At 39.8% G+C, this 72,089-nt stretch overlaps 2 protein-coding genes and 4 pseudogenes across 5 annotated transcripts; 4 read left to right on the top strand and 2 right to left on the bottom strand.

Annotated features, from left to right (window-relative positions):
* Positions 1-2,730: 2,730 nt before the first annotated feature.
* LOC148351141 (uncharacterized) lies at positions 2,731-14,275 on the bottom strand. Of its 4 annotated transcripts, none has more exons than XM_088319926.1 (8): positions 14,151-14,275; positions 12,159-12,278; positions 11,986-12,062; positions 11,697-11,937; positions 10,949-11,062; positions 8,704-9,261; positions 5,474-5,590; positions 2,731-4,724 (listed from the first exon to the last, which is right to left on the bottom strand). In XM_088319926.1, exons 1-8 carry the CDS (start codon positions 14,230-14,232, stop codon positions 4,138-4,140), a joined length of 1,896 nt encoding a protein of 631 aa, XP_088176052.1. In that variant the 5' UTR covers positions 14,233-14,275; the 3' UTR covers positions 2,731-4,137. The 4 variants fall into 4 exon arrangements, with proteins under 4 accessions (XP_088176052.1, XP_088176053.1, XP_088176051.1 ...); XM_088319927.1 differs by having other exon boundaries at positions 11,697-11,922; XM_088319925.1 differs by having other exon boundaries at positions 11,697-12,062.
* Positions 7,663-7,883, top strand: LOC148351142 (U2 spliceosomal RNA; annotated as a pseudogene).
* A 322-nt stretch (positions 14,276-14,597) lies between the features above and the next one.
* Positions 14,598-14,738, top strand: LOC148351140 (U2 spliceosomal RNA; annotated as a pseudogene).
* A 28-nt stretch (positions 14,739-14,766) lies between these two features.
* On the top strand, positions 14,767-14,997 carry LOC148351139 (U2 spliceosomal RNA; annotated as a pseudogene).
* Positions 14,998-26,031: 11,034 nt separating this feature from the next.
* LOC148351138 (solute carrier family 71 member 1-like) lies at positions 26,032-51,875 on the bottom strand. Its single transcript, XM_088355609.1, has 13 exons — positions 51,781-51,875; positions 51,535-51,711; positions 43,971-44,069; positions 43,037-43,099; positions 42,795-42,922; positions 37,291-37,405; positions 34,703-34,921; positions 34,521-34,634; positions 33,385-33,456; positions 31,747-31,859; positions 31,537-31,634; positions 30,647-30,804; positions 26,032-29,638 (listed from the first exon to the last, which is right to left on the bottom strand). Exons 2-13 carry the CDS (start codon positions 51,607-51,609, stop codon positions 29,366-29,368), a joined length of 1,527 nt encoding a protein of 508 aa, XP_088211735.1. The 5' UTR covers positions 51,610-51,711; positions 51,781-51,875; the 3' UTR covers positions 26,032-29,365.
* A 257-nt stretch (positions 51,876-52,132) lies between these two features.
* On the top strand, positions 52,133-52,291 carry LOC148351137 (U2 spliceosomal RNA; annotated as a pseudogene).
* The last annotated feature ends 19,798 nt before the right edge of the window (positions 52,292-72,089 follow it).

Below are 72,089 nucleotides of genomic sequence, written 5' to 3'. Positions count from 1 at the left end.
CAGCAATGGAGTTATATTAATATATAACTCCGACAAAATGCAGGGCATAGGTATCCTTCTTACACTGGAGGCTCTTTGACACACTTGTGGTGCGGTTTGTTACTTCTGCTGCTCCTTTAGTTTTAAGGGGATAAGCCTGGGTCCATTTAGTTAAATAGCCAATCATGACACAAATGTACTTCTTGCCGTCTTTAGTTTCTGTCAGTGGCCTAAAAATAACAACAACAAAAAACAGCACAAAGAAAAACAAGTGACGAGTAAATTCCTTTTGAATGGTACGAATTTCTGGGTTAGATAAAGCAGAGAAATAATTTTATATTAAAGCATTATTAATTAAATGAGCTTAATTTCACTGTTATGTTCAACTAAAAGATGTGAGGTGTTACGATGAGTGAAAAAAGGAATAAATTAAAATTTGATGGCCTAGACTCCCTAGAGTATATGTAACGGGACCCAGGTGGATGGTCTAGCTCCGGCTGGTGTTACACATTTGTTTTAAATATTTTTGTTGTTGTTGTTGTTGTTGTTTTACCTCATCTGCAAGATAGATGATAAATGTCAGTCTCACACGACACAATTTACTTGTTGACATTAAGGATGATTTATTGAGCAAGTCTCATTAAATCACGTGAGATCCCTTTTAACATATAAATACAAAATAAAATTGCCATCAATTGGTACTTTTCAAGAATCATTTAACAAAACACCATAACTGTACCTTCCAAAACAACCCACCTTATGTAGTTTGGTATCAAAATACAGTATACAAATTAACATCACAGTACACTTTTAAATTAGTCCAGCAATACACTTCCCCTAACAGTCAAATACGGATTAAACAACATAAAAATCCCCAAATCTAACAGTTTAACTAGTCAGCAACCCTTGTTGCGCCACATATACACGTCAAAATAAATGTTTCATTATTTGTATATTATTTTGGGTGAATTTGAGGTACTGTTGTATGTGTGGTGGCATTTGCCTCGTGTAAAATATACTGTGGCTCCAAAGAATTTGGAAAACACTGTTTTAGAGCTAATGTAAAGAAACTATTCTTACCTTAATAGGTGTATACTCCACCTCCTGCTTAATTGCAGACTAGCCAGCCTGGCAAATTTCACATTCTGACACCTGCGCAAAACACAAAAAGGTTGTCCACAACAGGTAACATTTTCATTCATTATTCATCGACTCTGAAATAACAGAAGACAAAAGAATACAACAGCGATGTATGCCAAAGGAAAGAAGAAATAAGCAGTGTGAGAAAACTTCATTTGAAATGTGATTAGATGAAAAAGAAGTTAGTTTGCTGTGTTTTTATGTACCCATTTGTCAAGGTCCATACTCATTCCAGGCCAGAAAAATCGCTTGGAAATTGCATCCCTGGTTTTTCTTTGGCCGCCTGTATGGGGCTCCTGTGGGGCTGGCATGGATTCTACAAGTATGGCATTCGCCTCTTCCACTCCATAGACAACTGGGATTTGGGATCCAGAAAGTCCTTTCTGGTAGAAGAGTTTGTCTCCTATGGAAGCCATTGATTAATACATTTAATTTCAAAAACAGTGGTTTAAAAATGGCTACAGGTCAACAAATTTTGATTATTTAGATGTCTAGTGGTAACGGAAATGATGTGTCGAAGAATAAATTACAGCATGTACAGATACATGTTTATATAAAACTGCACGTAATGTTTTAAATCAAAGAAGATGACTTGTAGCTAATAAAAAAACTTAGCTACCAGGAGCATGGTTCAAGAAATGGATTGTGCACAAAACACACATTATGCATGCCATCAGGAAATGGAGCTTTTTTTTTCAATTGGACTTCTTCATTAAGTTTTTAGATTCAGTTTTTTTTACACTGAATGTAAAATAATTTCAAAGCAAATCTCGATTGTTTGCAGACGTTAATGCACATGTGTTTGATAGCAAACAGTGCAACATTAGTGTTATTGAAAATTAGACTTACCGACTGCAACATAATGGGAGGCTTTTCGGCGGATTGCATGTTTGCTCTCCTTCGAAATGCCCTCCAAATACAAACCTTTCGATTTGTATTCGACAATTTGTTGATAAAGGCTCGGGTCCATCTTGTGATAATAAAATGTTGGAAAACAATGTTAGACATACATTTCGTGTAGGCCTATATGTGTAACCGTGTTGTACGTGTCCCACCAAAGATCCACATTCACGCTGGACTGGATGATGAGGTTTTTATTATTACAGTTCTGCAAATGGATGAGTCACAACATTAGCTTTTTCTGCTGGGTCTGATCTCTTTGATCTCTTTGTAGTACTCTGGTAAAACTGACAAAACCCCGCCTCCTGGTCACATGTTAGAAGCCAAAACCAAACCCCACCCCATACCAGCAGATGGCACTGTTGGACTCAGCATTGCAGGACATTTACCAAAAACTATACACATATTTTAGCAGGAATTTCAATAAAATAAAAGTTATTATTACACCCGTTACATATGTATATATAGTCAAAATGTAATGGAACTTAATGCTTAACCAATTAATTAGATGTCGCCCCAAGTTTGTTTAAAAGCATAGCGACTGACACTAAAAAGAACAAATTATGTTTTTCTTCGTTGTGATCTGAAAATGGCTAGCTACAAGCGCGCATTAATTGTTGAATACAATACAATGCGCCCCTAGGGGGCGTATAATGTACATAATTGGATAATCGTGAATTGGTTTTGAGAATCAAGATGTAGTGATAAAAATTCAGACAGCCTTTTATTTTTCACAATTGTATCACCAATTATTGTACATTGATCGTAGTATCAAAACATAGCCTACATTATTTGTTTGATTTCTAATACACAAATGGCGTAAATTCCTCGTTTTCCTTTTTTTTTTGTCAAAGTATTTGGATTTTGGTTCCTTCAGAAAAGTGTTTGCATAGTTATCCCTTCAAATAATCATTACTTTTCTCACACTGCTTATTTCTTCTTTACCTATTTGCAGTCTTTTAACAAAGACGTTCACATGTTTTTTTTGTAAAAAAATGTCCCTTTTAATTTAATGAAATAGTTTAAGTGAAAATGATTGGACCGTTTGGTGATTAAAGATATACATGATTCTTCCCTGATTAATTAACATTATAATTCTTGCTTGTGGGGTTTTATGTGACAAGAAACCAGGGAATGGCCAAAGATCTTACTTGCATACACATAAACAATATAAAATAAAAGGGAAAGCGTCAGTGGTTAAAGAAAAATGAAGACAAATCCAAAACAATGAACCCCTTGGGAACATAATAAATCCAACAAATAATTTTGCTTTTTAAGTAATGATTCTTTTTTGAAAAAAAAAAAAAAGTACTCAAAGGTGGGGTGCGTCCTTTGAGGTGTCCTGAAAATGTTGAAAGTAGAATATTTTCTCTATTAAGTATGCGTTAACCACGCCCAACTGAGGGCCAAGGAGGCTTTATATTTTCTTCCCACCGTGTCCATCTGCATCTTACTTTTGGCAAGGCTGTTCAGGACACTCAACACATTAGGAAGCAGGAAATAGGGGAGGGGGTGGAAAGTGATTTCATGATTGTTTCCACGTTTTTTTTTTGTAGTAGAGCATGGAAATGGTAAAATTAACAAAGGCCTGTTTCAAATAGAGTCCAAACACCAAGTCAAACGTAAAAGAAGATGGGAAAAAAAATCATTTTAGTGCGTCTAAGAAATGCACATACTTGAGGAATGAGCCCCCTGATTCACGACTTGAAGCCATTTCAAATTCCAGACATCATCATTTCTTTAATTTAAAATTAGCAAGAGTTTCTGTAAACAGGTTAAAATGTATTTTTGCAGTGTATGGCATTCCTGTTTTAAAATGGAAACAATTCTGGTCGACATACATGATTCGTAGAAAATTTGACGTGTTAAATAATTGAAACTTTAAATTAACATTGCAGGATAATGTTACAATTTCTTCCTTTAAAGTATGGTATTTTTCCGGCCCAATATTTCTTACCTAAATCAGTGTTTCAGAAGTAGTTTAAACATACAACTTTAAAAACCCTTACAAGAACGTTTATTTTGCCCTTTTCTTCCATTTTAGTGCACATTCAATCTTGACTGCAACATTATGAGACAGTAATAGGCAGGTTTGACATTTACGTCTTTTTGGATCACCTAAACGTCATACATGCTGTGAATTGTTTCAATAATGTTCATCTTCATTCTCTTGACTTTATCTGGAGCTGTCTCATTGAGACACTCCTCCACATACTTCAAGAAACCAGAATGTGGTGAAGCTATCTGACTTTGATAATATTGCTTCATGGAGTCCAGCACATCAAAAGGGACAGGCTGTCGGTTGACGCGTTTTTGCCTCGGAGCGCCGCTGTCGGGGTGTGTTGAGGAGTTTGAGTACATTGAATTCTGTGTGTCTGTTGCGTGAGCAGAAACTGGAGGTTCATGTGTCCTCATGTTGTTGGGTGGCTGAATTGCTGTTAAAAGGGAGCCGTGGCAAAGTTGGGGTGATGTGAGGAGAGAGGTGTCGCTGTCATGAAGATAGAGGCTGTCCTGTTGTTGGAAGATTAAATCTTCAGACTGCTCCTCCTCGTCACAAGAGTCACAAAGGAACTTGAGGTCTTGGTAGTGTCTCCATTTGGGCAGATAAAAGTCTTCGGAACCACACGTTTTGCTTGAATTCACGGCCTTATGTTCTCGTTGGAAGATGGTTCGCAAGTTGCGAAATTTTGCCTTAATGTCTTCCACTATGAAAATAAACAAAATTGTGCGTATTAGCTGAATCTGCTGTTGAGCATATTAGTTCGCATGTTTCAGGTCAATCCCCCCTCTCCCTTCACTTCTCTCTCCCCTCAATTTTTCTTATCCTTTTACAATCCCCCTTTCTCAAACTCTCCTCCCCTCTCTTCTTGGCTTACCCCCTCTTCCCCTCACCTTCTCTTTCTCTGCCGCCTTCCTTCCTCTCTTACTTCTCTTCTCTCCCCCTCTCTTTCCTGTCTCCTCTTTTCCCCCTTTTTTTCACTCCCTCACTCTCTATCTACCCGTCTCCTATTTGTTCTTCTCTTTTGGCTCTTCCTTGCTCTCCCCTTCTCTTACACCCTCCCTTCACCTTTCCCTCATTTCTCCCTTTCTGCTCATCATATCCCGCCTCACCTTCTTTCTCCCTCATTTTGTTCCTTCTCTACCCTCTCAATACCTCTCTTCATCTCACCCTCTTTCTCTGCTTCTATCTCTCTCCCTCACTCTCTCACTCTCCATCTTCCTCTCTTCTGAACACGCATCTCTCACTCAAGCCCCCCATTCCCTCGCACTATTCCTCTCGCTCTTTCTCCCTTACCGTCTCCCTTTTTCCCTCTGCCCATCCATCCAGGCTCCCATTCCCCCTCACCTTATTAACTTCCTTTAGCATTTCTTGTAAAATATACCCGAAATTTTAAAGTATGGAAACAAGCATAAAACGGGATCTTTGACATTAGTAGCACTAAGAAAGGCTTACCTGTATAGGGCAGGTGTGCATTGCAGGAGAGCAAGACACTCAAGGTCTCTAACAGACTTTGTCTCATTACTTTGTTCCTGTACCCGTCTGACTTATAGTTCCACAAACATTCGTGCTCTGCAGATATGGGAAACACAAAGAAGAGATTGAGAACCAAACAACATTAATATTGGCACACACATTCAATTTGACACATGCTTCAAATTCTGTCTGAGCTTATAAAATACAACATATGTTTAATTATCCAAACACAGACACACATACAAAGCACATCAGGAAAATACAAAGAGCATTGGAGCCAGTGAAGCAAAGAACTAAAGAGGTTGGCAGGACATCTGATTACAGTATTTTCCGGACCATAGGGCGCACCTAAAAACCTCATATTAGCCCGAAATTGCGCCTTATAACCCAGTACGCCCTATATACCACAGAATAAAGTGGATACGATTCGAAAGTCATACATCATTTATAGGTGTGTGTTACTTTAAATGGTTTTACGGTGTACTACCATTATTGTGCAATGAACGGTCGCCGTACATTGCTGGCCAAATCGCAAAACATCGTATGCAACGGTATACACCCCAGGTCGTGGTGGCGAGCGAGCTGACACTTTATCACCAGATCACCAATTGTAAATATGACATACGAAAATGCATTAGAGCTCATTTCATTATCACACTAGTTTTACTCATGGTGCCAGAAACAAATGTTAAAGAAATTGTGCCATATTGTGCGGAAAATAGCTATATTTTATTCCTGGAAAAAAAAGATTTTTTACTCCGGAATCGTACTATTTCGATATTCAGTGGAAAATCAGAATTAGCTTTAAAGTGAAGATTCTGTCAGAATTCTAACCGTAAAGTAAAATTAAAATATGCAATAAATCTTTTTTTTCTCTTCTTCACTGGCCTTAATGTAGTGTAATAAACGAAAGGAACGTCACATGTTTCACGAAGTATGTTCTATTTTTTTTTATGTCACGAGCATTGTGGTAGTGTTTATCCCATAACACGGTTAAGGGTTTAATTCCAGGCCAAATCATTAATAGTATAAATCAGGGCTTTAGTGCCAAATGACTTGAATAATAAGTAAACAAACAAATTGAAATTGTGTATGCATCGGTGAAATATTAATTAGCAAAATCCACCCAGTTTTCTTCATTTGGAGAGTGGTCATTTGTCAATTTGGTGTCAACTGAAAATGATATCAGTTCGTCAGGTAACAACCAATTATGACTATGCTTCAAATAACCCCAAGTAACTGCGATGCCACTTTTAAACGATGGCAGATGGGAAAAATGCGCAAGCCAACTATGTAAAAACACATGTTAAATTTGAAAGTAGGCAGCACGGCGGCGCGGTGGTTAGCGCTTGTGCGGCACAGTCGTGGGTTCAAATCCAGCTCAAGACTTCCTGTGCGGAGTTTGTATGTTCTCCCCGTGCTTGCGTGGGTTTCCTCCGGGCACTCCGGTTTCCTCCCACGTTCCAAAAACATGCATTTCAGGTGAATTGGCCAGTCCAAATTGTCCCTAGGTGTGAATGAGCGAATGAGTTGTCTGTCCCTGTGTGCCCTGCGATTGGCTGGCAACCAGTTCAGGGTGTCCCCTGCCCACTGCCCAGAGATGGCTGGGATGGGCTCCGCCCCCCCCCCCCCCCCCCCCCCCCCCCCCGCGACCCTAATGAGGATAAGCGGTACGGCTAATGAGATGAGATGAAATTTGAAAGTTAATTTAATTTGCACAAATATAATATTGGCCATAATGGCATATTCACACTGGAGCCTTGAGACACGTCACTGTGAAGATTACTTATCACCGTATTTTCCACACATTAAGGCCCAGTAGATCATAAGGCGCAGCAGCCCCAATAAATTGTGTTGAAGCGTGAATGTTTCGTTGATTGATTACTTCTTACTCCGTGCGCCAATGATGTTGGGGTTTAATATGTACAGTATACGTACAGAAAATCTTGTATAGTATATTGTTGGAAGACTTGTTTTCTCTATTCACAAACATTCGTTGGTAACGAAGTGGAGAGACTGTTAAACCAATCAGAATGCACCATGCAAGTTAGTGTCTCTGGAACCATGAGTAAATATAGGGCAATGATGAGACAAGATTGTCTGGAGGTAGAATGAACTGCCCGAAATTTGAAAAATTGCCTACTTTATGGTGTCATTGCTCAACAGCGTCTGCTTCACGGCCAGAAATTTCTGGCCGGCAGAGGAGATACCATGATCATGGGTTCTGAAATTATGTACTGTCAACTGTGTTTCTAAATGGATTGTGTACTATTGACTTTTTGATCATCACTTTATGATTTTTGCAATCCGGAGATGGAATAAGAGCTTGCTCTGTCCACTCCACGCATCTGCCTGGTATTGCAGTACTTCCGGGAGCGGTGCATTCGCAATGATCGCAGCAAGGCTTTGAGGCTAGGACCTTAGCTCGGCCTTTTGGCTGAGAGTAAGTGTCCCGGCACCTTGGCTTTGTAGCGTATTATGAACTGACCGATAACGGATAATGGATAAGTAATAAAGAAAATAGAACAATACTCCTTAAAAAATCCCCCCCTCTCTGGCTTAAAACATCATTGCAACCTATGTCAAACTGCTTGTGTGGTGCGTGCAAGTACATGCATTTCCAAGACACGCTCAAACTAACTCTTTCGTTTCATCTTTTTAGGGGTTTGGGTTGGAGCTTGGACTGTATTTGAAACAGTCCTTTAGCTACTTTCACCTATTTTATGCTAAATTTACAGAAAACCACGAGTACGAGCATAAAATCATTCAACAATAATCCCCCCCCTTTCCTGCTTCTTAGTTGGTTTGCGAGTCCTGAACATTTCTAATGAAAATAAGATAACAGCAGATAGGAAGGGTGGAAAAAAACAATTATAAAGGCTCTTCAAACTAAGTTGGGCCTTGTTAACACATAAATAATAAGAAGATATTTTACTTTGAAATTTTTAAGGACACTTCAAACACTGCAACCCACTTTCCAGTGTCGGGACTCTCATTAGTTCTAACCATCTTGATGTCTCGATTATACTTTCTATTATTTTGCAACTTTGATTTTTCATGGACAACACACTTGTCTGGGTGGCCCAAAACTTTTGAACGGTATATATATATATATATATATATATATATATAATTTATTGTATAGAACAGTATGCTTCCCAAACTCTACAATCAATTAATAATTTTCTTTCCACCTGTGATGTACATACCTGAGTAAAATGATATCAGCTGCTGAATTTTGGTCTCATCCCATTGGTAGCGGGATTCAGAAATGGACCCGAATTCCGATGGAACTGGACTGGAGGTAGAAACCTTTATCGGCAAATGGTTTGTGATAGGTTTGCTTTCCGATGATGAATCTGACTGTGAACTAGGGCTCGTGGGGGCAGTTTTTGGGTTCTCTGATTTTACGTTATTAGGAGTCACAACAAACATCGGGAAGCCTGCAGAGGTATTGGTGCTGACATCTGTCTGTTTATTGCTAGTGGATATGCAAAGGTTGGATTGGGGGGAGTATGAGGAATCGCTGGGAGTAGAAAACTCCATGTGGTTTCCAACTTTCAATACGAGATCTTCCTGCAACGTCTCTTTCTGCGGGTCTTCCAGGCTTTCTTCATATTTGCATGACTCAGAGAGGAACAACATCCGCTGATAATGCTTCCATTTGGAGTGGTAGCTCTTATCAGATGTCCTGGATATTTGGACCATTTTGTTTTCACGGTTAAAAACTGTCCGGAGATTCTTGAACTTGTACTTTATATCTTCAACTGGAGCAAAGAAGTAAAACAATTATTAAAGGTCCTTCTTTGATTGAAAATGAAGCACACAGAAAATTAAAAAAAAAATCGCCTAGTCAATTCAAGCTCTCTCCAAACCGTATATAACTGGACAGTGTAAATGTGTCATATCCACCATAATTCATCCATTGTAAAGTGACATAGCTGCATTAAAAACCTGTCATATATTGGTATTTATAAATTGAGAAAAGATCCATCTATCCATTTTCTTCTGCTCATCTGGGGTCAGGTCGCAGGGGCAGCAGCTTCAGCAGGGAAGACCAGATCCCTCTATCCCACGCTACTTCATCCAGCTCATCCGACAGGATCCAGAGGCGTTCCCAGGCCAGCCTTGCAGCAGTGTGTGATAGGCATAAGTTATGTGTGAATGTTGGGTGAAGAGTAAGGTAATGAAGTTTTCACGTAATGGAGTGGGCATGGAGTTGGAAATAAGGTTGCATAGACAGGTGCTAGAAGAAGTTGAAAGCTTTAGGTACTTTGGTTGTGATGTGGCCGCAGTTGGTGGAATGGAGTGCGAGGTATTGCACAGAGTGAATCAAGGAAGCAAGATTTTGGGTGCTCTGAGAAGAGTGATGAGCAACAAGAGTATGAGTATTGATGTTAAGATGGGACTGTATGGAGAGTGTGATTGTGCCGACTGTGTTGTATGGTGCAGACTTGGAGCCAGATGTGAGGAGGAAATTAAATGTTTTTGAGATGAAGTGTTTGAAGAGTATGTTAGGAGTGACAGGATTGGATACATTAAGAAATGAAATTGTGAGAGACAGAACTGGAGTAGTAGTGGAACTGAGCAAGCGTGTGGATAACGGAGTACTCAGTTGGTTTGGACACCTTGAGAGGATGGATGAAGAGTGAATATTGAAGAGGATCTACAGAGCAAGAGTAAGGCCGCGATTGACGTGGATAGATGGTGTTATGAGTGCACTGCAGGAAAAAGGTCTAAATATAGTGGAGGCTAGAGCCCTTGTTGGTGATAGGAATGAGTGGAGAGGTATTGTAAAAGGATAGTGGGATGTTTGGACGTGTTCCAAGGGATGGGCAGGGCACCTGTATGATGCGGCAGGGCTAAACCAGTGAACGCTGTCGGGCTCTGCTGTTGAACAGAAGAGTGAGTTGTGTCACCCTGACCCGAGTGACATGGCCACTTTCTTGTGTCCCGTTTCATCTCGAGGGACGAAAGCATGACCCACTTGGGTGCCGAGGTGCTTAACTTGTTTGGGTTGGCCATGGTCCCTCCCCAAAAAATGTGTGTGTTTTTTTGGTATTTTTTTCCCTTTTTTTATTTTCTTTGCTTTTGTGTATGGGTTTGTCTTGCTGTTGGTCACCCCTCTCCAGGGATGTGACCAGGGTAGATGGATAGATAAGATAATTTGATAACAAAACCCCCAAAAAATTCTAAAGCTGTTGTGTGGGTATGTATGCCTTCAAGGGGTTGTGGCAAAATGATCAACAAGAAGAGATACTCATTTCAGTGTTTAGATTTCTTGAAGCAGTTATTTGTCAAATATGAAAATACACTAATTGTTCTACGGTACAAATTCTGAGTGTAAGTTTTACTAACTATAATTGAAATCCTATTGTTGCAATCACTGAAAGCTCTAAGAGTCTAAGCAATAAGTAACAATGATAACTGCTTTCAACGAGATAGTTACGGTACCCGAGAAAGACGATGAATGGTCCGACAGCAGTCTTCTCAAAATCTTGAGCAGATTCAATCGGAGCGGTCGATTGTTGTAATTTTCAGACTTCTTGTTCCACAGGCAGCTGTGTTCTGCACATAAACAGGAAGTTCATTCAATCAAAAAACTTGTGACTTTGCCTGATATACCATTGCTTACATTTTCCTCTGTTGCATGGCGCCCATGGCTCAGTGGCTTGAGCAGGTTTAGGGCCAGGGTTTGTACACCCTTTTCATGGCCAAATTCAAGCACCTTTTGAGGACTTTTATGAATTTCTCCAGTACCATTAAAAAAAAGTCTGGTGTGAATTGAGTATTTTTCTGAGCCACAAATATATCTGCAATTTACGTATGCTATTTTTAATCTTGCGTGGGCATTTATCAAGTCATATGATTTTTAGATCTTGAATAATGACCCTTTATAGGACAATGACATACAAACTAATGAGAGCGGCCGTTAACCAAAAGGGAAGAAAAAATGCAATGGCAAGCAATGCCACCACATACATGGCAACAATATTAAGAATTTACAAGCACTTACACAAAATCCAAGCAATTTTCAATCCTTGAAAACACAACATTTAAATTGAAACATTTTCAAGGATTTCAAGAACCCGTACTAACCCTGTATTCAGCATTATTTTGGCAAAAACAATTGTGAACTTTTAAATTGGTTAGCTCAGAATATAACATTTTGTTAAAGCAAATGCGAGATGATTATGCCTACCTGCATAGAAATCGATAACAGTGCATTCCTTCCTATCCGTCCAAAACGATGGAGCGACCTTGTTTGGGAGAACTTGAGATGATAACGAGTCGTTTGTGGGGGAGGAATCAGATGGGGGCATGGAGATGATAAGTTCCGGGGTGGTAAGGACACTTTGGCTCTCCTCTTGTGAAACAATTAATGAAGACTGCAGAGGAGCATCATTGCAGTCGTCCGCGCTTGCCTCCTGCAGGAACATCATCTGCTGATAATATTTCCACTGTGGCACAAACATATTGGAACCGCACACCTTGCTCGCTTTAACAGCTTTGTACTGCCGTTGAAAGGTGGTGCGAAGGTTCTTGAACTTGTATTTTATGTCTTCCACTGGAGAGGTTAAAAACAGATTTGTTTATGATTTGGGGAAGCTAGTTACATTTGTCAACATAAACGGCAATGCAACTTTCTAATTGCAACCCATACCTGTGAAAGGCGCAGGTGGAGGTTGAGCTGACAGATGATCTCTTACATGCTCCAACATTTTGCATCTCAGATGACGATTTTTATAGCATTCCAACTTATGGTTCCACAAGCAACTGTTTTCTAGAAGATAAAACAATGTCATCTCACGAGTCATAATGTTCATCTTTACAGAAATACATCTTTTGACATTGCGAAGCCTTATGATGCATTTTTACACAATTGGCAAAACTTATTCGTGCCACAAACATCAAAAGATGTTTCGATGTCATTAGTCCTTTTTTGCCATGGACATGAGAAGAAGTTTGTTTTAACCAACCCAAAAATAATAAAATAATAATAATTTAAAATTTTAAAACACGGTAAAAGCCTTTGCCCAAAGTGTCTTATGGAGGTTGTTGATTATTTGAGTAAGATGGCAGAGTTGTCAGTGTTCATCCAGTCTTACATGGTCTAGAAAACTGACTCCAGGAAAAAAAAAACCATGTACTAGCAAAAAATTGACATTGTCATCTTTATTGTGATTCAGAGATTTGTGGAATAGCATAATCATTGTAATCTTGTTATTAAAGCAGGGAGGAGTCCCCATGAACGGCTGCCATAACTGTCAACCTCCACGGCTCCATGCCCTTACAAAATGTTGTATTTTCCCTTACAAAATAATCTTACACCATATTTATTTTTCAAATGTGTTTATTCATGTAGTTTAACATGTTATATTGTACATGTGTTTTGTTATATCATATATATATATATATATATATATATATATATATATTGTTAATTAACATTTTGTTGTGAGATACTGAGTTGCTCGACATGAGGTTTATTATTAAAAAAAGTTCAGAAATTAAGTAGCTTGGACGTTCACTGTAGAAGGAAAAAATACATGCAAATATAATTAAGTAGAATAATACATTTTCTTATTCAAATTATTGATTCATTTTCTGCATTAAATTATTGTTGGTAACAAACATTGTGGCAATGAAGTAAAAGCTCTTTGTCTGGTAGAGGCTCTTGTTTTCTATGGGCCTCCAGAAAACAAATTTGTTAGAAATAAAAAGAAAACGACTGGTACCAGGGGCAATTTTAGGTTTAAAACTTTGTGGGTGCTGAGCACCCAGAGCAGGAGTGGGAAAACTACAGCTCGCTGGCTTTTTCATCAGACCGACGAAGCAAAAAAATGGTCAATATATAATGACAATATATATCATAGTAAATATAGTACTACTAATAAAAAATGTTTTGGGGTACCAACTTTGTCCCCATTGTCCATTTGTGTGTGTGCATCAAAAATACTACAGAAATACTACAACATTACTACAAAACTAAATATAAAATTTAGAGGTTAAAATCAGGGACCTAATGTATTTTATTGTCTTTATTCTGAAGAAATACTACAAAATTACTAGAACAGTAATATTATGATACAAAAATACTATTACAGGAATATTATAACAGAAGTGCTACAACAACACATCTACACTAATATTGAAAAATACTTAAGAAATACTACATATATCACTAGAGTAATACTTAAATACAAAAATACTTGAACATAAAAATAATTATCACAATATTTACAGTACACACGAGACAAAAAAAAACACATAAAAAACACAACACGCTCATAGGCGCTTCGTTGCGTTTCCACTTTCCACAGTTTTAAAATAAATTATCTTATGTCGACTATTTCTATTAAAATATTTTTTTAGGAATTCAATATGTGAAACTTCTAGTCAGATAAATCAGCTGTTCAATATATATTTATATATTTTTTTTGTCGCCGGGTGGTTTAAAAAAAAATCCCGGAGTTGCCCGTCGCCATTGCTCCGATTTGCCAGTTGCTCAATTTGTATCCAACAACCAGTCAGGGCAAGCAACGGTTGACGTATATTGGACAACAAATTGCGAACCTCCAGGGATTCAAAACTTATTGAGGAATGAGCACTTAGTGTGATTAACACGTTTTATACAATGTTCGTTTTAACTCACGTGAAAAGAATGAAATGAGTGTCCTTTCTTTCTCCTCTGTCCAGAATCTGTCCGGGGCGAAGCCGATTGGCGAGTCCTCCATATTCTTTGTTGCTGTTTGGTCCTTTTCCTGCTTGACTCCTTGGTCACGTGATGGACAAACGAACCTCTGATTGGACGCTGGGTAAAATAGATTCACTTGCATTATTGCTTGTTGCTCAGTAAGCGTCGCTGTTGATAATGGTACGTTAACCTTTTCGTTAAAAGTATTGTGGAAAACTAAATAAACGTATCAATTGGAAAGTTACATCATCGTGTATTTGAAAATAAAAGCAAAGCAATTTCAACCCATGATTTTTGCCTGGCAGGGGAGATACCATGATCATGAAGGTGGTCGCCAGCGGTGGTTTTGAAACTGCGAACTGTATATTACTTGCTAAGGACCTAGCATCAAGGCTTTGATGCTAGGTCCTTAGCTTGGCCTTTTGGCCGAGTGGCCCTTTGCCATGATCTTTGATTTTTGCAATCCGGAGATGGAATAAGAGCTTGTTCTGTCCACTCCACGCATCGGCCCGGTATTGCAGTACCTCCGGGAACGGTGCATTCGCAATGATCGCAGCAAGGCTTTAGGGCTAGGACCTTAGCTTGGCCTTTTGGCTGAGAGTAAGTGTCCCGGCTCCTAGGCTTTGTAGCGTATTATGAACTGACCGATAACGGATAATGGATAATGAATAACGAAGATAGATCAATAACCCTTAAAACCCCCCCCCCCATGATTTTTGCATATCGGAGATGGAATAAGAGCTTGCTCTGTCCACTCCACGCATCGGCTCGGTATTGCAGTACCTCCGGGAACGGTGCATTCGCAATGATCGCAGCAAGGCTTTAGGGCTAGGACCTTAGCTTGGCCTTTTGGCTGAGAGTAAGTGTCCCGGCTCCTAGGCTTTGTAGCGTATTATGAACTGACCGATAACGGATAATGGATAATGAATAACGAAGACAGAACAATAACCCTTAAAAACCCCATGATGACGCCAGTGTGACAAATACAAATTCCCCTGAATCTCTGTATTCCTTTTGTGTTGTTTTTTCTTGCTCTTCATGATATTTTAATTTAGTAAATGATAGAAAATTGCTATTATTTTGTTTCCTTGATTTGTTTTATCCCTCATATGTTAAAACATTCAATGTAGTCTCCTGATTGTGAAATAATATCACCTTTATTGTCATTGTATTGCTACAACAAGATTGCAATTGAACTCCAGTAGCAAAATATACAATATTAAGACTCATGAATAGAAAAATATCGTGTTCAACACTCATATAAAGTATTTACATCTGAAATAAAAACCATACTAAACTGGGACATTGCACTTAAAAAGGTAATAAGTCAACGTGAGAACTGAAAACTCCTCCATTTGCATAAAATTGAGGAAAGTAAGTCAAGTGTAAAAAACAGTACAAAAATTAAATAAAGTACTTCTTTTGCATATTAAAAGGTTCGTCTGCACAACTATTTCAAAATATAAAGTCAAGAGCATCTAAAATAAAAACTATACATAACTGGAGTACTGCCATTAACCAGAACATTGCACTTAAAAAACGGGATATTGGACCTAGAACAGGGACATTGCACTTTTAAACTATGTTTCATGACTGCGGTGTAGTGTGTTGGTCGCTATAATCTGAATAATATCAGCTTATTTTAATGTTCATGCACTGGAGATTTTCATATCAAGGAAATTTGATTCTTGTTCCCGTTGCAAATTGAAGATTGCTGACAGAGCCATAAGAAAATGTTGATTTATTTATCTGATCATATTGGAATGTCTTTTTTAGGTTTCAGTAGGTTCATCTATGTTCACTTGAGCAATAGTCGGCAACCACTGGGCCTCGAAGCAGTACTGGGCAGTAGGTTGTTTGGCCACACAGAAACAAAGAAAGTTCCCCTTGATTTTTGCTTGTACCATATTTATTTGTATATACAGGTCATTTTCTTAACCCAAAAAACGTATTTTAGCAATGGTTGATCAGTCGACAAATACGGCCATCCACAAATGCTCAACATTGGATGTAGCAGAAATTGTGGCAGTGATGGCGCCAAAGATGACATTAACAGATCCATTGACAATAAAAAAGAAGATTCCCACCACGGGCACCACCTCTCTGACTTTTTGCCCTCTGGTAAGCGCTACAGGTCCCTCAAAACTAGGATTAACAGGCTCAGAGACAGCTTCTTCCCCAGGGCCATCACAACGTCAAACAATCGCACAATTCTTTTTCATTGGCTTATTATTACTACTATAACTTGGACCAGGTTTTCAAGCACTATGTTGAAATTATGTTTTTGCCTATTTATCTTAATGGTCTTTTCTCTTTTTTTTCTTCAAAATCTGTATTTCATGTTTTACCCTGGAGTACCATGTCTAATCTTGTTGCATACAATGTTACACAACGTTGATGTCAATGACAATGAAGGCAATTTGGAAAATGCCTTGTTAGATATGTTTTATCTCTTTATCACACTATTTTACTCACAGTACCACATTGTCTCACTCTTATCTTGGTCAATTAATGTTCAACATTGTTTTGGCTGAATTCATACCCTTAATGCTCCATTACAACGTTGTATAAAGTGTACTCCGTTGAGTCTGACCACCTTTTTCCAAATCATTGCCTGATTTCAAAAAATGAAAACACTAAACAATGTTTATGGAACATCGTGGTATGAAGACATGTCAAAGCGCTGTTATTGGATGTTCAATGTAATTTTGCGTTCATTTGACAGATCATATGCAATTATGACCTGACCAAGAGCACACTTAAACTGGTTTCTTTTTTTTAAACCAAAGTAATTTCTATGAAGGGTTAGAAACATTGCCGTGACATGAATATCACATCCCGCTTCCGCCTTAAACAAAAATGAACATTTTGATGTGACATGAGTGCCACAATACCAGAAAATGTAATATTCTAGTTGGTCATTTTAGTTGTGATACATTCAACTTTAGTACTTTCAGCTTGTCAAATAAAGGGCACTAAACAAACAAACACTCAAAATAATATAATATTGGTCTATATTACAAAACAGTTTTCTCATTTGTAATATGTACATATAATCATATATAACATGTATCTTGCCAAATGTGTTGGAAAAATGGTATTATATATATAAATGGGTGTACAAATTTTATTTCCGCTGAATATTTTTGCAGTAATTTTTTATTGCATTACTGTAACAAAACAAAATTCCATTTACAACTTTGGGCACTCTCCAAGCACTACACAGTGAATATTGTGCTTAGTTATGCAGATTTTTTTTTCATCTCATTTTTCTCTTTTAAGTTTTTATGTAGTGTTTATATTGTTTATTATTGAGCTCCATGTCTAATCTTGTTTCTAACCGTGTTCAGTACATTGATATCAGTGACAATCAAGACTTTTCTATTCTCTTAAATGCTAATCTTATTTTCCTACTCTATGCTGACCTCAAATACTTTCGCAAACATACCCCAGAAGAGCGCAACTCTGTTGATGAGGACATTGTGTCTTCCAGAGTGATAAAGTCCAATTAGGAAAGTACAAGCCAAATCCTTATGGACTGGACATTTGGAATTATTGTTCTGCCTCTGAAATCCTTTGTTATTTTGCCTTGTACAAAGGTGGCACTGTAAAAACATCTTTATTTGGCTTTGGTTGTGGTCAAGCTTTGAGAATCTCTATCAGACCAAAACTACAAAGTGTTAGCCAACAATTCGTTTCTTCAGTTCCATTGGTACTCAACCCTTTTCAACAAGAGATGTACTCAGTAGGAACTCTCCTCGGCAATCGCTCTTTATGGCTTGAAGATGAAAGTGTTGCCCAAAGAGGAAGAACATCTGTTGATGCCAGGGTGGAAAACAAAACAATATTAGTCATTGCGTGAACCTGTTGATAATGCTTGACACTGGAGCAGAGACATTTTTTAGGTCAGGAGGTTACACCATCATGTTAAGTCTGGTAAATCCATGGCTAATGTACCAAGGTGATGGTAAATTATTGGTATCTGAAATGTAATCGAATAAAAGACCCTCCAGGGAGACGCTGCTACTTGGCTCATTCTTTTTAAGACACTAAGACAGACCTGAGCACTCCAGGTCCTCAAGAGCCATATGTCCTCCCCAATGTTCCCTCTAATTTTCCACGGGTCTGAGCATTCACACAAAGTCGGTGAGCAATGCTTGAAACAACAGTGAGCAACAGCAATCCCAAGTGTGGCAACTAATCCATTATCAAACATGTCCAAAACTTGACATCAGGTTACATTTTGCTGAGTTTCCGGCAATGCAAAAAAATGTTTCACTTTTCAATGAATTTACTAATGTATTATTGCAAAAGTTGTACGGCATACAAACATCATTTGTTTTTACAACAATTCTTTCACAAGATTTCCATTTCTTTTTTTTTCCTGGTATCTTTTGTCGCATAATATTAACATTTTGGGGGGCTAATTAAGTCGGTTGCACGATACACAACCGTATTTAATCACATTTTTAGTGGAAGTACAATGTTGGCAACAAGATTGACTTGGTATAATTGGAAATTATTTGAATGCAACACAAACTTTTTCTTCTTTTTCCGTGTTTTTAAAAAAAAAAAAATAATTCCTTTAAAAAAACTCATTGTATTTATTTTTCCTAGCTGTTACTTTTTTCTTTTTGTTCTCTATTCACTTTTTTTCCTTTGTTTCTTTCTTTTTTTTCTGCCTTTTTTCTGAATTTTTCCTTCTTTTTTCTCTTCCTTTTGTTTCTTTTTTTTCTCAGCTTTTCACTACTTTTTCATTTTGGTATTTTTTTCTTTTTTGTTCTATTCCCTCTTCCTTGTGCATAATTTTACATAATATTTGGTCATATAGGGATGAAAGAAGCAAAAATAACCTGAAGAGCCGTTTAGGACCCTTTATTGAGCCGAGCCGAAGAAGCTAGTTCTCGAAAAACTCTACTGACTTTACTCAACTTCGTTCTACTTCGACCTTGACTTCCAAATACCGCATTTAGAACACAACGCCAGGGGAACCCTTGTATTTTTACCTCCATGCACTGTAACTTTGACTTAATTCGCTTCTTAATTAGCAATTTCGAGCCCTGATTTTTGTGAGCTGGCTAGATTTTCTTGTGCGCGGAAAAGCTCTGGGTAGTGCACAATTGCTCACACACGCAGCTTAGAGATAACATTGCGCTGGATAGATTTTCTTGTGCGCTGAGAATGTGCAGGCAGCGCGCGATTGCGCCTCCCTGATTCTTTATTTTCAACTCAGGTAAGGCAATTTATCAGCTGGCTAGCAAGCTGGAAGGATCTTGTTACTGATCGTGATCACTTGAATCACCTGGATTGGAGCAGAGAAATCTAAAAAATTAGGAAGACATGCAGGCCTTAAGTCTGTATTAAGAGATCCACCATCACACGGCCCTGAAATTCCAACATTACCAGCGTCCTATAGGTTGCATATTGGAATTACAAAGAATGTTTGCTGTTACGAAGTGGTACATTGGTCAGTGAAATGCGACAAACGTGGCCAAACTATTAAGTCAATGCAACTATTCATCTTTGTGAGAAATGCAATGTTTTTGGGTTCGCTGCAGGCATTTTAGCTGATTACAGAGCCCCATAAAAAGGCAGCATTTTATTGTTGGAAAAAAGTATTGTTTTTTTAAATAAAATCACATAATTTTTGTCCTGAATGTTGACAAAACTAAAGAGATCATTGTCGACTTTAGGAAAAAACAGCCCAACCATGCCCAACTTTGCATCAACAACAAGGCTGTGGAGGTTGTCAGCAGTATCAAGTTCCTAGGGGTGCACATTACAAACAAACTCACCTGGTCCGTAAACACTGCATCACTGGTTAAGAGGGCACAGCAGCGCCTGTACTTCCTGCGGAGGATGAGGAGAGCCCACCTGCCCCCACCCTCCCTCATCACATTCTACAGGGGCACCATAGAGAGTATCCTGACCAGCTGTATCTCTGTGTGGTGTGGAGGCTGCAGCGCTACCGACTGGGGTAGCGTGAGGAGGGTAACGAGGACAGCAGAGAAAATGATCGGGACTACACTTCCCTCCATTCAGGACATTGGCCAGAAGCGCTGCCTATCCCATGCTAAGAACATTATCGGGGACCCCTCTCACCCCCATCATGGACTGTTCACTCTGCTAGCCTCTGGGAAGAGGTACTGCAGTGTGCGGTGCAGGACCACCAGGTTCCGCAGTAGTCTAGTCCCCCTTGCCATTAGACTGTTAAATGGTCAATCTAACATATAGTTAACGTAAATCTAAACGGCAGCTAATCTGACTTTTTGCACTACTGGCAGTTCTTTATAGATTGCCACTCCTTGCACATTTGCTCTCTGCACTATTGTACTTACAGCGTTATTGTTACAGTGTTACTGTTACTGTTTACCTGACTTGTTAACCTGACTGCCCTATTTTGCACATCTGGTTAGCTACTCCTCTTGCACTATCGGCATTATGGTAAAATACTATACGTAGCCATAATACAATACAACTTTTACTTATATCTGTACATTCGAGGAAACTGTGCGGGTCAGATGTATCGACATTTCGTTCTGTATACACGTGTACTAGAATGACAATAAAGTAGATCTGAATCTGAATCTAATCAAAGGAGTCACAACTGTAACATATGTTGATGTTGTATAAATGAAAGGAATATTTATTTATACTAAAGCTTGAACGCTGTCTTGTTTACCCGGTAAATGTTTACCATTGCATGAAAAAGTGGTATTCCTGGGAAAAAAAATGTAAAATATGTTGCATGTGGTCCACTTGGTATGTGGTATACTAGGACCCCTAGCAAAAAGCGTGGAATCATCAGTCTGGGACAAGCACTTACTCCGACATTTTATTCTGTAGAACAAACTCAGATAAAAAGCACAAAAACAATAATAAAATTTTTCAAAAGAGCAACTCCTTGAAATTCAGAAACACTAAAAGAAATGAATAAAAATACTCTGAAGTAGTAAGTACAGGTAAATGCTACTTTTATAGACCGAGCAAAGGGAAAAAAAGATACACTCCATTCTAAGGAAACAATATGGAATCATTAAAAAACAGACAAAGAAATAACAATCAAAACATATCACTAGTATTTTGTCGCCCCAACTCTGTTTTTATGACATCTTGCAGTCTCTGAGGCATGGACAGTATTCTTCATTAATCTGGTGCCAACTCTCTTTGACTGCAGTTGCCAGATTATCTTTGCAAGTTGGAGCCATGCTGTGCAGTGGCTATTGGCAAGCCATGACATTGACTGGATATAAGCCGCATGCGCCCACATTAAAAAAATGTAACACAAACACAAAATTAACCCAAACCCGACTTTGAGTCCCGCGATTGAAACTGAATGTCCTTCATTAAAGTACACAGTTCAAAAATTACAGCCGGCAAGATGAACGGAAAATGATACCGGTACTTAAGGTTTGATGCAGACCTGCAGAGTCTGTGTAATCCAAGGAAAAAAGTGTATATTTCCAAAGGTAAGGGTGGGAAAAATATATATCCACTATTGTCCGCTGCATCCACAAACAGGTCTCACCTTTACCTTACTTCCCGTCAGCCCCGCGTTTGTTCCGCCCCTTCTTTTTTATTCCCCTGTGCAAAACATATCAGAATAAGTGTCTCAAATAAATACATTACAAAAATATACAGTTGCAAATACATATTATACATGGTTACACATATTTACAAAGAAAGATGGTACACCGAGAGCGTTTTCAAAGCTTTAATAATAATAATATAACTTTCATCCCAAACGGTGCCTGTGACAGGGCAGTTAATGGTAGCAACACGCTCGCAACACAGTAAACGGGTCTGATAAAAAAACAAACCGTACTTGTAAAAATCACAGTAAACCGTCCTCATCTTTCTCCTTAGAACTGAAGCCATCAAAGTCGTCTTCCTCAGTGTCGGAAAGAAACTTTGTCATATAGACATCGTCCTACGCTCTCGCAGCCTCACTCGCACTGTAACTGTCGCTGGAAGTCTCATCCACTCCTGATTCTGTGCCCTCCGCTCCGTCACGCAGCAGACCAGCTTTTCGGAACCTGTTGGTGATAGTGGATTTTTTGATGTGCCTTTCTTTTTGCATTTTACATGCTAGATGGCTGGATAGTTAGATACTTTATTCATCCCCGCAGGGAAATTTACATTTCCAGCAGCATCCCTGCACTGAGAACAATACAATAATAAAGCAAAAGGAATACAATATACAAATACTCAATGCGACGTGCCAATACCCACTGTAGCGTGTTGTATAGAGTATTTAAATAGTGCTACATAAAATACACACTGCAATAAAAGTACGGTGATATGCAATGTAGGGGGTGTGGTTTAATGTGGGCCTTCACTCCGCCGGGTGGAGTTAAAGAGCCTCATGGCATGAGGAAGAAAAGATCTCTTCAGTCTGTCCGTGGTACAAGACAGTGACAGCAGTCTGTCGCTGAAGCTGCTCTTCTGTCTGGATATAATGCTGTGTAGTGGATGTGATAAATTGTCCATGATTGACCAAAGCTTTTTCAGTGCCCGTCTCTCAGCTACTGTTGTCAGGCTGTCGAGCTCTGTGCCCACAACAGAGCTCGTTTTCCTCCTCAGTTTATTGAGACGAGAGGCATCCTTCTTGATGACGCTGCCTCCCCAACACGCTGCCGCATAGAAGAGGGCGCTTGCCACAACTGTCTCAGAGAATATTTTCAGGAGCTTTTTGCAGATGTTGAAGGAGGCCAGTCTTCTGAGGAAGTAAAGTCGGCTTTGACCTTTCCTACATAGAGCTTCTGTGTTGGCAGTCCAGTCCAGTTTGTTGTCCAGCTGCCCACCCAGGTGTTTGTAGGTCTGAACAAATTCTACACCTTCTCCTTTGATGGTTACAGGAACCGGGTGAGTTTTAGTTCTCCTGAAGTCCACCACCATCTCCCTGGTCTTGGTGGTGTTCTGGAGCAGGTGGTTTGCGTCGCTCCATTGGACAAAGTCCTGAATCAATTTCCTGTACTCCTCCTCCTGCCCACTTCTGATACATCCCACGATCGCAGTGTCATCAGCAAACTTTTGCACGTGGCAGGACTCAGAGTTGTACTGAAAGTCCGTGTATACAGAGTGAATAAGAAACGGAAAAAGCACTGTCCCCTGCGGAGATCCTGTGCTGCTAACCACAGTGTCCGATGTACAGCCCCCCTGTTTCACATAGTGGGGTCTGCGTGTCAGCTAGTCCGTAATCCATTCTACAAGGTGTGAGCTAACTCCCATCTCTGTCAGTTTCCTACTCAGTAGCAGAGGCTGTATGGTATTGAAGGCACTGGAGAAGTCTAAAAATGTAATCCTCACAGCCCCCATAGCCCTATCCAGGTGAGAGAGGGATCGGTGTAGCATGTAGACTATAGCATCCTCCACTCCCACCTTCTCCTGGTAAGCAAATGGCAGAGGGTCAATGGCGTGACGGACCTGTAGCCTCAGGTGGTGCAGCAGCAACAGCTCCATAGTTTTCATCACATGTGATGTCAGGGCGACCGGCCTGAAGTCGTTGAGTTCCTCAGGTCTTGATTTCTTTGGGACTGGGATGTTGCAGGATGTTTTCCACAGCTGAGGGACCCTCCCCTGTTCAAGGCTCAGGTTGAAGATACACTGTAGAGGGTCTCCCAGCTCCAACGCACAGGCCTTCAGCAGTCGGGGGGATACTCCATCTGGACCAGCTGCCTTGCTGGTTCGCAGCCTCCTCAGCTCTCCACACACCTGGGCTGCAGTTATCTTGAGTGGAGGGATGTCCTCTGTGCTAGTGTCCAGAGGGGGAGGGACAGCTGCAGTACTCTGGGGTGAGGATGAGTTGGGGTGGTCAAACCTGTTGAAAAAGTTGTTCAACTGGTTGACCCTCCCCACATCTACGTCCACAGCCACACCCTGCTTGGTGCTGCAGCCAGTAATGGTTTTCATTCCTTCCCACACCTTCTTCATGCTGTTGTTTACCTCCTGTACTGCTCCTTCCCTTCCCGGAGCTGGACTCTGAGCTCCTTCTGTACTCGTTGTGTCCGGGATGCTAGACGTGAGCCACGTTTCCGTAAAGCAAAGCAAACAGCACTCCCTGTATGCTTTGATGTCTTTCACAAGCACAGCCAGTTCGTCGATCTTATTTGGTAGGGAGTTGACATTCCCCATGATTATGGACGGTACCGAGGGCTTATGTCGCCACTTCGCCGCTAGCCGCTTAGCCTTTACCTTAGCACCGGGTCTGCACCCCCGATAGGGCCACCTCACCTCGTCAGGTAAAAGGGGAACCACGCCGGCTCGAGAATTCTTCAGGTAGAGGAGTTGATTCCTCGAATAAACGCATTTTTGTGCGTTATAACCCATATCCATAGGATAGAAAGTAATCCAAAGTGCTGCAAGGCAAGGCAAACACTGAAGATATAAGCAAAAACAAAACAATAAATCACAAAAGTAGCGAAAATACCACAGGAGCTTGCTGGAGTGGCTGCCATTCGCGACAGCGCCGGAACACTGTATGTTTACGCTAATTTAATTTATGCACAAGCCAAGAAGTTGCAGTCTTCCTCGGCGCATATATTCCACTGTTCTAAATCTTACCTTTTGTACTCAAGTGCCACTGGCGGCTGTTGGAAAAATTACATAAATTGGCCGCATCACTGAATAAGCCGCAGGGTTGAACGTTTGGAAAAAAAAGTAGCGGCTTATAGTCCGGAATTTACGGTAATTGCCTCTCCTTAGCCCATTGCAGTCTTGTTCTTTTGTGTTTAAGCGCCAACGATGGTTTCCTTTTCATGTTCTTATATGAAAATCCCATTGCATTAAGTGGAACAGTTCTGTCACATACGTTGACTCCAACTTCCACCCATTTCCTCTTCATTTGTCTTGTTGTGCATTTTCTGTTTTCAAGACATATGGCCTAAGTTGTTTGTCTTGACACCTTCCTTGGCCTACCAGTACGCTTGACTTTAACAACCTTCTCATGCTGTTTGTATTTGGTGCAAATCTTCAATACAGTTGACTGTGAACAGCCCACATCTTTGGCAACCATACGAGTAGAGGTTTGACGAACATGTCTTTGGTCCCAAGAGACATCTCTCTTGTTGGAGCCATGATTCTTGCCAATCCACTTACTCCAGGAGCCCTCCAAGGTGTGATGACTGCAATGTTTTCAACTGCTGACTAAAGGGCAGATTTAAGGAAAGGAAATTGACGGGGTGTGTCCTTATTTTCTCCTCAAAATGCACTGATTCTATATACTTTTTCCTCAGAATTGAGTGATTCCATATTTATTTCCCTGGAATTGCTCTATAAAAGTAACATTTACTGAGTTTTGTAACGTTTTTTCTTAATTTCGTTTAGTGTTTCTGAATGCCAGTATTGCACTTTGTATTGACCTCACGATTGTGTCATGTTTGTGATCTGAATTTGTTATGAAGAATAAAATGTCTGAGTAAGGGCTAGCCCAAGACTGGTGATTAAATATTTTTTGCCAGTCCTGTGGTGTGTTTTGGGCAAGTGCAGCCTAGCGGCGCCCATCCCTCTCCAGGCCGTTTTTATGATTTGGGGCTTGCTCCCCCACATGAAACAGATAATACTGGTTTCCATGGTTACCAGTAGCAGGAAAATCCTGCTGGTCACGACTCAGATACAGCACCTTTATCATTTGGTTGCTGTTGTTTTCATCCCGCTCTTCAAAGACAAGTCGGACTTCGGTATTGACGGGCAGTGACGTGTGACAATACTGATGCTGGGGACCTTTAAACCTATTTACCACACTTACCACAATTTACTAACTGTATCATGCATGTTAACTTGTTGCTATTGATATAGAAAAGGGAAAACTATGAAGAGCAAAACATACATGGGACTCAGGTTGGTGTCGAGTTATATTTAATTTCTACTAAACAAACAATATGCCTGATAACATTCCGAACAGACATTATATTTACAGTCAATTCCATGAACATATAATTTTATCACAAACATTTAAATCCATGTATCCATTTTTTTCAGTGCCAATACACTTTCTTGGATGTAGAACTGCCATTGAAGCGGTTAACAATCAAATGACAATGTGAATATTCGTACTATATGTATTCTTATGATCTGAGGTTGGGAATCTTTGAAGGAAAAACACGGTATATTTCTTTTTAGATGCCAATATAGATGAATGGTGTGATGAAATACCATTAGTGAGGCTGTTTCTTTTGTGGCAGTTTATAACAATTTGTATATTTTTAAAATTGCTTTCACAAGAATGCATTTTTAGAAAATGATTGTGTTTATAAAATACCAATCATCGACCCAATGACCTCTGCAGAGGAAAACACAAAATCCTTAATTGAAAATTTCAATGTCAGCTATGGACTGTCAAAAGTCAGTCAGAAAAACCCAAAATCTTCATAATACAGGAACAATCCCAGAATTCACATGTGAAGTCACATTATTATATCATGTGTCTCCAGTTGGACTCTTTGAACAGTCTTTTCTAAATGTTTTCTTTCAATCTTTGATCAGGTACAAAACATTATAGCCGCATTCCACTCATAGTAATAACTTGGTGAGATGCACCAAGTTCCATCTTAAAGTGACAGGGATATTGCTTCCACGTGAAGCAGATATTATACAGTATACACTTGAGTTCAAAACAATAGCAGGAAGATTGAAAAGGTTAAAATTCTATATTAGTAGTCGGACCATGTTCCTTTTTTGTGTCGGTCCATTCAGCAACACAGCACAACATATTCTAGAGCAAAACATTAAGAATCATTTGTCAAATTTTGAAGACAAATAGTTTGATTACATAGATGGTAGCTCGTGCAATTTTCTTAACTTTGAATATATAGTCAAAGGAACACTGTGTAATATGACCAATTGGTGTCGCAGTGTTGTGTCGTTCAACCAAAAACGAGTGCTACAAAGCAAAAGGAAGAATACAAACTACGGAAACTCAAATTGACCAAACTGCATCATTTTTATTGTCTTTTTTCTGCCCAGCCTTTTTGGGTTTTAGGAGTACCCTTAGCAGCTCACTAAAGTTGAGCCTCATGTCCTCTAAATTAAGGACATTTCACAAACTACCAGTATTTAAACAATTGCACATTTAAAAGACAGTTTATGTATTTTTTCTTATTCATTTAAACCAATATTGTTTTTTTAATAAATCAAGAGGTTTTTTTTAATCACTAGAAGGTTCTAAATACACAGTGTCCCTTTAAAATAGCAATTGTCAAACTGTAGTATTTAGGATTTTTCCCTTTTCAAACTCATTGCTATTATTTTAATACAACTGCATAATACATAGTATGCATTCTGTACATTGTATCTAGAAGTAGTAATGAAAAGGTCAGAGCACATCTATTGATAACATCAACATCCATTCATCCATCCATCCATTATATGCACCGCTTAGCTTCTGTAGGGTCACGGGGATGACACCAAAATAATTGTTGATAATACTTTATAAACATAAACTTGAAGTATAATATACTTCTCTTTTAAATTAGCACCACAATGTATAAATATTATTATGGTCTTTGGAAATAAGTATTGATAGCACTTACTGCAACTTAAAATATAATACTAATATTATAATTTAAAAGAGGAGTTAAACAGGTTTAATGTCATCTGAGGTAGTGTAATGGGCATGAGAAAATAACTAAACATACGCCAAAGATTTTATTACTATTCTCCAAATGAATGTTGATTTAGCTTTTCAACTTAATGGATATCAAATTAACGGATAAAGGGTAGATGGCTATAAAACTTTACCCCCCGTAAAATATTTAAAGTTGTATATGTGAGTGCTTCTGTATATGGGCCCTTGGAGAAAATTTGGTTGGCATTGTGAGTTCAGTTTTAGGTTTCTACTTTTAGCAGATTGAGTTTTTTTTTAATTCAAAGCTGTGGGTAGCAAAAGAACAAAACGACATTGCAGACAGACGCTGCTGTACATAAAGTACGGTGAGTGGCTCAGTCACCAGCAGAACTTTACGACTATAACCATCAGTAGTACAGATGACAGAGTATTTTAAGCTTATCTCATTATCACACTATTTTACTCACAGTACCAGAAACATTGTTTTGCTTAGTGCATTTTGTTCTACATTCTGATAGGTTGAACCGTTTCTACACTTTTCCACTTGCACGTCAATAATGTTGCAAAAACAGAAATAGAAAGTGTTTTCACAAAATAGTATACACGCTCTTTTATTTATGTGTGATATTAAACCACAATGTTATTGATGCACAGATAAAGAAATTAAGAGACTGTTTAACCTATAAGAATGCAAAGCAAAATGCACTACGCAAAACAGTGTTTCTGGCACTGTGAGTAAAAATAGTGTAGATGGGAATAAGATAAGCTCCAATGCCTTTTTTTATCATCTGTATCACAAGTGGTCTTTGTGGTAATGTGTCGGAGCCCTCACTGTCCTGACCCAGGTTCTACCCCTGTGCAAACAATATTTTGCGATTTTAATCAGCGACACTTATCGTCTGATCAATCATTGCACTAATATAAACTGTAAGTGTATAAAGAAGCCAACGGTTAGACACGAATAAACACGGTAGCTCTTACTGTAGTCTCAATTTGATGCGCCTCATAGTTCGGTGCGCCTTATGTATGAAAAATATGAAAAAAGACAAAAGACTATTTTTTTAGGGCTGCACCTTACAATCCAGTGCGCCTTATAGTGCAGAAAGTACAGTAAAAGGTATCTTTAAAAAAATTAACAGCAGTTCCAATTCGACTCAAATGATACAGCTGAACGTGATTTAAAAAATCTAACACTTGAAGCATAAATATATAAAACATTTTTCAGACAGTCACAAAAAAATGTGACACTACTAAGAAAACCAAAATGTGTATAGTCCTCAATTCAATCACATCCAAAGCTGGTGTCGTTATCAGCGTAGTTGGTGTGGGTCACAACATCATTCTACCAACCAAACTTATTTTAAATATGCAAGCTTTACGTCCGCCGCAGGTTGAACCTCCATCTCTGTTAAACCGCCTGCTAGCTCTGCTGGTCAGTCCCGTAAAACACTTCTGGCGAAACATCAAATGCCACTGGCGCATTTCGGTGTCAAACACAAACTTCAGCCAATCTAGGTACGGTACGTTTACTCATCCAGCAGCAATGGAAATGTGCGTTTCTTTGAAAAAAAAAACGTCTATCAAATGACAATGTTAGTCCCGCAGTTGATCAAACAATACTGTCCTGTAGCAGAGGTTCAAAATCCTCATCACTGGTGGTTGGGGGAGTTTCCTCATCGCTTCCTGGAAGAGGTGTGTTAATGTGGGCGCCAGCCAATGAGGACAGAGATTCTTTGCTCGGTGGGCTTGGCTTGTCATTAAGCGTAAGCTGAGAGGATGAAGAGGCAGGGTACGGCTTCTCTGGGATGAAAAGCGCGACTAGGAAGGCGACGACCACTGTGCATGCCCCCAAAAGGAAAGGGGGGCCGGGTATGAGAGTTTGCTAAGTGAAAAGGAAAGGGAAAAGTATGAGCTCATACAAATTTTCCCGTCATTTATAGTTTAGTGAACGTGATAAAGTCAAGCTAACAAGGAACACACCAAAAACAGTTGACGTTTTGGGTTAGAAATGGACCAACACAATACTTAACTTGGATGCTCTTTGGAAGTGAAGAATGTATTAATTGGTTTTCAGTTATTTCATATCAGAAAAATGTGCATGAGACACAAGAAATTCCAGATATGAGATTCTGGAACCTACTAATCTCGTATGTGGAAGTATCACTGTATTCGATTTCACCAAACGTTCCGTTTTGTTTTACAGAATCAACCCCCACAACATTTTTACAAGATAATTCAGCCAAAATTATATTTTTGTTTAAAACAACACCCCTTAAAATTTTTACATTTTATACGCCAAAGTTTGTTTTGGAAGAACCTAAAGAAAGTCTGAAACCTAGCTGGGGGGTTTGCGGGCGACCCCCCCCAAAGCTCCTGGGTTTTAAGTAATTTACTTGTCCAAAACCATGCTTATATTTATCATTTAAGTAACATTTTTAGAAGATTAAAATTTGCCCACATAACTGATTTTTTTGTAAATACTGCAAGGTAAGTTCAAATGCAGTTCAGTCCCTGCAGCTTGTGCAACAATGCGGCCAGTTTTTCTAACGGCCGCCAGGGTGCGCCAGAGCAATAAAGGTAAGAGTGAGACAGTCGGATTTTGAATTTGTTTGCTACGCAAGTGAAAAAGTGAAAGTGATAAAGTCGGAATTCCGACTATAGTCGGAAAAATCACATCCCTGTGTGTGAAATGACTCAGAAAAATTGGTCAAATTGATCCACGTATTTGGTGGTCCCGTTACGATAAACTAATTGACTATGTCACGGTAAAATATATTTTTTTGGTTCGGAAAAATACTAAAATATCTAAATGGCTGAAACTATAACATAATATAAAAATATATAACATAGTGTCTTCTCTTTTATGTTGTTAATTTCTTTGTGTATTTACCTCGGTGGGACTGTGAAGAGGCAGGGGATCAAAGTCTCCCTGGATGGGGTCCATGCTGTTGAGCTCCACATTAAAGAGGAAGAAAATAAATCCATAGAGAGCTGGACCCAAACCATTACACAGGCCTCTAATCCCCGTTATCATTCCTTGAGCAACACCTATAAAAACAGAAAACGTGGGTGAATATATAAATTGACAGTGTTCAGACTGACATGCAACGTCCTTCTGGACGAGCTATTAGTCTATGTTTTTGCCAAAATAATTCATTAAACACAGGATCAAAACAGGAGATTTCATGGTACTTTGTTTAATATTTACTATTTCCTCACAATATTTCACCCACAAATCAAGTAAAGTCCTCAATTTGTACATCCGAATTGAACAACATTGTAGGTTATCAAACAGATTACAGTTCTCTTTTTGTATCATAGTAGTAAATGCCAAGCCACTGGAGTTTCTTTAAACCTCAAGGAACAATGACAAGCAAATGCAATTTGGTACCTTAACGAGGAAGCCACCAATGACAATAACACAAAAAGACAATTTCTCATGCAAGTATTGCAATCGGATATTCTGTCCAACAGTATAGTTGCAGTGGCCCTTTCATCCAGAAACATAGGGTTTACACAAGATTTTACATGACACAGCCCTCATTCGTGTTTTTTAGGTGCAGTAGTAAATATGTGCTTGTCTTCTTAATTTGCTATTCGACTCTGTGGTAAACGCCATTTTGAATGATGCAGCATTCTGCAGCCAAAAGGTGTCCACACCATGCAGTTAGGTATGCGTAGGGCTAACAATGCCAAATTATGAGCCAAATCCCAATTCTAAATGCTAGCCCAGGGAGCTTTTGTTGTTTGGCAAAAAAGAGGAGAAAGTTCTGTTGTCACCTTGTTTATCAGGATCAGCAGACTGTGACACCAGAGCTGAGACAGCAGGGAAGGTTATGGAGGACATGGCTGCAACTGCACCAGCTGCCCACATCATCCTAGTAAAATACATACAAAAAAAGAACATCAAATTACAAAGTATGATGATGTGGCTGGTTAACAAAAATCTGAAACTTAACCCCCCCAAAAAACATAAATTGGAAAACTCACCAAGGCTCTGATCCAAAGCCATACCATGCCAGCTGTAGAATCTGGAAGCCCAGGCCCAGAAGAACAGTGTTCTTATTACCCAGAGTCCTCATTAGTAGTGTGAGTACTAAAGTCTAAGGATGAAAAAACATGTGAAGTTTAGGACAAGATGCATTCACGAAAAATCAAATATTCTGAAGGCTAGCACTACAACCATAAAAATAAAATGATATATGATATAGGGCTGCAACCACGAATCAATAACATCGATTCTTAAAAATGTGAGCAACTAATACCCTCATTGATTCGTCATGGTGCACAATTTATGAGCCGCTAAGCACGTTAATCAATGCAAATTTGAACCGGCAGAAGGGGCTTTTAGACCGTTTTCATAAAATATCTTACTTTTTTTAATAATTATTTTCCTAGAACTTTGTATCATTACAAACAAAATTGGCATTAAATAGTTGATCACTAAAAAGTTAACAAGAGAAAACAAAATGCTTCAGAAGTACAGATAAAAAATAACAATAAAATATAGAAAGTAAACAGAAAAATAATAATGATGACATATTTATTTCAACACAAGGGGCAGCCCTTTAGGTGTATTGTATATTATTTTCACATTGGAAATGTTAATCATATTCAAATATATTATTTCTAGCTGATAATTTTATTATGTTTTTAATAAAGGACAACTGGAAAATATGGGATTATTGGTAGGAACCAATAGGCAGAATTAATGTGGGACATTAAAGGTAACGCTCATTTTTACAGACAGTATGTTGTGAGATTTCAATGAGCTAGGGTGTATGATTACAGAGGTTTTAGAACAGTTTTAGGATTCAGCATTGTGAGGGTTTTTGTTCAGTCCGCTACTGTTCTTCTTGAAAGTTCAAAATCAATTATTGTCTTCTCTCCTTAATTTGAGTGTCTATTAAACTATAAACTTCAATGTTTATTCATATTATATTTCTTGAGACGAAAGGTTATCTTTTTTTGTTGTCTACTAAACTATGAACTTATCATTAGAGTCTCGGGATGAAAAAAATAGTTCGATGCATTTGGGAGGAATAAAATTAAGTATTTTGGCACTACAACCATAAACATAAATAACGCATAGTTGTAATAGCATATTTAATGTGTTGTTTGAATCCAGTTTTGTTATTATTAGGTCCACAATGAAAGATTAGGAATTCATCTTTTGATTAGTCTGATTCTAAATGATTTTTATTTCTAGCCCTTTATTCAAAACAATTGCCAGTGTAGGAAATGCTCAAATAAATTATTGAGAAATAACGAAAACATTTTTGCAAAATGTTAGTCTTTTTTAATTGAGGTTGTATAGATTGGATATACTGTATTAACTGGCTTTGATATTTATGAGCACTTCCAATCCAAAAACAATGCATGTAAACACTTTATTCAAATGTTAAAACAAAAAACCCGAACAATCAAAACAGTAACACACTTATTCTGATATCTGTTCATCCGTAAGTAAAATTAGCTCATAAAAATCTCGTCTCGTTTTTCAATATTGAATCTGCTACCTATCATGAGCTTTAGTAATTGATTAAACCATGGCTAGTTGATCAAGCGCTATTTTATTTTGCTTCAAGACCTTAATCCAAATAAGTTTAGGAGCTTCTTGTTACCTACCTGTGCCACAATGGACAGAATTCCTACAACTCCAATAAAAACAGCAATTGTTGTAGAGGAGAAATTGACAACCTGCAGGAAGATTCCAACAGTTATTTTAACAAAAAGAGGGACAGATAAACACAGAATGACAGGGACAGAAAGAAAGAAAGAAAGAAAGAGAAAGACAGACAGACAGAAAGAAGACAAAAATAAATTAAGACAGAAGGAAACAAAGAAACAAACAGAAATTGAGAAACAAACAAACACAGAAAGAGTGATATAAACGCAGAAAGAAAAAAGAAAGAAACAAAGAAAGCAAGTAACAAGGACTGATGGATCATCGGATCTTAAAAGAGCACGCACGCACTCACACGCTAAATATGTTATATCACATCACAATACATTGTTTAAAATATAATTGTAAGTCTAGAAATCCATAATTATAATGCAATTAAATTGCATGGGAAAGCCTGGCATGTTTCATCGGCATCTTTCTGCTATGGGTACCCAAAAATAATTAATTTAGTGAAGTACTAGTTAATTCGTATGCTTGCATAGGGCAATTTTTCTGAAGCACTGTAATCTTCAAAATGCATGTACATGAGACATAACACGTTAAATTATTTTAGTCACCACAGGGGGAAGAAAACAACTATACACTGTCTTTTGAAAAATAAAAGTAAATATATGTATACAGGGTTGGGTAGGGTTACTTTAACTTGATTACTTTCAATTACTTTTGGATTACTCCAATACCAAATATGCTAATAAAAGACAAAAGAAACTAAATATGAATAAAATTACTAAATTTTGTGCAGGCTTGGGGAGTAATGGAATACATGGAACGGCAAAAATGATGTTGGCAAGCTGTTTGGATTTATTTTCATTTTGTTTCTGTCGCATTTTATGTTAGTTTTGCCGGAGATCAAAGAGATCAAAGCCAGGAGAGAAAGCTGACCACGTGTTGTGACTCATAATTTTATTCATATTTAGTTTCTTTTGTCTTTTATAAGCAAATTTGGTATTGGAGTAATCCAAAAGTAAATGAAGGTAATCAAGTTAAAGTAACCCTACCCAACCCTGTATGTATATATATATTTACCCAATTCAGGATTTATGTCTTAATTATACAACTCAAAACAAGTGTCTTTTACCTGTCGCAAGTAAAGAAAAAAACTGGAGTACTGTCCGGCTTCTGGTAGGTATGACAGAAACACCGTGATACAAATGAGTAAGACAGTGGGGTCCTGGCCTACTTTCCTCAGTGACTGAAAAAAGACAGAAAAAAAGTATATAAAGAAGCTGTAAAAATGTAAAATTTTATTTCAGTTCTTACAGCAAAGGGGTCAGCTTGTTCCCAGGAAATAGGCGCGCCCCATGTGTTGAGTCTCATCTTGTCGGGCAAAGACTCGGGCACAGCAAGCAAGATGAAGCAGATGTCGACGAGGGCGATAAGTGTAGCAACCAGAACCACCAAGTGGTCTCCATACCAAGCTGACAAATATGCACCGATTGCTGGGCTGGTAACTAAGCTAGCTGCAAAAGTAGCGGACACCTGCGAAGAATAGAGCAGAGGTGTCAAATAGAGGTGGACTGATTATCAGGCAGGCTGATTATCGGTCCAATATTTGGGAATTTGACAGATATCGTTTTCGGCATATTTATTTATTCGACGGGCCGATTACATTTTGAAACTGGGTTATTTAGGCTCAGATATAGCCGAGCCCCTATCTCCTTACCTCCCTCTCTCCCGCCTTCTGTCTCTGACGCTACCCACCCCACGCCTTCGAGCAACCGGGGGGAGAGCCACTGAAGCAGGAAGAATAACAATCGAGCGGAGTAAGCAGCTCTGCTAGCACCTGAGTCCCGACATGCCTGTGAATCAAGACCGCTGACAATATTGAGATTTTAAGAAGTTCATGGTAGAAAAGCATGTGTGTGATTAGAGAAAGCATAAAAAGTGTAGTTAACTTGTTTTAGGGAAGCATGTTCAGGTGGAGACTGACATAGTTGCTCTTATCATAACATTAGCTCATCAATCAAGCATGTGTGTTTGTGATTGAGAGAGCGCATAAAAAGCACACTTAAGTGTAAGGCTGAGTAATTAGCTGTTACCATAACTTTAGTTTGTCAATCTGGCTCTAAAACAGGACTGACCACACTTTTCAATTCGCCAGCTTTGTTAAAATTTCAATGCATGAATTCTTTTAAGTTAATTCAAGTCATGTTGGTTGTGTTGTTATTTTTATCTATTTATTTATTTATTTATTGTTTAAAAAACAAACAAAAAAAAACTTAATACAAGTTGTTGCTAGGCTAATTTTATTTCCTGCACTGTTAGTTCTTGGTTTAAGTGAAAGTTAATTAAAATCTTAAAAAAGGTTACAAAAAGCAGATCCACCCTAAAAGTTGTGGTTATCAAAGAACAGCAACATGATTGGTCGACAGCGACAATGATGTAAACAGCGCATAAAAGTAAAAAATGAACAGGCATCCTATGGAATTTCCTTTGTAGGTGCCCCATGTCAAAAACAGAATAAATATTTTAATATCTAAACCTAGGGGGCAATGTATTTGATGAAATTCAACACAATAAACATACACTCGACTTGAAAGGTATTTTAAAATGTAAATGAAATAGAGAACAACGGGCTAAATACATGAGTGGTCTAATGTTACATGACTATTTTCAGTAATGACACAACATATTAAGAGTTATTCAGATAACTTTTGCACAAAGAATATGCTAATACGTTTATCAAACTATCAGTTTCACTCCAAATCACTAAATCCGATGAAGTTTTCATCCTCTGTGTCACTTTAAATTACTTGCCAAACTAATCTGCAGAATATGATTTTCTCTTTGGTTCTACTTTTGTTCAGATCTTCTCAGTTTTTTTATAAATAAACTGCAATGTTGAAATTATCAACACAGGCCTAGATCACCTTCTTCTGGTGAAGTGTTAAAATAACATGTGAAATTATATAATAATGTGTTAAGAAGTTCACACTTAAGTTGCACTGGAGTATAAATCACACCCAAACTATGAAAACTATGATTACGGCTTGTCAGGCACTGAACCCCTAATGCACCCAGATAAGCAGGTATGCGCCTTGCATGGTTGACATTGCTATCTGTGTGTGAGTTTGTGTGTGAATGGTTAAGTGTGAAATACATTGTAAAGCGCTTTGGGAGGTTTCAGTGATTTGAAAAGCACCATATAAATGCAGTCTATTTACCATTTTACCATTTACAGTCCAGAAAATACAGTAAGTTATTTTTCTATTCAAATAAATTAAGTACTTTTTGCACCATTGGTAGGTGCAACATACAGTAATACGCCCTGGAGCCATAATCATAATGACAGACCCTATATATTCGATGGGCAAGTTTACTTTAACTTCATGCATAAATACATTCTGTTTTATTTAACTCATGATTTGTCCATCTTATTTGTTAAGGTTGAGTATAGTTGTCTAGCCACAACTACATTAAACTGGCATTAATAAATAACAAGAAATAGCAGGAAACACTTCCTTTAATGAATAGTTCTCCTCAATCCACCTGCTAGCTTACTCAAGCCATGATGTCACAGTGAGTCATTGCTTGCCACTTAAAGGGATGACGACTCTCAGGAATGAATCATTCATTCTGCAAGTTCTCAGGTGAGTCAAGGGTTTGTGGACTTTTGATATGGCTTTTCCCCCTCATTTTTGAATTTGAACTTTGAAAAAGAACAAATCCTTTTTTATGTTGCATTTGCCAGGAAATTCCAGCAGCTCGAAACGTAGCCTTTTTCCAAAATCACCTCGTAAAGTCTTTTGTTAGTTATGGATTATTATAAAAATGAGTGATTAGCATAACATTTGTTGACAAACTAGACTAATCCATTAATAAAGAACAAAGACATTTTGAATTCTTACCAGACCATACGCTGTGCTCCTCTCTCTTTCATCTGTCACATCTGCGACGTAAGCAAAGATGACAGAAAAGGTAACAGAGAACGCTCCTGACATGGAGATCATGGCAAAGTACCACCTGCAAAAGGAGGGAAAAAATCAATTTAGCAATAAAGTTGCTGAAAATAGGAAAAATTTATCACAGGGTTCTTACAGCTTAAGGCAAGTTAAATTCAAGACCTTTAACAACATGAGTACTCTTTTTTTCATGGCCAAATTAAAGCACTTTTCAGGCACTTCCAATGTCAATTTTTCCAGTACCTTCAATGGAAGAAATAGAATAGAATAGAACTTGTATTGTCATTCTTTGTAACCATACACACAGATCGAAATGTCGATACACCTGACCCGTACAGTTAAACTGTAACAAGCTGATGCAGCCGCAGCCAAACAGGGCGCCGCCATTTTAGACCCAACTGCTGTGTTGGGAGTCTTTAGGTGACCAAACTCCCCAATTCCAACCCTTAATGCCGAGCGCCAAGCAGGGAGGCAATGAGTATGTTGTAAGTCTTAGGTATGACTCGGCCGAGGATTGAACCAGCGGCCACCCAATCTCGGAGCGAGTGCCCTACCATCTAGGCTACCGAGCCGATAAAAAAAATGCGTCTTTGTCTTGATTTTGATTGGTAAAATAAAGTCGCTATCCTACGTAGTGCTATTTTGAGCTGTTCCCATCTATGATCTACAATCTTTTTGTGTCAATGGGCTGCTCTGAACTGACATGAATTCTGCCATTCTGCTTAAATAATGCACGCGCAGATTGGCTACATCACACTTGTTTCCAAACACGGAAAGGGCTCCTATAGGTGTTGGGTAATAATTGAGTTCAATACGGCAGACCAAAAAGAAAGAAAGTACTCTGTATATAAAAACAGAAAAATGACCCAAATTTGGCCTCATTTTAATAATATTGATTGTGCCGAAACAGTCTTTCAATTGACTGCTGATCTTTTGCCTTTGGTCTTACTTATTCTAATTTACATTTTTTTGCGTGTTTTTAAGAGGATCTGTGTCTAAATTTGTGAAAATAATATTGTAAATAGTTACTGTAACTGTTTTGCATTTTATCATTTATTTAGAGCACTGAAGGGTCAATATTTCTAATTCATATATTGTATTGTTTTGAATTTTCAGGGATTTTGTGTTGGTGTTTGACTTTATATTTGTTCAGTGAGTAAAACACTAAAATTGTTTGGTATTTTACAATTTTTTTTGGTATCTCTGTGAGTATTTGGATTCATATTTCGTGTGCTTTACAGGGATCCCCTGCAAATCATATAAAATTACTAATTACTAAATAATTGGGAGCATAATATTTTGTTTTTGTTGATAACATATGATTTAAAAAATCAAAAGCTTCAGCAGCCGTTTGCGAGCTGAGCCAAAAGAGCCTGTTTTCTAAATAGAGTTGTCCTCTTGGGTGCGATCAGTAGGGGTCGATGGCGCTTCACATGACAACGCCATAATAACTGAGAGCAGGCATGTTGGTGTCATTTTCACAAACATATTTTTAAAAAAAATCTTCATTTATTGTGTGGTCTATAGAGTGAGACTGACAAGAAACATGGCAATGGCAAACTTTTCAAGCATTTTCATGCATTTCACTCAAAATTCAAGAATTTTCCTGACCTTGAAAACAAAACATTGCCTGACTGAAACCACTTCACTGTTTTGATAGTTCCCTCATTGTGGTCACAAGATGTTGCCACGAAAGTGAATAGGTGAAATGTTACAAAATATTTTTAGTACAAACAAATATAAATATTATCAATGTGTTAACATTTTTAGGACTTTAAAAAAATGTAATTAAGACATTGTAATGCCAATTAAGGCCTTAAATTTAGAATAATGAATTAAATGCCTTTTCAGGGATCTGTCATGATTGCTGATTCGGGGCACCTGCGGCTGCCCCGGTGGCGCCAACGGCCCTGGTCGCTGATTGGCGCCTTGCCACTTTTTAAAACCCCCGACTCCCTGTTACCGGCGTCTGATCGTCACTCCTGCCTTTCTCTCTCGCGCTCTCCGCCAGTCCTCGGATCAAACTATCAAGCAAGCCTCACTCTCACTCTCTTTCAATAAAACTGAGAAACTAACGCAATTAGGTTCCCGTCTCTGTTCCTGGTCCCTGACAGAACGATCGGACCAGAAAGAGAACCCAGCAGAAGTTTTTTCACGAGCGCCGATCGGCGAAAGGAGACATGCAGCGTTCGCGTCGGGCTCACGGGGAAGCCCGACGGATGGCGGGTGAAGTGTCCGCCATCCTTCGAATTGTCCAGCTGCAACAAGAGTGGCTTCAACGCCAGCAAGAAAGGTTAGATGCGCTCCCGGAGATTCTCGCTCGTCAGCAGCACGCATCGGCCCCGGCTTACGGTAATTCCCCGTCTGCCGGGACACCACTTGCCCCGCCCATCCCGTTCACGAACTCTCCCGCCATCGGATCGGCAGAACCGCGAATGGGCGCACCTGAAAAGTTCTGTGGAGACCCGGCACAAGTTCGCGCATTCATTGTGAACTGCCGACTCATTTTCGACCTGCAACCCTGAAACTTCGCGTCCGAAGCGGCGCAAGTGGCCTTCACTATCAACCATTTGACCGGAAGAGCCCGACTCTGGGGAACGGCTGATTTTGAGAGAGGTTCAGCTGCGTGTTCCTCATTTGATCTCCTGGGCCAGGAGATCCTCAAGGTATTCGACACAGGATCCTCATCAGTTGACACGTTGAGATCTCTGATGAGGATACGGCAGGGAAGACGATCGATCGCCAATTATTCGATCGATTTTCGTCATCACCATGCACGGGCTACATAATCCCTATGTAGCCCGTGCATAGTGATGACGTCAAGCCACAGTACTGTGGGGTAGGACTGTAAGAGCTTGAGCACTAGATCTTGTTTCAAAAGGTGACCGTTATTCTGAACCCTACATTCAATTTAGAACCCTTACACGGGGCTCAAATTCTAGTTCCGAACCCTAAACCTACACCTAACTCTAGCTGTAAATCCTAACCCTGACCCAATTTCAGAACTTTAATGTTTATTTGCTTCTATACCACTGCTATGTTCATTTTTTACTACATTTTTACTACATTTTTCACTACATTCAAAGAAGGCGGTTGCCAAGGCTGCCCATTATTTTGTCTATTCACTGTTCATTGTTTTCTCTATTACACACTCAAGGAAGGCGGTTCCCAAGGCCATGTATTATTTGGTGTCTTAATATGCACTATTTCCCTATTGTCCAATCATGTTTCCGTGCTTTGATTTCCACACCCCTTGAGGCTGATTTGCTTTTTGTAACCTTGAATATGGAATAAAAAGAATGTGTTCAGGGGGGTGCTTCAGAAAGGGGGTCTAAACCCTTCATTTGAGGGCTTCCAGCCCTGTTCTCCTTGCAAGTAAAAATCCATCGATGCCTTCTCTTCTTAGTTTGAATGTTTCTCAAGTTTAAACTTGAAAAGAACCCTAAATTTAGTTACATACCCTAAAAAGGAGACTAAACTATGGTTTCTGACCCTTGCTCTAATCCTATTTGGAACTATAATATAAGTTTGAAACCCTTATTTGAAGCCCAAAACCTTGCTCCTAACCCTAGCCCAACACCAAACCTAAGAAACATGGCAAGAATTTCAAACATTTACAAGCACTTCACCTAAAATTCAAGCACTCTGCAAACCTTGAAAAAGCAACAATAAAATTCAAGGATTTCAAGCACCTAGTACAAACCCTGTATCAAGTGATGACTGGTAAATGGGGGCTTAAATGAGTTTATGGATACCCTCTTAATGCGCGGAGATGAAAAATTAACCATGCACTTAGATTATATCAATAAATGCGGCTCATTGTATTTCTAACATAAACCTCGTAGCACACAACACATATTTTATTAAAATGTTATAAAGAACTTTGAAACTAAGGATTAAAAAGTCATAAATTTAATAGTGTGCAAAACAACAACAAAAAAGAACATCGAAATTAAAAAATACAAAAACATTTAATACATTATAGGGACACTGTATAATATTTGCCCACTAGATGTCACTGTGTTGTGTAGTGAGACCAAAAACAAGTGGTACAATCCACAAGGAAGATTACAATCTACAGACTTAAAAAGACCAAAATACTCCATTTATCTTCTCATTTTTTTGCCAAGCCTTTCAGGAGTTTTTTGGGGCTACCTGAAGGAGCGAAATGGTGGACAATCATGTCAGCTTCCTTGAGGTGAGCCTCATCTTATCTAAAATAAATATACATTTTTTGACCTATGAGTATTTCAAAAAAATATCGAATTTATGTATTTTGCTCATAATCTAAATCAGGCGTGTCAAAAATACAACCCGCAGGCCGTATTCTAGCCCATTAGATGATTTATTACGACCTGCCATAAATTTCTGAGTATGTACAGAAAAAATGCCTCTATATCATTTCTATCAAAACTTATATATTTTTAATTTAATGTGAACCTAATGCTCTCTCTGTCTGCTTGAGGGCAGTGTTGAGTCTGTATAGTGTGGTAAGATGGTTCAGGTGTAAAACTGCATTCCTTCCACTATTTAAAGGCCCGGTCACACAGCTTTTCACGGGCATATCGAGGCTGAATCACGGCCAGAAATTTCTGCCTGTGAAGCAGACGCGGTGGAAAATGTGCAAAATTGGCTAAACCCGCTGTTTACCCGTGGTATGCCCCCGAAACAGACGCCGGCGACTGTTCCGCGTCCTTATCGCGGGTAACCGCGGCTGCATCGCGTTTGACCGTGCTTACATGCGGTACACACGCTAATGCACGTGAAAACACCGCGATACAGGCGCAGAACAAACGTGCTATGACCGTGCTCCACCCGCGATTACCCGCTAAAATTTCGCGTCCTAACCGCGTGTAACCACGTCTTGGCTGCGGCCGTAGCACGTACTAGCACGTTCGTACTGCGTCTTTACCTCGTGTGTACCACGTGTGCCGCCCGCGGTTACCCGTGGTCTAAAGTTTTGAGCAGCGCAAAACTTTTTCGCGCGGCCAACCACGTGTGAATTTCTTACCGCGTGTAAAGCACGGCTGTATCTCGTCTGTATCACAATCTCAAAGCGTCCAACAGCATCTGCTTCACGGGCAGAAATTTCTGGCCGTGATTCAGCCTCGATACGCCCGTGAAAGGCTGTGTGACCGGGCCTTTAATAAACCAGTTAACACATTCAATGCCAAACATTATTATTATTTTCTTATTGTTTGTAAATAAAAATCCGTTGTCATATATGATTATAATATGTAGGGTAGGTCATTAATGTAAGCTGTATGATATAGCATAATACTGAAAAAACAAATATAAAAATTTGGAGTTGACATCCATTTACAAATATGGCCCGCCTGAGAACAGAAATTCTGGATCCTTTTTTATTTCCCACTAGGAAGTGCTAAATAATACAAAACGCCCCTTTGAACACACACATATACACATAAAAACAATGTAGCTTGACCTACCAAGGACTGAGTCTCATGAGGGGAATTGGGGCGCAGGTAAAAAAGACAGTGAGCAGCAGGAAGGGACGCCTCCCCCACACATCCGACAATGCACCAATCAGAGGGGCGGACATGAACGACAAAAGACCCTTGACAGGAAGCAGAAACATTATCCGTTTTAGGATTATTTAAAACTGATGACATTTTGCGAAAATTGAATAGCCTAACTTCAAAGTGGAACCAAAACAGAAAATTGTTTGTACCTTCACGCCTTGAATGAGTCCATTCATCAGGAATGTGTGCTGGGGAAACGTTTCATGTAACACCTAAACAGACAGGCAATCAAGATAATTAAACAGTAATTTGAAGCTTCTTCCTACAGAAGAAAAAACACTGAAGACTCTCAAAACTCTTTTGCAATCTTCTCAAATTAATATTCAGTAACAGTTCACCTGTTTTTTTTCTAGTTAAGAGTAACTTTGTATTAAACAAGGGAAACAACTTTTCAGTTGAAGTTTTTTTTTAATAATAAGAGAAATTTCAGTTCTCATTATCTCGAAGTGTAATGAAGCCTACAGTTTTATGGTTTAGCATTTAATCCATTTGAAGATTATGTATTAAGTATCTTAGGGCACTAGGTGACTGAGAAATACATACAGCGGACCCTAAGTTGAATTTATTCTGCGACTACACATTTCATCCGCGTAGAACAGAGGTCGGGAACCTTTTTGACCCAAACAGTCATAATAGCAAAATATTTTGATGAGTTTTTTTTTCCCGAAAAACAAATTTCATCAAAACCGCAAAACCCACTCTTGAAACGAAATTTTCTTTTCCAGCGCAATTTATTTGACTGTGTGACGTTACATGATTTGCATGGGTTACTATTAAAGACGACAAAACAAAATATCAAATTATGTGCTTAAAACAGGGACCTAGCATATTATTTTGCTTTAATTGTAAGCTATTTAAAACCAATTTGATGAAATTGTCTATAGTCTATAAAACTAATGTATGAAGAAATATAAGATATTTATATGTTCGCATGAATATTCATTCATAAATGCAGACCGAGGCCCCTGGCCAGGTCTTGGAACCCAGTGTGGACTGCGAGGCCCTGCTTAAAGGTCTTGATGAGCCCCTACTTTGCCACAAATTTGTCTTTAGCATTCCCTCATACACAACATTATTACTCACCGTCAGCATAGGTGTGGTCAGCAGGCCCCAGGCGAAGAACTCCAGGAAGATGACCACAACTGCATGATACACGCTGGGTCGCCCAATACCCTGTTGAAGCTGATCAAATTCAAATACTCATCAAAATCACCAGAATTTCCAAACATTGAACATCATATTTTAGAATGTATAAAGACAAATTTTGTAGGAGCATTTAAGAGCGCCGTTTAAGTAGAAAGTGGTTCTTGACAAAAGTAAACCGCAAAACCTGCTATTACTGCACGTGGCCAGCAGAGTGCACTAATGCACGATAAATAACCAAGGAACAATCAACATTTCAATACAAAAAATGAACATTGCTTAATTATTTTCATTTTGCATTTGTAGTTGAAACAAAAAATGCATACAGTAAATTATTTACTGCTTCATTTTAAATACCGCAGCTTCATATACTGCGTGGCTTTTTTTTTGGGGTGGTGGCACGAGAAAAACGGCTAGCTGCTCTTTTCCACAATACGTGCGCTCTAAATACAAAACATTTTATGACACACTTCAAGAGAATATTAGTCCATGTTTTTTGCCCACATTACTCAAATAATTTATAACAGAAAAAAATGGGAGGTTTGACAATACCGTACTTTATTCAATACTTATAACGTACTCAAGATAGAGTATTTCAACTTTTTTCACCAACAAATCAAGCCCTCAATTCATACATCTGAATTGAACAGCAGTGGACATTATCCGTCAAAAATGCTACACTTCTCTTCCCGTATCATCAGTGTCAATGTCAGGTCACTGGAGTTTCCTTTAATCCCCAAAGAACGAGGACAAGTGAATACAATCTGGTCTGGTACCACAGAAACCACCAATGACACACAAAAAGACAACATCCACACGTGTGTTGCAATCTGGAACTAATCTCCACCTGGCGCTGTCGGCTAGAATTACGCAAATTATTGGTACAAAATTCAGTTTCGTTCTTAAATTTGAATGTGCAGCTTTTAATCAGGTGCCTTTTATTGTCTGTAATTTACGATATTTTGTAATTTCCTATGAATTATTGTAGTAAACTACGGAAAATTTGTAGTATTTGGTGCCACTGAATTACTACCATTATTTTCAGTGACTTTGGCTCAAGGGATTTAAACTCTTATTAAAAGAAATATAGACGTAAAAACTATAATTATTTAAAAACCTTTTATATAACTTTTTGTTATGCAGCAAACTGTATATCGTTGTCTGGAAACTGATTTTTTTTTTTTTTTAAATGACCTTAAAGACAATTTAATTTAGTAAAGGTATTATACAGAGAAAGGTTCTGGCATGCCATATTAAAATGAGTAAGCTCTAAATTAGAGCAGCAACTAGAGCAGGACCCAGTGGCACAGTTTCTCATGATTAACAATGTGACAATGGACATAGATTAGATTTTTGGGATAATGAGATATAAGAAGTGACACAGATGACGTTCATGACTACCCAACAAAGCTACAAATGAAAATACCTGGAGCCATCTGCTCTTTTCCAGCCATCTTTGTAAAATCTTCTCACCTAGGACAAAGGTATACAACCCATGTCCACAAAAACCATTGGCCTTCCTATTTTCCCCCAGAAACGATTGAACTGATGAACAAGACTTTTATCTATTGTGTATGCTGATGAGACGGTATAAGAAGAGTAGGCAAATACTGTGGCCCTTAAGGACCAGGGTTCCCTATTTCTGCTCTACAAAGATTATTTCTGGTAATCCACGTCAGGGTCATCATGTGCATCTTGAAGTCATTCGCATCTTTAAATCAAGTTCCATTGAGGACCTTCCCAAGCTTGGCAAATGAGAGCTGTAAAAATACAAATCACTGCCGTTCCTCCTAGCTATGATACTGAGAGCATTGTGAAAATAAGCATCGCCTCTGTGATACATCTTTTGAGTTATTCTGCCATAAGCCATTGATGCTGGTTGATCCATTTGTGCATATTAAAAGAAACTAGGGAAGACTTTACTCCTTGAAATGTGAGTATATCTAAAGAATAATGATGGGCAGGTATCTAAGGTACTAAATCAAGTCAATTCATGTTTATTTGTATAGCCCTTAATCACAAAGAGTCTCAAAGGGCTGCACAGATTATTGCAAACCACAGATTATTATAACACCATCCCCTGATCTAAAACCTACATGAGGGCAAGTAAAACCTCAAAAACCTCTACATGAGGAAAATGAAGAAACCTTGAGAAGGAACCGCACGTGAGGTAATCCCCCTTCCAGGATGACCAGGCTTTAATGGATGTTGCAATAACAAAGAATACACAGATATGGTCAACATAAAATATAGGTTATTTATATGCTATGAATAGAAGTGTGTACCAGGTATTGTATCGGTGCTGATGCCAGACGTTTTATAAAGGTAGCGGTTGGTGCTGTACGATTAACCGAAATCTAATCGATATTGCAAAGTCACGTAGTGCGATTGTGTAATTGTAAGACACTGTGGTTTTTTTTAAGGATTTATAGTTGAATGTGTGTTTTTTTGTTTTGTTATTTGAGTGATAAGAGTGTTTGGCCAAGCAGAATTGTCACAGTTGGGGTTTTAATGGCGTTGGCTAATCAGAGGCAAGTTTGTACCGCACTAGCCAATAAAGGTGAGGGAGTTCACAAGCAACAAGCAGTATGGTATGCCACACACCGACCATGTGTCAGCAGACAGCATCCCTAACAAATCTACCCAGAAGAGGGTGCTGTTTTCTTAAAGTTAATCATTGTCACTGTGATTAAGTACTCCAAAAAAACAAAAAACAAAACTTGTTTTCTTTTGAAAACCGAAGTTGCATCATAATTGCATTACTGGTCTTAAAAATCGCATTTGCAAAATTGTGCAGCCCTAGAATTGGTATCGGCTGCTTTCCATTGGCTATGTAGCAATCAGCAGACTGCAATTAAAGGAATTGTAAATTGATCATAAATATATGAAATATCAAGGAAATCTTTTTCACTCCCATTACACTTTACCAGACAGGTAATAATCATTTTTGGTGAGACATATACCGTATTTTCTAGACTATAAGTCACTCAGGAATATAAGTCAAATCAGCCAAAAAATCCATAATTAGGAAGGAAAAATGATACCATATTAATGTCACACCAGAGTATAAGTTGCATTTTGGGGGAAAATGTATTTAATCAAACCTAACACCAAAACATACATGACATCTTGAAAGGCAATTTGAAATAAAAGGTTTGTGCAGTATTTGAACGTAACAAGATTGACATGCCTGTTAATTTCAGTAACGACATAACATATTAGGAATAATTCAGATAACTCTAGCATAAATAACGTGTTTCCCAAACTACCATTATCACTTCAAATCACTGAATCGAATACAATTTTCATCCTCTGTGTCGCTGTCACTTTAAACAATCCGCCACTTAAGTTGTCCGGTTCTACGTCGCTTACGTCAGACTCATTGTCAGCCACCCTTTATGCGTTTCACTATTTTCAGCTTGTAATCTGCAGAATATGATTTTCTTTATGGTGCCATTTGTGTCCCATTAGTAAGAAATGGTTGTGTCATTTTGCCAACGTAATATTTTTAACTTCCTCAAAAGTGATTTCTACCGAGGTACAAATCCTTTGTGTTTTACTATTCTATTAAATTTTCCCAGAAAATGAGATAATAAGTTATTTTGTGATGTTGCGTGAGTGGCGTATGATGGAGGGTGCATTTGTCGGCACAACAATTCAAACATTCAATATGGCGGCGCCCCTGTTCGGCTGCGGCTGCATCGGCTCGCAACAGTTTTTTACACGTCGGCCATAAGACCCAGTCGTCGACTCATTTTTGTCGGCGCACAAAGTCGGCTCGAACTGCAGATTAAGATACGATCGCAGTTTTTTTTGCTGGATATGCGATCATCCAGACATCAAGCGCTCGGTGCTACGACCACTCGGGAGTGTTTATTAGCCACGGACTGCTATGTCAACAAGACCCAGCGGCCTACAAAGCAGCGAAGCAGAGTGGCAAGACAGCGGCGTGACCGCCGGACGAGGAAGCGAGGTTGTCGGGCCGGGCTAACAGCTAGGCTAAAGGCTAAACCCTGCAAAACGCCTCTCCCATCCATTTTCCTCTCCAACGTTCGCTCTCTGGACAATAAACTGGACCATTTAACAACTGGAAGTGGCATCGAACCGCGAGATGACGAACTGCTGCGCTAAAATTCTGACGAAGACATGGTTAACCTTATCTATCCCGGCTGACGTTCAAAGAAACCGTGCGGGTCAGATGTATCGACATTTCGTTCTGTATACACGTGTACACGAATGACAATAAAGTAAATCTGAATCTGAAACAGGGCAAGGTTAAAATTATGAACACAGGCCTAGAGCGCCCTTCTACGTTTTAGTGTGAAAATGTGAAATGATATACCCATTTGAAATTTTAAATAATATAGCTGGTAATAATGTGTCGACAATTTTAAAGATAAGTCACACCAGAGTATAAGTTACTTCCCCGGCCAAACTACGAAAAAGACTGCAACTAATAGTCCGAAAAATATGGTGCGTAGTCCACTAAGGGACAGGAAGTGTGACTTCTTTAAATAATTGTGTGTAATCAATTGCATCTATTAAACTAGCCCTAAGTCTTTGAAGAGATTTTTTAAAGACTCACATCACTTTCATCACTATAAATATCAAATTATTCACCCGGTGATGACACACACAATGGTGTAAATACAAGTAAGGAAAATTGTGATTCATTCTATAGCTCTGTGCTTGGAAGAAATTGTTTTATGGAGCAAACTGTGCATGTAATGCACATTAGGCAAATGTAAAAGGCTAATAAATCTCAGTACTTTGACCATTACAGTGCTTTATAAGCCTAGTGATCCACTTGGCCTCTCTTGTCCCCACACTAGGCTCTTATATATTATATACAGTGGAACCTCGGTTTTCGAACGCCTCTCAGTTCGAACAAATCGGAGTCCGACCAAAAATTTTAAGAAATTCTTGCTTCGCTGTTCGGTCAAAAAAATCGGAGTTCGAACGCCAGTAATGCGTGAGTGCGTACGCTAGGGTGCGATGCTGAGCGGCATACGGGTGTAGATCGCTCTTTTCGTGACCAACTGTTATCGCGTGCGGACGTGCTTTGTTTTGCTTTCGCTTTTAATATAGGTGTACGAAGTGTTTTAGCCCTTTTTTTTATTATTTTTACACGTTATGTTAGAGTAATCTTTCGTACAGAAGATTACGATAACGCGAAGGTACGATTAGCCTGGGTTAGCTTTATGTTTACGTTAAACATTCAAGGTAAACATTCAGGGTGTTGGAACGGAGCCCAACATTCAGGGTGTTGGAACGGAGCCCCCTTTCCAATGAACCGCTCACCACTTGTTGTGGAGACCCGGGTGCTAAATGACTTGTAAACGACCTGATTTTTTTATTTTTACTCGATCATGTTAGCGTAATCTTTCGTATGGAAGATTACGATAACGCGAACGTACATTAGCCTGGGTTAGCTTTATGTTTCTGTTAAACATTCAAGGTAAACATTTAGGGTGTTGGAACGGATTAAAACGATTTACATTATTTTTAATGGGAAAAATGATTTCGGTGATCAAACAAATCGGTTTTCGAACAGGGTTCTGGAACGGATTATGGTCGAGAACCGAGGACCACTGTATAGTAATATCCGACAGACAGCCTAACTCCCTCTTCCCCTTGACAATCCTACCCTTTTAAACCCCAAAAAAGAGGGAAAATGTAAGCAATTCCAGTGGCGATTAGGATTTTAGATATGCTGTTCATACTATGACAACACACTTCCTATTGTTCATTTTTTGTGTGGCTCAAACTATTTCTAGTATGTATAATTCTTGACCACCAGGCTTGGAAATTTTCTAGCGTCTGTCCCTGTAGCAACTCATACTAATTCCCAGCAACTTTTGTGGCTCTCATGTACTTGTACTATTCCTTGTCAGTGTTTGGGCATTACTCCTAATTAGATGACGGATGATGTCCTGGGGGATATCTTTCCAGATCTTCACTAAGTTATCACAGAGTTCCTGGACAGTCTGAGGAGCAACCTGGATTTCATTTTTAGGGTGACTTGGAGTACCATGTCTAATCTCGTTGCATACAATGTTTTACAAGGTTGATATAAATGACAATTACAGACAATTCTATTTTATAATTTTTATCAAATTATGTAGCATCATTTTTGTCATGTATACATTTCCTAATCATTGTAAGGAATAACGTAATCAACCACCTATTGATGGTTTAATGGTCCTGGTAGTACCATTTCTGCATAGTCTTGTTGAGTAGAGAGTCGCTACCTTGGTCCAATAAGTACATTACGCAGCGAAAGCCAAATTTTCTTTTTCCCAAAAGACACTGGTTGATTGTCTAAACCAGGGTTTGGGAACCTCTTTGACTCAAAGAGCCTTGCAAGCAAAATATTTTGATTGCAAATGAAAATGAAGTCTGCAAAACCCAACATTGCTATATAGTATATAATAAGCAACAATAAATTTGGTGCAAGTGGGGAAAAAAAGATACTTAAAAAATTGTTTGTGATGTTTATTTGGTAAATAAAACAAACTCGTTTACACAAATTATCTTTGTTTTTATTCTGCATAGTCTTGCTGTAAGTAGGTGACGCGTTTTATGTGTGTGTGTGTGTGTGTGTGTGTGTGTGTGTGTGTGTGTGTGTGTGTGTGTGTGTGTGTGTGTGTGTGTGTGTGTGTGTGTGTGTGTGAGAGAGGTTTATTATCGCTTAATAAGGGGAATTGCAATCATCATAATGGGAGCAATGGCTGAGGTTGACATGTATGGTGTATTGAATTCCCTTGCTTATATTCCTGCAACCTAATATTTTCCTTAACATAACATGTATTAAATGGCAAATTGTCATTCCCTTAATTTCACATCACTAGTTGTAAAATGGCTACAAAAAGGCACCTATCAGAAAGTGTCCATCCTTGCAAAATTCAAAAGTCCAACATCAGGACTATTGCTGCCCTTGTAATTGATATGTATTACATAATTTCCTTATCCAACACATCGCACAACCCACAATTTAAACATTGACTCGTGTGACAAGTCAACTACAAAAATATGGTCTTAATCGGCAACAAACCAGTGTCTACTGTGTGAGTTTAGAAATCCCTGTGAAGGAAGATTCAGTGGATTTGTTAAAATGGACGCTTGAGCTTGCAGAGGCTGCAGACTGTGCAGAATGAACGGCAGTGTTGTTATGTAATGGATAATGGCTCCATCCTGAGCACATCGCCGCTGCTCTGATCTCAGCCGACTGATCAGTTACAATGCTCACAGCGTTTTCTGTTGTACACCTCTCTATTATGTTAATTATTTAATAACAGTATATTTGCCAGAATGTGGGTGTTGAGAGTAAAGGCAAAAATTCCACAGGCTATCATAACGGTGAATTGAGGATACATGTCATGATAATTATCATGCAAACAATCGCGTATTTACCTCAAATAACGTTTTTAAAATCAACACAAACAGGGTGAATTAGGGACACAGGTTGGTAGGACGTTGTACAATGATATCAAATTGTACCCACCGCAGTTCCATCCTTCATGATGATTTTCTTTACCAGAACTACACGACCGGGACACGCCGGCGGTTCCCCTGCCATTTCCTCACACTTGCCGCCTGTGACAAAGCATCCTTGCCGCGTTGATATCCGCAGTTCTCCGGGTGCTTCCAGGATGTCCCCTTTACGAGAGCCCCGAAGAGGCTAGACCGAGCGACGGGATTAAAAACGGGATATAAACAGTAATGAGATAATCTCTCCACACCGTCTCACCCTTGATAAGTACGCTTTCAGAACAGTCAGCACAGTCGGCAATTCACCACACTGTAGGGATGATAGCGCATTCACGGGCACTGAAAAGTTGGATATAAAGCGCACGTGACTTCCGGTTTGGGTTTCGTTGCATTTCGGTGCAGTCAAGTCAAGTCATGTTTATTTGAATAGCCCTCCGAGTACTGCACAGACCAGAGATTATTACAGAGTACAGACTATTATTACGCCATCACCTGATCTAAAATCTACACGAGGGCAAGGTAAAATCCAAAATCTCAGCATAAGGAAAATGAAGAAACCCTGAGAAGGGAATACACATGAGGTAATTTGATGAGATCGTGGTCTATCACTGATTGCTGCCTGGTTCTGGATGTGTCGGCATGTGTTGGTCAGGACTCTTCATTTCGAATAATGTTTGTTTTTGGCAATCGGAAGATGGAATAAGAGCTTGCTCTGTCCACTCCACGCATCGGCCGGGTATTGCAGTACCTCCGGGAACGGTGCATTCGCAATGATCACTGCATGGCTCTGCGGCTAGGACCTTGACTCGGCCTCTTGGCTGAGAGCAAGTGTCTCGGCCCCTTGGTTTTGTAGCGTATTATGATTTGACCGATAACAGATAATGGATAATTGATAAAGAATATAGAACAATAAACCATACAAAATCGACCCCCCCAACCCCCCTGGCCAGGCTGCAATGGATTTTGCAAGGACATCAACAAACAATACACAGACATCGTCAACATGAAACTTAGGTCATTCATAAGTTATAGAACATAAATCTGTTTAAAACCTAGATTCAAGGCTGAGGTTGCTGATCGAAACTCAGAGGGCAGAGCCTAAATGGAGAACGCTCTCAAGCCTGAGGATATCTTCTTGGCTCTTGGGATCTCTAGTAGATGAGCATTTTGGCGAAGCTTATTGTGAACTCTGCATATTGAACAAATTGTCTATGTTGTAATGAGTAGTATCCGACTAAAAATGCATAATAATACAGGTGTGATAATAGTCTGTGGTTTGCAATAATCTGTGGTCTGTGCAGCCCTTTGAGACTCTTTGTGATTAAGGGCTATACAAATAAACATGACTTGACTTGACTTGACATAAACCTTTAATTTATCTCACCTGAAAGTAGGTGTTGAAAACCTAAACATTTTTGACGAGTGCCTCAGTCCAAACTATTCGTTTTAATTTACGATCACTGACGTCACTCCTCTGATTCTGGCCGCAAAAAAAACAACAACATGATGACAGCTAGCAGCAACGACACCTTATTTTTATCTGTCTTCTGACTAGTGCAAGTATTGTTTTGCCTCCAGGATGACCCGCCCAAAGGATACGTCACAATTTTTACAAACAAATGAAAGGGTCTAGCGCAATGGTCAGGAACCTATGGCTCACGAGCCATGTATCGCTCTTTTCATGAGTACATAGGGCTTGGATATCAAATTAAACCTGAGCAATAAAATATATCACTAGTTTATGAAGAGAATGGAACCACTCTGGTAAAGCAAATACATTATCTAAAACTAGGCATGGTTTGGTCCAGTACATATAGGATACACTTTTAACTGCAGTTTACAGTCAAGGTGTCACACTCACAGACCCCGTTTTGGCTGTAAATCATTGAGTAATCATATGTATGGGAGTTCAATAAACAATCTATGTTTAATGTTGAGACAATTTATGATGAAAAGCCACATAACAAACTTTTTTTAAACACCGAGAAGCTCTAGCAAAGCACATAAAGCAATTTGATTGGGTGAGCTGTAAGAATAAGCGTCGCTGTACACCGGGAGCATGCACTCCTCCTCCTCTCCCTGCACCGTCTGTACTGACGGTATACAGTTGGTATCCTCGTTTGGAGTATTTTGTGACATTTTTATAAAAGAACTTTGCTCACACTTTGTTTCAAAACTGTTTGACAAAAATGAGCCTCGACCCTGTTGTATAGTTGCAGGAGGGAGCCAAATTTTAAGTGGTATTATATTGATATTGCACACAAAAATTATTATTATTTCATAAATTTATCAAATCATCACAGAGTGAAATACAATGTGCTGAGTAATTAGCCTTTGTCTAGAGAAAGTTTTGGCGGTTTTGTTGAATTCTGTCTAAAATACATGATGTGGCACTCTCAAAAATATGAAAATATTTTTGCCATTATGGGTCAAAAAGGTTTCCAACCCCTGGTCTAGTGTGAGACATTCTTTTTTTATTACAATCAATACTGTATTTAAGTCAAGTCAAGTCAAGTCATTTTTATTTGTATAGCCCTAAATCACGAAGAGTCTCAAAGGGCTTCACAGATTGTTACACTATATTACACAAACTATTTTCAACCGACAAGAGGAGTAGGTTATTCGTATGCAATGGAGTAGAAGTGAGTTTTAAGTTTAGATTTAAACATTTCCACTGAGGTTGCAGATCGAATCTCAGGGGGAAGAGCATTCCACAGCACCGGTGCCCGGATGGAGAACGCTCTCGAACCAGCCGAAGACTTCTTTGCTCTCGGGATCATCAGAAGACCAGCACTCTCAGATAGTAGGCTTTGGACCGGGACATAGTGGCAGATCAGATCTGAACTATATTTAACTATCAACAGAATTGAATAACAATGTGTCGTCTATTGTAGGAGTTTGAATTGACACCCGAATTACATAAAAACATGGGTTTCTAATTTTTGTTTAACTTTAAGATATAACTGGAAAAGCAATTTTGATCGACTACGAGACGCCGTTGCGTCATGTGAATACCACATTGCAACTCTTTTACTTTGAAATTCAGCTACAGTTCCGTTTGGTCGTGCAGTAACAGACGGAGACGACTGGCTGTCTTAATCTGATCACGTGTAAATGGCAATGGTCGTGTCTGCTACTTAATGTGTGCGTACGCGTGTGTTCTTGTGTGTGCATGCGCGTGTGATATAAAAAAGAAGGGATGATGGAGTAAAACGTGACTGGCTCTCATCAGCAATCGGTGAGATGAGTCAGAACAGAATTGTCATTTTTCAGAAATGGATGCAACACAATACCAATGCGTTTTGAGATGCTCAACGACTGTCATGTTGCCTGCAACAGTATGTCACTGTTGTCTCATAGAGGAAGAATTCTGCCATGTATTCAGATTCAGATTCAGATTCAGATCTACTTTATTGTCATTCTAGTACACGTGTATACAGAACGAAATGTCGATGCATCTGACCCCCACAGTTTCCTTGAATGTACAGATATAAATAATGTTGTATTGTATTTTGGCTACGTGTAGTATTTTACCATAGTGCCGATAGTGCAAGAAGAGTAGCTAACCAGATGTGCAATATGGGCAGTCAGGTTAACAAGTCAGGTACACAGTAACATTAACACTGTAACAATAACGCTGTAATTACAATAGTGCAGAGAGAGAGAGGGGGAGCTCCAACCAGGCGACCTGGAGCCAGAATAAATGGTTTCACTGCCAAGCCATGTATCATTTGCAAAGAAGTCGAACACAGTGCTCTCTCTCATTGCCGAGACAAAAACCTTTGCTTTCACTGCCATGCCCCAGGGCATTCTCGACGTGATTGTCCAGTGACGAAAGTTGTCCCGCTGCCTCAGGGAAACTAACTGATCTGCGCTTAGGGGAGAACAGTGCAGATCAACTGAGTATACCTCCCACCACTAATGTGAAGCCTGACATGCAAGACAATAAATCAATTTATGAGTTGTATAGCAACAAGATACCTCCATCGAAGAAACTGATCTTTCAGGGGTTTCAGAGAATAGCGGAGACTGACGAACTGTTTTACACACCTGTACTTGTGCAAGAAGGCCCCACTTTCAGAGCGCTGTTGGACAGCGGGTCGATGGCTTGTACAGTAAGTGAGGACACAGCTAAGTACCTCCTGCAGCAATTCCCTGATATGATGAGTTACACGGCCGATGATTATGTCATTGTAGGCTGCGGGGGACACCAAGTTTCTCCCAGAGATATGTACGACATTCACGTCACAGTTTACGGGTGCCAAATGATAATACCAGTAATGGTGGTGCCAGGCCAGACAGAACAGATGATCCTTGGCAGCAATGCCATCAAATATATTTTGACTCAATTGAAAAGTACTGATGGCTATTGGAGATTAGTTTCCACTCCTGACAACGGTCTGTCCGATAACCACAGTCAATTCCTGTCAATGCTTTCCAACACAGAGAGATGGAGAGGTGATTGCATTCCAGACAAGGTAGGGACAGTAAAGATCAAGAGTTGCGTGACGCTGAATCCACGGACCGAGTACGTTATTTTGGGCAAGTTACCTGAGTTGGCCGGGGCATCAGCGGGCAGCACAGTGGTCGTTGAGCCAACCCAATCTAAGGCTGCGCCCAGACAAGTCCTTGTCGGACGAGTTGTTACTCCACTCTGGGGAGATGGATGGGTGCCTGTTAAAGTCTTTAATCCCACGGACAGAGTTGTGGTGCTGAGAAGAAACAGGAAAATTGCAGATGTGTCTCCTTGTATCGCAGCGGAAGACCTGCCCAATGCAGAGGAGGTCAAGTGCAACGTGCAGAGTGTACAGAGCAAAGAGGTCCGACCCAGGTCAGAAGAGGACATGATGCGTGCATTGGAAGCTCTGGGACTGCAAGACATTGACCTGAAGTCATGTGAGGTTTCGCTGCAGTGTAAAGACAAGCTCCTTCATATCATCGAACAATTCGAGTCAATCTTTTCTCGCCATAAGATGGACTGTGGAGAGGCCAAAGAGTTTGTACATCGTATCCACCTTGTTGATGATAAGCCGTTCCGTCTACCCTACAGACGTATACCACCAAGTCAGTATGAAAAACTGAGGACGACTCTGAACGAGATGGAAGAGAAAGGAATTATTCAGAAGTCGACTAGCGACTATGCATCTGCGCTTGTTCTCATATGGAAGCGGAATGGAGAACTAAGGGTATGTACTGATTTCAGAAGGCTTAATGCAAGAACCATAAAGGATGCCTACCCACTACCGCATCAAGCTGATGCTTTGGCCGCACTTGGGGGAAATGCCTTTTTCTCCACAATGGATCTGACGTCAGGCTACTACAATGTCCCCTTGCACCCTGACGACAAAAAGTACACGGCATTCTCCTCACCATTCGGCCTTCACGAGTACAACCGGCTCCCTCAGGGACTTTGCAACAGCCCAGCAACATTTATGAGGATGATGATGTCAATATTTGGTGATCAGAATTTCATGAGCCTATTATGTTACCTCGACGATCTGATGGTGTTTGCCCCCACAGAGGAAGTTGCACTCCAACGCCTGCAGATGGTGTTTACTCGCCTTAAGGAACACAACCTCAAGCTCGCACCCAAAAAGTGTTTTTTCCTCAGACGGACTGTGAAATTTCTTGGGCATGTCATCAGTGAGGATGGAATTCGGACTGACCCCGAGAAAGTGAGAGCGATAAATGACGTACAAGTCGCTGATCTAATGGAGTCGGATGGCAAGACGCCATGCCCTAGTAAAATCAGATCTTTTCTAGGCATGGTGATGTATTTCCAAAGCTTCATTGAAGCATGTTCTGCGAAGGCAAAACCTCTGTTCAGGCTCACATCTGAATCTGGTGACAAGCATAAGCGCAAGAGAGACCGCAAGAAAGGTCAAGTGAAGCTGACGCCTGCAGATTGGTCCGATGCATGCCAGAACGCCTTTGAAACACTGAAGCACGACCTCGTGACAGGTGTCACTCTGGCGCACCCAGATTTTGATGCGCCGTTTATTCTGGCTGTCGACGCATCCTTTGATGGGATTGGAGCAGTCCTGTCACAGCTGCCACCTGGTGGAAAAGTAGCCAGACCAGTCGCCTTTGCAAGTAAGACGCTCTCTCGCTCCCAGCTCAACTACCCTGCACACAGGCTCGAATTTCTTGCCTTGAAATGGGCGGTATGTGATAAATTCAGCCATTGGTTGAAAGGAAGACACTTTACCACGTGGACCGACAATAACCCACTTACATACATTTTGACCAAACCAAGACTTGATGCGTGTGAACAGCGGTGGGTAGCGAAGCTAGCTGCATACAATTTTGACCTGAAGTACATTCCCGGCCCAAAGAACATCGTAGCCGACGCTCTGAGCCGTGAGCCATTTGTACGGTCATGTGTGGGTCATCGCCTTGTTACCGAGCCCTATACTTCGCTCTTGGACCAAGTCAACAGGGTGAACAACAGTACTGTGCAAGAGGTGTTCAGATTATCCAACAATTGTCACGCTGTTGTAGACGAGAGTGCTGGGACATCAGACGAGTCAGTAAAAAGGGCAATTCCATCAGGCTCCAATGGTTCTGTGACATCAGAAGAGGTTGCTGCTGTCTTCAGTGCTCAGTCCACTGGTGGCGTGGGTCAAGTGATGGGAACAGACGCCAACTTCAATCTTCTGCAGAAGGGAGATCAGTCAACGGCACTCCCACAGAGTCAGCTTGTTGGTTTACAAGAACAGGACAACACAATAAGCAGGACCATGTACTTTGTGCATAGACACAAGAGACCTACCAGGCGTGAGAGAGCTGTCGAGTCGCCTAGTGTGATGAAACTACTGAAGCATTGGAGCAGACTCACCATACAGAATGGCATGCTCTACAAAATAAGGAAAGATCCTCACATGGCCAAGAAAATCTTCCAGTTTGTGGTGCCTGATTCATTGAAACAGAAAGTCCTTCAAGGTTTACATGACTCAGCAGGTCACCAAGGCCAGAACCGTACTTTGTCTCTGGTGAGGCAACGATTCTTCTGGAATGGCATGGAACGTGATGTTGTGAATTATGTCAAATCCTGTCAGCGCTGTGTAGTAGGGAAAACACCGGAACCACACAACCGTGCACCACTCAAGAACATAGTCACCTCTGAGCCTATGGAGTTGGTCTGTATAGACTTTTGGACTGCTGAGCAAGAGAACAAGTCTGTAGATGTCCTGGTCGTAACTGATCATTTCTCCAAGATGGCGCACGCCTTCCCTTGCAGAAATCAAACCGCCAAACAAGTTGCTCGCCGTCTGTGGCAGGATTTCTTCCTTGTCTATGGTTTCCCACGGCGTATCCACTCTGATCAGGGAGCTAATTTTGAGAGCAAACTGATCAAAGAGCTTCTAGAGATGGCAGGGGTGCAGAAATCCCATACCACCCCGTACCACCCCATGGGAAATGGCATCGCAGAACGATTCAACCGAACATTGGGAGATATGATCAGAACCCTTCCCCCTCAGCCCAAAGCAAAGTGGCCACAAATGCTGCAGCAGCTCACATTCTGCTATAACTGCACAGAGCATGAGACAACAGGGTTTGCACCGTTTTACCTAGTGTTTGGTAGGATCCCTCGTCTCCCTGTCGATGTCATGTTTCAACATGCTAATACCAATGATGCTGTTGTCAGCTACTCTGACTTTGTACGCCATCTGAAGAAAGATCTACATGAAGCTGCTCAAATTGTACAGAGGAATACTCTCAGAGAACAGACTCGTCATGCCAAGCTGTACAACCGTAGGGCCAAAGGATCACCTCTCGTCGTGGGAGACCGGGTGTTGATCGCCAACAGAGGTGTCCCGGGGAAACGCAAAGTTGCAGATAAGTGGGAGTCAACCCCGTATGAAGTCATATCAGTCAAGCCTGATCTCAATGTCTACAGAGTCAAGGATTGTCTGATGGGCAAAGAGAAGGTAGTTCACAGGAATTTGCTGCTCTCTGTTAGCTTCTTGCCCTGTGAGGATGATCTGGCCAGCGAATCTGAACACTCAGAGTCTGACGCTGCTATGCATGGAAGTGATGTATGCCCTGATTTACCTGACGCGGTTGAAGACAGTGATGTCCGTACAGTAAACTGGGTGATACAGGCAGGTGAAGAGCAAGTTCATCCAGAGGTAGAGGATAACTCACTAGACAGCAGATCTGATGCCCAGTCCGACTCTCGCAGTGTTGATACATCCAGCCGAGGAAGTCAGCACATCCCCGAACAAGATGTTGACCATACTTCAAGTGACAATACGGAAAGCCCATCACAGTGCTCTGAAAACATGATCCCTTTGGGTATGGGTCTCCCAGACGAGACCCCATTGAACACTGACCATCTGGACGCAGACTCCCCTGATACTGACTGTTTAGACTTGACTGCCCCAGACCTTCAAGCTCAGGTTATTTGTGCTCAACCTAACCGTTATGGTCTTAGGATCCGCCAGTCCATCAGGCCTCCTAGTCGTCTTATTTGTCAGATGAATGACCATGTGGTAGGTGACAATCATCTGTCCGCAATATCTGCAAGTTCCTAGTTTAAGTTCAGTAGAGATGCACTTTCAGTTTGAGTAACAAAGCTTGAGTAAGAAACAAGAATTGTGCCTATGTGAGCACTTACAACTACAGGAACAATGTTTGATATTTCAGAGATGTAACAGGCATCTTTGAGTCTGTGCTTAGTTAGGAGTTTGCTCGCCTCCTTTCTTTTCACACTCCTTTTTGGGAGAGTTTTAGAACTGACATGCACTTCAGTTTGTTCCTTGTAATACTGTACCAGTTTTCGTGTCCTCTTTTTCATCAGTATTTGCCTTTTTGGCATGTGATTTTTTTTCCGTTTAGTGTAGCACTCCCATATTTAGCAGAATTTCAGGGGGGTGTATGTAACGGGTGTAATAATAACTTTTATTTTATTGAAATTCCTGCTAAAATATGTGTATAGTTTTTGGTAACTGTCCTGCAATGCTGAGTCCAACAGTGCCATCTGCTGGTATGGGGTGGGGTTTGGTTTTGGCTTCTAACATGTGACCAGGAGGCGGGGTTTTGTCAGTTTAACCAGAGTACTACAAAGGTAAGACATATCTTTTGGTGCTCCACAAAATAAGTTAATTTTAAACTTTATATCCCCAGCTGACAAATCTCTCACCATGCATAGTAATGTGATTGATATTGTCAAGCTGTTTAGGTTTATTTTCGTTTTGTTTAAATGTTTCAATATTTAAATACCTACATACAGAGGCGTAATAAATAAATCAACACAAAAATAAGTCATGTAATAACGACAATAAATATATGTTATAAATGGTCTGGAGAGGGATGGGCGCCACCAGGCTGTACTTGCCTAAGACACACCACAGGAAATGGTGCCCCTACGACTCTAGTGGTTAATGTATGTGTGTGTGTGTGTGTGTGTGTGTGAGGTTTATTATCGCTTAATAAGGGGAATTGCAATCATAATAATGGGAGCAATGGCTGAGGTTGACATGTATGGTGTATTGAATTCCCTTGCTTATATTCCTGCAACCTAATACTTTCCTTATTATAACATGTATTGAATGGCAAATTGCCATTCCCTTAATTTCACATCACTAGTTGTAAAATGGCTACAAAAAGGCACCTATCGGAAAGTGTCCATCCTTGCAAAATTCAAAAGTCCAACATCAGGACTATTGCTGCCCTTGTAATTGATATGCATTACATAATTTCCTTATCCAACACATCGCACAACCCACAATTTAAACATTGACTCGTGTGACAAGTCAACCAAGGGATCCAACCAACCACTCATAGATTTATGCATTTTGTCATTTATTTTCTTATTTATTTCGGTATTGATTTTCTCATTTACACGACAAGTGTATTTTGTTTTGTTGTCAAGTCAAGGCATGTTTATTTGTAAAGCCCTTATAAGTCTCAAAGGGCTGTATAGACTTCTATTTCACTATCCCTTGATCTAAAACCATAAGACCTTAAGGACAAACTCAAAAACCTTCAAATTAACCACCCATGAGGAAATGAAGAAACATTTTAAAAGGGTAGCACATAAGTTAACCCACCTTCCAGAATGACCAGGCTTCAATCGATGTTGCAAGGACACCAATAGGCAATACACAGACATCATCAATATAAGATACAGGTGATTACTTCCTGAGGTCAAAATTATTCATATGATATTGAATATATGTGTGTTTTAAGCCTGGATTCAAACACTTCCACTGAAGTTTCAGATCAAATCTCAGAGGGCAGGGGCTCGAATAGAGAAGGCTCTTGTGCCTCCGGGCTTCTTCTTGGATATTGGGATGACCAGTAAATTGTTGTCTATTTTGTCGTGATTTTTTTGTATATTTTCCTGTGTATTTTGTCACTTTTTTGTCATGTATTTTTTGTGTATTTTGTCTACTAATACAATAAAAGATTAGGCAACTAGGCCACCAACTTATTCAAGTAACATTTTGTTGTGGCAAAAAATACAACAAATAAATGACAAAATGTTTGACAAATTAAATGAGCAGCCTTGTCCTTTGCAGCCCGAACTGGGACAAGAAGCGGCCAAAGGAACCTCTCTTCCCTACCGGGACAGGGACCTTCAGAAGTGACCAAGGGACTGCTTCCTCACCGCCAGTACCCTGCTGGGCCCTTTGGTGATTAGGTCATTATGTTACATTATGCAGGTGTACCCAAGTGTAAGGAAACAGGAACAGAGGCAGGGGTGCCCAAAAAAGGATAGTATTTAATAACAAAACCAGGAACAAATCAACAAACACGTGGTCCCAAAACAAATGGAAAATTGTACAAACAAAAATAAACCTTGAAAAGGAATCTACCCAACGCCGTGTTCAGTCTGGGGAGTCAACATCAAGGTTTGGGATAATTAGAGACAGGTGTGGGGAGATAGGGCTCAGGTTGTGCAGTTCAATTTGGCGCCCCCTGGGGAAAGGATGTGTGCCCGATCCTGACAATCCTAACACTTTTGAGATTACAGGAGATTAGAGTACTTTAGCACAAAGTAACAGTTAAATACTGTAAAATCCTAGTATCCTGAAGCATTTTTTTTACAGTTGTGTGTTGCAGTATTACGAGGGAACTCGTTTACAACCAAATACTGTAGGCCTATTGAAAACATATTCAATTTTTATATTGTGCCCATGAGCCCGTGCACGTTTGCCACTGTGTATTCGAAAAAGCATGTCTTTGAAACGGAATACATGACAAAAGATTTGAACAAAGACACGATAAAATTGTTGTTCTGTCTTTAATGATTAATTACAATCTCCATGGATTTTTGTCCGGTCTTCATTTAGTGAATTTCATTTTTATCCATTCTGGGGGTCAGTAACCTGCGGCTCTGAATGACTAACTTTTTTGTATGAATTACATTTTGTTTAAATTCAAAAATTGTTTTTTATAAAGGTTTGTGATTAATTTTTGGTTCATTTTGTCTCATTCAAAATTTTGGGTTGCCTGCCTTTGGTCTAGTGTTGGGTAGTCGAAGAAAATGCAGCTGGATTTCAGTCCCAGTTTTGGTTTATAAAATATGTTATTTTAGGTAGTGTTAGGAAAAAAATACATTAAAATGTATCGCTTACTATAATTGTTCGAATTAGTTATCTGACTCCATTAACAAAACACAAACTTCATTCTACTAACAATGCATGCTCGTTTCTTGATTGTCCCTCGATCTCCCTCGATCTTCTATCTTCTGAAGTTCCTCTGCCCATGTCCCTTCACTAGCCGGCGTGTTGGCTCCTTCCATGGGTGTGCCGACTCCTCCCATGGGCGGGCCAGAGACTCCCCACGTGGACTACACCTCGTCGCCACCTTGTCGCCTCGATGTCTGAAGAAACTCAAAACATCCCCGCGCGTTTCCACGTCATCAGGGCCTCGCTCTCCAAACATTGCCCACCATCTGTGTCAGAATTCTGTTATCAACAGAACTAAACAAAACAGTCGCATTCGGAACAGCGTGACCTGTCATTGAACTCAAGCCTTCTCTGTGAAAAATCTTTATTGCATTCAACAAATGTAACTTGTATAAAATCCTTTAAAGTAAATTGTATAAAAATCCTTCAGTAGTTTAAACTATTTGTTGTCCAGTAAAAATGTGTTTTGACAAAAATTTTACTTTAGGTTTTTCTCTACTAGTAAACACTAGTGGGAGGTCCATTGTAACATGATACAACTGTTTGCTGATAAATGAGAGGAAATTGAAGTAGGTTATTTCATGGTCATTTTCTCCCAAAATCAGGCTAATTTTAGATCTTTTCAAATAAATAATGAAAAATGAATCACAGTCATATCAATTATATTTATAGACGTCTCACTCAACAAGTGACAGTCTGTCATTGACACATACAATTTAAAGACCCAATTATTTATGGTAAATACACGTTTAAATTGGAAGAAAACAGGTATTTATTCAGTTTTACAGTCTATTCTCTCTTTCGTAAAACTTTTTTCAATAGGTAAACCTTTACAATTGTGGCAACTTCAGGACTGTAGCTCTAATTTTTCAGACTCCCGCAGTCAACTTTGTTAGCATTGCTAGGCAACAATGAACAAGCAGAGGAAAGTGTTACCCAACTGTTCCCTGAGTGGCAAAGCACTGGAGTATCAGTTATCTTTAGTTAGGCTTTTACCACCCAAGACTAGATTCAGTCAACAATTGTTAGTTGTGCGACAGACATTCCAAAGCAGGTAAATTACATTTAGTAAAAATAAAACAATGACATACAATAGTTTGTATTTGACATGACTGTAAGTTTTTGTGTGTGCTCTATCAGTAAAGATGGCATTGGCTAGCGGGCATTGGCTGGATAAAGTAATGAAGGGAGAGGCCCTGAGTCCAAGGTACGTCATAGGATCAAACCTTACTGTGTGGAGTTTGCATGTTCTCCCCGTGCTTGCATGGGTTACCTCCGGGCACTCCGGTTTCCTCTCACAATCCAAAAACATGCATGTCAGGTTAATTGGCTGGTCCAAATTGTCTCTAGGTGTGAATGAACGAGTGAGTTGTCTGTCTCTGTGTGCCCCGTGACTGGCTGGCAACTAGTTCAGGGTGTCCCCTGCCCACTGCCCGAAGATAGCTGGGATCGGCTCCAGCACCCCCACGACCATACTGAGGATAAGCAGCGCAGATAATGGGTGGATGGAATGATGTTTCAACACTTGTGATTCATATTTCATTATAATCTCTGTTATGTATTTTTCGGACAGATATGGTCATGCTTTAGCTTTAGCAGGAGATGTCGTCTTTCTCTTCGGAGGAGCGTACAACATCAATCAAGAGGTAGCTTTGTTTGGAATTTGTATTATGAAAAATTGACTCTGTTTCAAATAATTCATATAGGATTATCCAGTGTACCTTGATGACTTCTACATGCTAACAGGTGCTTTATGTATTTTATAAGTCCATATACTTTGATTGGTTGGACCATTTTGGCAGAACGTTTCTGACTCTTCTTAAATAGATTCCCCCCAAAAAATACAGACATTTGTAATCAATTAACAACAACAAATGTTCTTTATTTCTGTTGTTTATTATTATTCCCATTTTTAGTAAAAGTGTCCAAAGCTAAAAAATGATACACTTATGTATAGTTTCTCCAGAGGATGTAACATGGGAGGAGATTCCTCAGAGCGGTGATATTCCTCCAGCCTGACAAGGGCATACTCTCTGGTATACTACGCTATAGTATTTATGTATTACAAGTGTTAAAAACATGTGATAAGATGGAAAATAGTACATTCATTTATTTTGAATTGTTTAATTTGATCTAAGAAAATGAATCAGAACTGCACCTCAAATTCATGTAAAATGTGATTTGATTTAAAAAACAAATCACCACAAAGTAATGTGTATTTAACATTCAAGTGTCCTATAATACAGCCATTTAATATTTCGTAGGCTTATACACACACAATTTTTTATCAATTTTAGACAGACAGACAGACAGATAGATAGGTCGGTAGATGATAAACTGATCTTTGTCATTTTGTCTACAATTATTTTTATAATGCTGGTGTAGCTTTTCAGTCTCCTCAATTTTTTTAATAACTACTAGTTTGTTGGATAATTTTCCTAATCAGTGCCATCAAAGGAAAGGTGTATGTGTTTGGAGGCGTTTCAAATCCTGAGGCTGTTGAGTGTCTTCAAGGAATGTTCAGTTTTGACATAGGTAATGCATGTATCATTTGGGATGAAAAACACAAGGCCCAAGTTTTTCAAATCAGTAAAAATAACCTTTTTTTTAAGTGTCTCTGACATGGGAATGCCTTAAAGTTGGAGGTGTGCCATTTCAAACTCTTGGACACAGTTCTGTTGCCATCAAAGAGAATATTTATGCATATGGAGGAACTTTGGGGGGGGCACCAACTGATGCCCTTATGGTCTTTAACACAGGTAATAGTCTGTCAGTTTTAGTGCTGTATTTTGGTTGATTTGGTCATTTCTTTTTTATTCTTTATCTTTAACCATTGTTATGGTTCAGTTTCTTACACATGGACACCAGTTAAGACGAGCGGTTTGCCACCTCCTGCCATGTGAGAGGTTAATCTCAGATGTATTTTTCTCTCTTCATGTGTTAGCTCTATGACAAACTATTATCCATTCCCTACGTTTAGGTTTGGACAGGGTTTTGATCTGGTTAGTGACCAACTTTTCATGTTCGGGGGTTATGGAGCCAATGGAGAATTCTACAGGGACTTTCATGTCCTCAATATTGGTAAGGATTTGTTTTAATTAAGTTAAACAAATGTATGACATTTAAAAAGCATTTAGTATTTCCATTTAATACAATGAATACATATATTCATCCATTCATTAATTTTCCAACCACCTATCCTTACTAGGTGCATTTTGGGGGAAAATGGGAAGAAACCGGAGTGCTCGGATATAACCCACACCAAGCATTGGGAAAACATGCAAACTCCACACAGAGAGGTTGGTATTCGCAATTAAATCCAGGACCTCTGAACTGTGGGTGGACGTGCTAACTAGCCACTACAACTAAATTAGTTGAATTTAAATCGTTAAATCAAATCAAAACCAAATTAAAAAATAAGAAATGTTTAAATTGTTGATAATTTAATAAGGCGTCAATGTGACTGACTAGTTAGCACGTCCATTTTACATTTCAGAGGTTCTGGGTAGAGTTCCAATCACCTGAGTCCCCGTGTGGAGTCTTCAAGTTCTCCCTTTATTCAATGTTTTTTCTCTGTGCACTCCAGTTTTCTCCAAAACATCTTCATAACATACATGGAAGGTAGATTGACAAGTCCAAACACATACTTGTCAATAATCTACTGAGGGTGGTGCGGAAGCAATGTGCAGAAACACTATTTAGCGGTCTTTTATTTGGGCAGGTTCGGTACAGGTAGCAAAGCAACATTTGTAATCCATAATGTAGATGAAGTGACAATGCTCCAGTAAGTCCAAACTGCGAGAAAAACAGTCTAATAGTTCATCAGGCGGTACATATGATCCGGAAGGGGAGGAAAGGGTTCGGTATACTGGAATAACAAGGCGCTGAGCCAAGAGTGCTTGGGACATGCCGTGGTACATAACAGCTAGAACAGAGGGAAGTAGACAGATTGTTAAAATAGTGATGAGGAATATTTGTGACAGGATGGGAAATCAAGATAATTGACCACAGGTGTAGGAGGAAATGTTAACCTAGAAGTGAGTGACCAAATAAATTAAGGTTGAGAAAGATAAGAGAGGTAGAGAGAGAAAGAGACAATAATAGCAAAACCAAAATCTAAGTGCAGAATATTGACAAGTAGGAATGAGTATATGGGTTATTGATTGTTTGAACCTACCTTCCATTGTCCCCTGCCCACAGCCTGAACTCAACTGAGATGGATTCAGGCTCCCCTGCAACCCATCTTGGAATGAAAAATGAACAAATGACAAATTAAATTCATATAAATTCACATAGAATGGGCTTATCGGGAATCTTTTCAGTTTCCCTGTATCCCAAACTTGTTCATACAAATACACCCGATTGACTAAAGTCAGGTAAAGTCTTCTCCAGCCCATCCACGACCCCTATAAGGACAAACATAATTTATATTTTCATAGTTGCTAATCAACTACACTTTATTTCATTTTTTAACAGAATATTTAGTATGGCAGAAGTGGGAGTCAAAGGGAGAGGTGCCTGCTGCATGTAGTGGACATACATTGACTGTACACCATGACAAAGTAAACATATGCACACAAACGCTTTTGTACACTGTTTAAAATGTTCACAAAGTACTCTCCAGTGATACCTCTTCATACGAGGTTAATTTGTTCTCGGATTGTGCTTGTAGCTAGAATTACTCGTATCTTTAGCGAAATGTCCGGATAATAAATAACTGAAAGCCTACTCATCAGTTCTTGGCCTTACAAAAGCATTTAAGTTAACCCTATATAGCTATAAAATACATCATCGTAAGAACACATTCAAACAGAAATTCAACATAGAAATACAGTAATAAGATAAATGCAATTTTAATCAAATCAATTTGAAACCCTGCCCCATCCCAACGAAGCTGTGAAGGTTTTGCTTACCCCGGCTTGGTTTAAGTTCTGAGGGAGGAGTGGTGGGCGCTTGGGGCATTGCATTCGGTTGAAACGTGTGATGGATCAGGTCTGTATGGCGAGAAACGCATACGCTAACTGGGACAAACCAATTCAAGCGGCGGGCTGATTCAAGCGGCGGGCTGATTCAAGCGGCGGGCTGATTCAAGCCGCGGGCTGATTCAAGCAGCGAGTGGTCTCAAACGGTTTCTTAGCACAGTGTTTTTCAACCAGTGTGCCGGGGCACACTTGTGTGCCGTGAGACCATGTCTCGTATAACGCTGGAATTTGCCCAATTTCCCAAAAATGACGCCATTATTCAATATTTTTGCTTTCTTCAGACGAGGAACTGCAATAGTCATCCATATCAGTAGGTGGCAGTAGATTTGTATATATTTTTTTATATACTAATTATCTGCTCATGAGGTAGCACACTACATTTGATAAGTTGTTTATCAAAGCGGTTTAAGATTGCACTGTAAAACGTAAAAACATAAATAAAGCACATTTCGACGGACGATGTGCCTCGAAACCTTTTTATAAATTAAAGTGTACCCTGGTTCAAAAATTGTTGTAAAAACACTGTCTTAGCGTATCGAAATTCTCGTAACTTGGATTTTCTTTCATATGTTGGGAAAGATTTTTGTTCTCAGGACATCTCGAGCAGCGCATATGTAAAGGTATTACTGTACTTACTATTTCACAGAATCTTACATGAACACAAAATGAAAGAGTTAATATATGTGTATCGAATGTATTAAAAAGTTTGAGTGCAGACTTTCAAATATGACTCCCTACACGCATAGGATATTTACTTGTTTGGTGGAAAATGCCTGAATGATGACCACACAATGCTCTCTTCCAATGAGATCCATAAATTCAGTATTGGTGAGTGCAACAGACTACAACCAACAAAAACAAGCACAGTAAAATATCTTGTACCTGTTGTGTCCTTATCGAAGATGAAGTGGAAAGTACCATTGTACATTGGACTCCCTCCAACCAAACGGAATGGGCACACTGCCTTTATTGTACACAGCCATGTGAGTGTGTTGTACATTTATTAGGTTACAAGAATTTTAAATGTTGCTTGGAGTTGACGAAGTGAGTCACCGAAAAATAAAAGATTCCCAAGCGTAACGAGGCTGCTGCTCTTTCCTTTAATAAACTGATAGAAAACAAGGACATTTCAGCTCTAAAGATTGTGTGGGCCATATGACTACATTAAATTACAGCCGTAGGGTAGCAGTTTATTTATATAAAATCATGTAAAGAATTCACAAGGATTAAATTAAGCGATGTTTTTGCTTAACCATAAATATTCCAGCTTTATTCACAGATTTGTTTTTTTTCTACAATTTAAGGAACATTATCAATTATTTTGCGTCTCCCAATGATGATAAAATACATAATTCATTGAAAAAACAATATTGATTTGAAAAATAAGCGAAAATACATGACCAATCATATAAACATGCATTTTTTGTAAATACTTGCTGGTCAAGAAATTTGTATTTATTTTACATGACATGAGGCTCACCTAGAGGGAGCTGAGATGATTGTAATGACTATTTAGACAGCACACGGCTTTGGGCCATTGAATTTCCACTGTTATGCAGTTTGTTTCTGGTTTCTTGTTTGGACAGTTTTTAAGTTTTGTCACCCCTTGATTTCTGTTTTTGTTTTGTTCCTTGCACCTCCCTTTACAGTTTGGTCTTCGTTTTTGGTTTGAATTAGGTCCAGTTTTGTTTTGTTTGACATGTCGTTGTTTTGTGTCCCATTGTTTGTTTGTTACTTTGTTCCTTCCATTTTCATTTCTGATTTGGTTTATATTTGTGGTTTCGATATTGTGAGGTTTGATTATGTTTGTACATGTTATGTTAGGTCCCACAACTCTACTGACAGTAAGCGGTGCAGATAATGGATAGATGTTAAATTATGTGTTTAACATCTATTTGAGCACCCTGCCTCAGTTTATGCTTCCCTTCTCTTGGGTCCACCCAAAGCATAACAGATTGTCCAGCATTTTGCTGCAAAAAAAGTCAAGTCACATTTATTTATATAGCCTTTAATCACAAAAATGTCTCAAAGGACTGCACAGGATTACAATTACAAAATTACACAATTACCTGATCTTAAACCAGCATGCGGGCAAGGAACAACTCAAAAACCTCAGTGTGAGGAGAAAAGAGAAACCTTGAGAAAGGACCTCACATGTGGTAATCCCCCTTCCAGGATTGACCAGGGTGAATTACAATTAGCATTACTGTACACATAATAGTAAACATTAGGTAAGATGTTGAAAATGTCCGGAAAGTGCATGACATCAACGACGCCCCCAGCCAGCAAACCAGTCCAGAAAGTCTATGACGGCCACTACGCTGCCTCTCATCTCTGCCAGCTGGTAAATGCAGGGGTTGACATGCTGCAGGTCAGACGCTGGTCCACTGATCCATCCCAAATCATCCTTCTCCTTCGTATCAGCCAGGCAGGCGTCGGAAAAGACAGGACAAAACAGAATATGAAGTGGGCATCAATCATACGCTTTGGAATAGAAGTGTGTCTTAAGCCTTGATTTAGAAACTTCTGTTGAGTTTGCAGATCTTATCTCCAGAGGCAGGGCATTCCATAACACCGGGGCCCGAATGGAGAACGCTCTCGAGCCTGCAAGAATTTAATGACATGAAAGTGATGAAACTTGTCAACCCTTCCGAGAGGCAACCAGGTATATTGATTATATACATTTTAAATGTAGCACAATCTGTGCAATAGTTGTGGTCTAATTTGTGTGCTAAAACCTGATCTAGGCTAATTTACCCAAAGTCTTCTAAAAAGAGATCAGCGCTCCTACATGCTTCCATTAGGTGATATTATTCGCAAGTATAATATCAGTTTCCATTGCTACGCAGATGACACTCAACTGTCATGGCCAGCATGGTCACCGTGGAGACCTGTGTTTGCACGTTTTGATTAAAAGCCTGTTTTGTGAGTATCCCTAGTCTTAGTTCCTGTTTGCCTGTAAGCCTGTTTTTGTTTTGTTTTGTCCCTGAGTGTTGGACGACTTTTATTCCCTTAATAAAAGTATCTGATCGTTAACGCGAATGAGTTCTCCCTTCCTGCCTCCTGCCTCCTGCCTCCTGCCTCCGATCTGGTCCGGTCCCCTGACAGAATGAACCAGCCAGGATTTGAACTCAGCGAACGATCCCAACACGATTTGGGGAGAGTTGGAGGACGCCGTTTGGCAAGCGCCCAGTGAGGTAACCTTCCCTGCCCATTCGAACCACGGCCCCGCCCGTCGTGGCCATTGCTGTGCCTCGAATGGGGAAGATTTGACGCCGACCTGTCCGACTCTCCTGCCTGCCTGTCTGACTCTCCTGCCTGCCTGTCCGACTCTCCTGCCTGCCTGTCCGACTCTCCTGCCTGCCTCTTCGACTCTCCTGCCTGCCTGTCCAACTCTCCTGCCTGCCTGTCCGACTCTCCTGCCTGCCTGTTCGACTCTCCTGCCTGCCTGTCCGACTCTCCTGCCTGCCTGTCCGACTCTTCTGCCTGCCAGTCCGACTTTCCTGCCTGCCTGTCCGACTTTCCTGCCTGCCTGTCCGACTCTCCTGCCTGCCTGTCCGACTCCCCTGCCTGCCAGTCCGACTCCCCTGCCTGCCAGTCCGACTCCCCTGCCTGCCAGTCCGACTCCCCTGTCTGCCAGTCCGACTCCCCTGCCTGCCAGTCCGACTCCCCTGCCTGCCAGTCCGACTCCCTTGCTTTCCTGTCTGACTCCTGCTTACCTGTCTGACTCTCCTGATGATCGCCTGTCTGATACTCCTGCTTACCTGTCTGATTTCTCCTGCTGTTCGCCTGTCTGATTTCCCCTGCTGTTCGCCTGTCTGACTCCTGCTTACCTGTCTGATACTCCTGCTAAACGCCTGTCTGATACTCCTGCTGATCGCCTGTCTGATACTCCTGCTTACCTGTCTGATTCTCCTGCTGATTGCCTGTCTGACTCTCCTGCTTAC

This window comes from Urocampus carinirostris, chromosome 16 (assembly GCF_059441175.1).
Source record: "Urocampus carinirostris isolate Australia breed hairy pipefish chromosome 16, RoL_Ucar_1.0, whole genome shotgun sequence".
NCBI lineage: Eukaryota > Metazoa > Chordata > Actinopteri > Syngnathiformes > Syngnathidae > Urocampus > Urocampus carinirostris.
This window is presented reverse-complemented; position numbering and strand designations above follow the sequence as displayed.

Bases quoted from the DNA above. Each gene is read 5' to 3' on its own strand.
- LOC148351141 (XM_088319925.1), bottom strand. From the start codon at position 14,232: ATGGAGGACTCGCCAATCGGCTTCGCCCCGGACAGATTCTGGACAGAG. The intron at 11,063-11,696 runs GTAGGCATAATC...GTTTATGTGCAG, and splicing joins TGTTATCGATTTCTATGCAG to AACACAGCTGCCTGTGGAAC. The intron at 9,262-10,948 runs GTACCGTAACTA...TCTTTGCTCCAG, and splicing joins CCATTCATCGTCTTTCTCGG to TTGAAGATATAAAGTACAAG.
- LOC148351138 (XM_088355609.1), bottom strand. From the start codon at position 51,609: ATGGCAGGGGAACCGCCGGCGTGTCCCGGTCGTGTAGTTCTGGTAAAG. The intron at 34,922-37,290 runs GTAAGAATTCAA...TATTCTTCGCAG, and splicing joins GGAGCACAGCGTATGGTCTG to GTGTCCGCTACTTTTGCAGC. The intron at 31,635-31,746 runs GTGAGTTTTCCA...GTATTTTACTAG, and splicing joins GGCTTTGGATCAGAGCCTTG to GATGATGTGGGCAGCTGGTG.